Source organism: Vulpes lagopus, chromosome 2 (genome assembly GCF_018345385.1).
Source record: "Vulpes lagopus strain Blue_001 chromosome 2, ASM1834538v1, whole genome shotgun sequence".
NCBI classification, from domain to species: Eukaryota; Metazoa; Chordata; class Mammalia; order Carnivora; family Canidae; genus Vulpes; species Vulpes lagopus.
This window is the reverse complement of record NC_054825.1, coordinates 117,275,523-117,347,611: the sequence shown is the minus strand read 5'-3', so window position 1 is coordinate 117,347,611 and position 72,089 is coordinate 117,275,523.

The following is a 72,089-nucleotide window of genomic DNA, read 5'->3' as shown; positions in this document are numbered from 1 at the left end:
GCTCATCTTTTCCAGTGACTCTTTTCTTCAGAGTCTTCAGTTTTGCTCCAGGCTTGCTTTCTAGAGGACCCTGATGTGGAAGGACTAATGTGGTTTCCTCTTTGGAAAGCAAATGTCATTGGGTTGCTTTGTTTCAGGGTTATTTGAAAGTTGAATACCTTTCTGAAGAATTGTTTCTACAGTGATTGCCAATTTTCTGCTTGAGAGGTTTATGATCAAATCATCTTTGGTAGGAATTTTTAGTTGGGATTCTTTCTACTGCTGATGTTCGAGGACATTTGCTAGCTCATGTTAAATTTTCTTTTTCTACTGTAGTTAACATTTATAATTTTTAGCACCCACTAAAATGAATTATACAAAGCATATGGCTTTGAAACTGGTAGATTTAATTTCAAGGAGGAGTAAATGCATATAGGACTTTAAAATAGAAGGTAGGGAAAACATTAAAAAGGAACAATGTTTTCAAAATAATTCTAGAGATGTAAAGATTTTGCCAAAGGATAAATAATGTCTCTTGGAATCTAGAAAACACATAGGGAAAGGTTTAACATAAGTTGATATAACAACCACAATTAAACACTTCAATGAACAAAGTAACTTAGTTTTTTTTTTTTTTTAAGCTTATTTTCTTTTGGTTTCTACCTTTTAAATACTACCTAGATAAAAACTTTCTTAAAGTAGTCTTATTATTCTTATGTCCATAGACATCACCTTAATGGCAGTATTCATCATGGTCTTTAGTATTCTCAGAGAGTGAGCATTAAGTGAAATAATGAGTGACCTTCTTTACGAAGATAATGTAAAGATAGTATGCAATCTGCATGGAAGAGCAGATCTAATGTGACACACATTGCCTAAGAATAAACACAAATTGAAAGTGCTCCATGTAACAGAATTGTGTATAACAACAGAAAAAGGATGTTTACATCTTTTTTTCAGAAACAGCAATCACTAATTTCATTATATCTGATTCCCAATTGTTTTAGACCATAGTAAATTAGATGAGGAATAACTTATATTTAAAAATATGTGTCATTTTAACCTTTGGCTCAATATGCTCCATGCCAGAAATGCCTGCTCCTACTTTATTGTACTGTCTAAAAGAGAAATACATGTGGGGTATGTGCATAAATGTAAATATAAATCCATTCCTGAGAATTATCTCAATCAACCAGTCTAAAGTTTAAAAATTGCTAAGAGTATTAGTGAAATGATTTAATATTATAATTTATGAATCATTCCCAAAGGTAAGGGATACATTAAAAATATGATGATAAAAAAAAAATAAAAAATAAAAAATAAAAAAAATTAAAAAAAAATATGATGATAAAATGATGGTAAGTTTCAAGATAACTTGAAAAATTTTAAAATACCTCTCAATTACTTATGTTACACAAAAATTACTACAATTTTGTATTTTGTATTGTTCTATATATCGAGTAGTTTACAATGTTATGTTGTGTACCAAAATAATAGTTTTGCTGAAGCCATATAAAAAAGGAGAGACAAGAGAAACCTCAGATTCCGTGAGTTATGATTTTAGAAAGCCATAGATTCCCTTTTCTAAATCTAGGCTCAACATCTGACTCCTTTGTATTTCTAACCTTGTATTAAATTTCAGAAATGTGTTCACCACATGATAGTGAAATATTGAAATTTGAGTTTGTTAACTTTTCTATTACAGCCAAAAACACCAAGTAGAAACTAAATTAAAGCATTGTGACAGTCTTCTCCAGCTTTCTCAAAACAATTAATTTCATGAAACACAGTTTATTAGCTTGCATATGACTTATAGGTAAAGTTAAGGGCAGGAGTATGAATATTTTCAGAGAAAAAGAGGTCATTTAATGAATGACCACAGCATACAAAAAATAGAACATGACCAGTCTAGAAAAGTTTTCTAAATTCCTTTAAATTACTTTGCATCCAGAGAAAGCAAATACACATATGGAAAAAAATAATGAACATTAAATGATAGGAACCACAGACATGAATGTACTCTGTAAATATTGAAAGATTGGACTATACCTCCTGGAAGGGAAATCTTGATGGGACTCAGTTCTGGTTTCATTCACTTATTAATAAAGGAATTGTATTATGTCAAGAGCTGTGCTGCACAAATGGTAAGTCATTCTTACCTTCAAGTGATTTCAACATAACTGGGTACTGGAAAGGGTAGAGGAAAAAAGAGAGATCGTTATGAAACAGTGCAATAATTTCTATAGTAGAACTACAAGAGATGATACCAAAATATATAAAGAGTTTCCCAAAACTGCATTTTGGAGGCAGGACAACCTTACAGGAAGCTTTTTGGAGGAGGTGATGGTTCAGTTTTTGACTGGGAGTTGACTAAATTGAAGAAGGAAGCACATACAACCACTTGAGAGGAGATTTTCCTAGTGTACTTCGTGTGACTTGGAATAGTTCCCATACTTGGTACTATGGCAAAGAAGAAATTAATGGTGAACTGAGACTGATGGGGGAATATCATTAATTAGGTAGGAGTTTGAGGACTGTGTTAAGTGGTTTGTCCCTTTTAGTACACATAATGGGAAACAGCAAAATGATTTTAAACTGGGGATGGCATCATATATTTTTAGACATATTTACTTTAGCAGTTCAGGGGAGCAAGGACTAGGACTAGAAGTATGGGATTGTTAAAAAAAAATAGAGGTATGAGATTATTTAGGAGACTTTTTTTGAACTCAGTGAGAATTAAGAATGATAGTCCTTGAAGTTGTGGAGGAGATAAAAAGAATCAATAGGATTTGGTAACTAATTATATGAGCAAAAAGGAGGGTTGAACGATAGTTTCTGATTTTATACTATTGAAAGCTGGGTGAAAAACTGGGCCATTTACTGATCTGGGCACTATAAAATTAAAACAGATTTAAAGTAGAGAAAGAGGTGATTAGCAGATAAAAAATCTGGTTTTATCCGTATTGAATTTAAACAACTTTGCTTTATCTGGTTGGAGATATATAGTGAGGATTTGGATATACAGTTTTGGAAAATCATATTAGGTTGAAGATTGAGATTCATCAACATGTAGATGAGGGTTGAATCTTTGGCATACTTTTGGTAAGATTAAACAAGAAGAGATTGGAAGTGGGTCTTTGTAGAATGTCAGTGGTTTGCAGGTTCAGAGAATGGGAAAGGAGATAGAGGATTACTGAAAAATTGGGAAAGGAAAATCAATGTATTATTATATGAATCAAAGAAGTGGACATTTCAAGACAGGCATCCTCAGAACAATTCCAAACTACTAAAATAAGTTCAAATAAATTAGAGCCTTAAAAATTTCTGTAGTAATTAGAAAAATGACCATTGCAAGAGTAGTTTTAAAGGCATTATGAGCAAGAAACATACCACTAGGTTACAGAGTAAATGAGAGGAAGTAAGCAAATAAATTCCGTGAGTAATAATGAATTACTGCTATAGGTAATGCCCTGTGTGAGACGTTTGAGGTAAAATTATGAAGACAACAGACATGGTCTCTATCCCATAAGAATTTCTAATAGGTGAGGTAAGGCCTAGGTATATTTACTCTGATAAATCCTGTGACTGAAGAATTGCTTCTTCAGTTTACTTTTATGAAGTTTGGTCTTTGAGAAAAAAGTAAGGGTAAAGGCAGAAGCTGGGAAGAGAACTGGTACATAATTAAAACTCATTTTTCAATGTAAATGATCTTAGATGAGAGAGGTTTATATATATACATACTATGTATGTGTTAATATTATATCTATAATATACACAATGTTTGTAGTACAAATCTTGCAGTAATATTGTTCTGTAGGGAATTAAAAACAGCACTAAAAATTAATACCCTGTCAGTTGATATTGAAGGACAAGAGATGAGGAAAGCTCAGAATTTTAATTTAAAATTGTGTGTCTGAAAAAAAAAAAAAAGAAAAAGAAAAAAAAATAAAATAAAATTGTGTGTCTGGAGGCTTATAAGGTAGAGATAAAATAGGGAGATGAAGGAGCTTTTAACTAACACTAACTACTACTATTAAGTGTAAATAATACCCAAGCCTAGCTTTTTATTCAAAGTGGTATTGTGAACAGGAGCTGTGATTTTAATTTTGCATTAGTAATAGTTAATCCTATTCCTAACATGTAAGAGAATTGGTAGCACAATGCATTCTCCTTTCGTGTCATTAATTACAAATGAAGCCAAGCATCAGAACAGAATCCAAATTATGAGCTATTGTTAGAAATAATATGAACCCAAAAGTTCCTTAGAAATAGTGTTTTAATAGTATTAGGATATTTATAGATATTATCGATGGCAAGTAAAATATAGCTGATTCAACATGAGATCTTATAATTGAATGTGACTTTAGAGATCATTGGCCCAGAAAAGATCAAAACTAATTAATGCCCAGTTGACTCAATCTAAGCTGCGAGGCCTCCTGCACTTTAGCCTGGAGGATAGGGCTTGCTTTGATACAATTCAATTCTCAAGATAACCAGTTAGCTTGACTCTATTCCCATGGTTAGTTAGGACTGCTCTAACGAGCATCAACAAGAATTTTGGTGCAAACTCTTCACTACTTTGAGATCATATAATATGTGAGTCCTACTTAATGAGAATCTATTGTGTGACTTCATTTTCACACAGAATTCAGATAAAAACTAAGAATTTCTAGGGGATCCCCTGGGTGGCTCAGTGGTTTAGCACCTGCCTTTCAGCCCAGGGTATGATCCTGGAGTCCCGGGATCAAGTCCCACATGAGGCTTCCAGCATGGAGCCTGTTTCTCCCTCTGCCTGTGTCTCTGCCTCTCTCTCTCTCTCTCTCTCTCTCTCTCTGTGTGTGTGTCTCTCATAATAAATAAATTAAATCCTTAAAAAAATTAACAAAAACTAAGAATTTCTTAATCCCAGTCCAGGGATTTACTGAAAAATTAAAGAATCTATTAGTGAAAAGTGACTTTTAGAATGAGTGGAGACATTATTTCATATCCTAAGACTGTCAGGATAGTCTAAAATTCATTCATAAATGAGTGGCCATCTTTGTAAATGCTTGCAATGTTTGAGTTTCTGGAAATAGGTAAGTGAAATATTACAGAGAAAATAAATGCTTTCTTAATTCTATTCCAGTTTTCATTAATAAATCAATGAAATAAGATAAAAACTATACATAACCAAAAAAAAAAAACACTAAAAAAATAATTAGAAAGACAAGCATGCCAATGAACCTTAAAAAACACATTAAATTTAGATAGACATGTCAGTTCTTGAGAAACTAAACTCAGCCTTTAATTACCTTTGAAACATAATAATTTTATGAATTAAAGCTTCTACATACACAAATTTGTCAAAAGCTTAGGTTATTTTATATTTTATATATATATATATTTTATTTATGATAGTCACACACACAGAGAGAGAGAGAGAGAGAGAGGCAGAGACACAGGCAGAGGGAGAAGCAGGCTCCATGCACTGGGAGCCCGACGTGGGATTTGATTCCGGGTCTCCAGGATCGCGCCCTGGGCCAAAGACAGGTGCTAAACCGCTGCGCCACCCAGGGATCCCAGCTTAGGTTATTTTAATTCTAGAAATTTATTTTTTACTTATCAAAATTATTGTAATACTGCAGATCTCTATTAAAACAAAAATTTAAAGAGAGCATAAACTAGAAAAATCCCGATCTTCATAAAATCTTAGCAGAAATGACCATAAAAATATAAGGTTATAAATGAAGAAAATGTCAACATTTTTTGTTCATACTAAATAATATCTTCTGGTAACCACTAGATTAATCTTCTCATTATAAAATAGTTTTTTTCCCATAAGGAATATATCAATTACTAAACACAATTAGAAAAGTAGTAGGAGAAAAATTCCATTTATTTCCTACTGTGAAGATTTTGCAAGTGGAAAATTATATATATACATTTGGGTGAAGTTTTCTTTAAAGAAATATTTGCAGCAGAAAATCTGACCCCTGGAAAGGTGGAAAAGAAAAAAAAAATGAGACCTACTCTATCTGATCATAAGATGAAAACTTCAATACTATTAATAGGCTTTCAAATGTTGAATCAGGAGAGATTAGTAGAGATTATTTATTTCACCTTGCTTGTTAATTGTCTCCCTAACTGAGAGTTGGCTGAACAACAACAAATCAACCACCAGTCTACTTCCTGCCAATTTGATTTCCCAGGGTATGTATTGTATGTGTGTGCATTTGTCTGTACCCATACATAAACATTACATACACAAAGGACAGTTCAGGCCAATAGAATTTCTATTTTAAGTGAAGTCTTTGACTCATTTTTCTTAGGCATTTTCTTATCCCAGATCACCAATTTTGACATTCAAACCAAATCTTAGGTTGATTATATTAAAATGTATTTTTAGTAGTATGTTTGAATAGTTTGGGATGTCAACATAAACCCTCTAAATTTTACCTTCGACATCTTAAAAACAGATGTGGAAACAAAATAGCAAAGAGAACTCTGGAGCACAACCAGCCTTTCCACTGACTCCTTATCTCCTTTCCTCAGACCCTGTTTGGTAGACCAGTAGTTCTCAAACTAGGTACCGCAGGATCACTTGGAGATTTATTAAAACAGAACGCTGAGTCCCCCAACCTCTAAATCTCTGATCAAGTAGGCCTGTTAAAATTGAATTTCTAACAAGCTCCCAGGTGGTGCTGATATTGCTGGACCACACCTGGAAAACCACCCTGCAATGCTTTCCATTGATGGGGTTGGATGTGTGATGGAGAAGACAGCAGAGGAGACATCTAATAAAGAACCACCCTAAATCTTCCTGAATCCAAAGAATGAAAGGGAAAGGGAAATAAGGAGTAGAGTAAATCAGTGTGAAAAGCAACAGGACTCCCTTTCCAACAAAGCACACTTTATGGAAATGATATCTCTATCTTCTTGAGATTAGTGACAAGAACTAAGATGGATTCTCTGCTCAAAATCCCATTTGCATATTGAGACTGATGATACCATACACATAACCCAGAGGGCATGAAAAGATTTATTGGTCACAAAAATGAGATCACACAATGAGGGAGACCAAGGCTGCTTCTAAGTTGATCCAAAAATGGCTTGAAAAAAGATTGAGAAAGGGCACTCGCTTACAATTTTATGGTGGTAAGGGGGTGGGCTGGGATGAAGGTCTCTACATGTGCAAACTTGCGTTCATATGGTTTGAACTTTCCACTGATGCCAAAAGAGGGAATACTCAGGCTTTCTTGTCAGCTTTCTCAGATGTGGTGCGGAAAGGTTAAATGTCAAAAAGGTAGTCAGATATTTTTTACTACAATTCACTCCTGAAGATTTATTGATAACTGAAACACAACCTATTTCATTTAATTGCATTTGGGTTTGTTGACATAAGCCATTATGGCACTCTGTGAGGCCTGTAGCCTGAGGCTAATTAATTCCTTTTTCAAGAGTCCAACCCTATCTATTTTAACTAGTGAAATGAGTGATTTGGCCACTGAATATTTGGATCTTCTCAAATGAGATAAAGAGTGTTTAAAGACTTTAGTATATGCAGTGAATTCTGTGACATTGATTTATAGTGTTGGTATTAAAAGACAAGAAATGTCCAGCATCCCTTACCCCAAAGAGAATGGCCTTGAATAAGGAAATGTTGCTATCATTGACCAAACCAGGTAGCCAGGCTATTGGTAATGGTGATAATAATGTGTAAGAATATGCAGAGGGGGCTGATTGTTGGCCAGTGCATCCAGTGCTAAAATGACTGACTGCATTTTGCCAAATGTGCTGACCCATGAGAACTGTCCTTTTTCAGGGATTTTCTGGTTAAAGGATAAAAATCAGAGGCTCTCCAGAGAGCTCCATCACACAGGACAGGATCCCACCATACATAACATATATGAATTCCCTTAGTGGTTCACTCAGTTGGCCCAAGTAGCTGCCCACATAGCCAAGAATCCTGGGAGAGGGATGGCTTCCTTTGCCACCCTGTCTTCTGGCAAGAGCTAAGGACAGGGGAGGCCAACTCTCCCTAAATGGGGTATTCCAGAAGGACTGTAGATGTCCTGGAAGTACAATTTCTTTTATAGCAGAGAAGACTTGGTGGCCATGCTGTGCTTATGGAATGCTATTTCCATGGCCAAGGCACAATGGGTGGTGGTACAGAGAAACTCAGACTCAGGATCTCTGTATCCAGGAAAGTCCAGCAATTGCTACCCTAATGATATATAGCATGGGACTGAGGAGGGAAGTGTCTTTCATGAGGAGACTTGTGGTAATCATGATGAGTCCATAGATGCCAGGAGGCATGGCAGAAAGTAACTAAAGCCTTTTCAGTGCAAGAGTTGGGGGAATAGGGAGGTGGCGACATTGAAGGATTAGGGGAGGAGGGTGGAGGGATTGGCAATGTCCTATAGAAATTTAGATAAATTCTAGAATGGTTTGTTGAAGGTGCTCACATTCAAGGTGGGCCAATTTGTAGCAGTATAAATAGGCTTAAGTAAAATGTGTAAATGAGGAATGAATTATCTTCAGCAAGTCTAAAAAAGATGTTGAGCTTATTTTAACATTGTACATGCTGATGAGGTCAATAGCTATTTCCTGACCCACGAGGGATAGAACAGTACTCAGTTGACCGAATAATTTTCAGAAATTCAACTGAGACTTTGGGGCCATGCACTATGTGTGAGGAAATGGGCCATCCTCTTTCTGTGTGACCTCGAGCTTAATGTCAAGTTCAAAATAAACCTTTGGCTATCCCATGAGTTGGGGAAAGAGCATGGGTTTCTTCCTGTAACTCTATCTTTTTTGCAACAAAGGTATGGGTAGCAGCATCAGCAAAGGCCAGTAGAGGGTCCTAGTGAGCCATTTACTTTTAGAAATGTGGCCTCAGTGTGCCACAGGATGAATGCTCTGCCTCTACACAAGTGACCACCAGTCACTTGTGTCCAGTGGTTCCACATATTGTCCACTGGGTCCACATATTGTACAGGGTACTAGTCTTTCTCCTGAGAACTATATAGATTAAGGCCAATGTTTGGTTGATACACAGAGCCAGCAGTTACAAGGTAAGAGCTATTCCTTAAGCCTCGTGTGAATCACAGCTGAGGCTGGATTGGACATTCACAATTTAGTCTAAAATTTATACATGAGTCTGAACTGAGATATACAACCTGATGCCATTTAAAAGAGGGCTTTAATTTCATATTCCTGCCCCCGAATATTTGAAAATTTTGTCTTCAGTTGGTTAAATCTCTAACAGATATTTCATAAGACTCAGCAAATGCAACAGAAAGAAGCACAGCAACAAGCACAAGCTCCTCAGTAGGCAACATCTCAAAGTGCATTCTAGACCACAGGCAGCAGAGCCATATTAGCAAGTCAATGAAAGAGAAGAAAGACCCCTAGTGGTGGTGGTCATCACATACACACACTGCTCATAGTGTCCGTTGTTGCGGCCTTTCATGGACATGCAATGGACACCTCAATCCAAAATTTGGTTTGGATATGGAAACTAATGAAGCCACTTGTATACCAAGAGGGTAAAAAAAAACCAAACCAAACCAAACCAAACCAAACAAAAACTTGTTATTTATAGGAGGCTTTAAGATCATAGTATGTTCCAAGGCTGGCATAAAAATGTCTCGAGAGAATAAGAAGGAGCAACCAGCTTAGAGTTTTATGGTAGTTAGGAAGTGAGGCTGGGGTAAAAATTCCCCATAAGCATGGGCAGGGCTTATGTGGTATGAACCTCTTCATGGTGCCAAAGGAGAGAACAACTAGGCTTTCTTCACTACTTTGTCCAGAGGTAGACAGAAGGAAGAGGAAGGTGAGACTTAATAGTTTTGTGTAATTAAATATCAAAATAGACTCTATTACAACTCTTTTTATTATCTTTTCAATCCTCTTATCATGTTTTCATTATTTTGTTGGGTGAGACAGGATAAAGAGAACTTTAGCCCATTCATATTATTGATTAAAAAAGAAAAGCCCCAGGGGCACCTGGGTAGCTCAGTAGGTTAAGCATCTGCCTTTGGCTCAGGTCATAATCCCAAGGTCCTGGGATTGAGCCTCAGGTCAGGTTCTCTGCTCATGTCTGCCTGCTTCTCCCTCTCTCCCTGCCTGCCACTCCCCCTGCTTGTGCTCTGTCACCTTCTCTCTTTTTCTGTCAAATAAATAAATTAAATCATTAAAAAAAAAAAAAACACCCAAAACTAGAAAAGAGGAAAGAGGACTTGTTATTCATTATGAGTCTTCTTTATGATAAATATTTTCATGTATTCCTATTTCCTTTATTTTTCTCAAAATTAAACTGAGAGTGTGTGTTTGAAAGTCTTTTGCCATGGTCATACAGTTGTAAAAAGAACAAATAAATTTGAGAGAGGCTGGGAGCGTGTTTAACCACAAATCACTTTCTTCCCCATTACTTCTGGATATTTCTCCATTCAGGTATTTTTGTTTTGTTTTGTTTGTTTGTTTTGTTTTTCTCCATGTGGTTCCTTAAATGGATACAAAAAAAGCAAAAGTTTCAAAAATCAAATGGATGAAATAATCCAATACAGATTGCAAGTCAGAGCTATTTTTGTGTAGTCTAACTACATATCTAGGTACCTAGGTATCTGTATTTTCTAAGAATCTTAATAATTAGCATTTTTGACTCAGTTTTCAGCTAGTGGTATTATATTTGTGCCTTAAGGAATGAGAAACTGGCATTTCATTAAGTAAACTTTTATCACTTGAACATTATCTATATATACTCTCATTAGATTTTTCTTTCCTTGGAGATTGAATAACTTACTTTGTTATATTGTATATCTTTTTTGGTATAATCACACTAAAATGGATTTTCTGTCACCGTGGAGGGAGAAATTGAAGGTAAATGTATTTGTTACTCTATCTACTTTTCTAATTTCATTGGTAAGAATTCTGCATGTTGAGACTGTAAATATATTATAGGGTTTTTGTAATTATTTCTTGTATTCTAGTTATTCGAGTAGTCAAACTAAGAGATAAATTTGCAGAATTTCAATTTGGTTTAGAATAACAAGAGTTATCAGTCCCTATTTCTTTAAATATCACAATTTCTATTTTTTTCTCACATAAATAAGCTTAAAGAGACAAAATCAAATGCACACCTGAATAAGTATAGTAATGGCTTGGTATATAATTCAGTAATGATGAATAGATACTACAAGTGAAAAATAGAAAAAAATAAATATATCCGGTTTCCGTATGAGTTTTTGATATTATTTAAGAGGATGGGACCCTGGAAGAATAAAGTCATGACCTTAGGAATGTTTCCATGATATTCATATTCAGAGAGATGGGAGAGGACGGAGTTAGGAAAATGTTTTTGCTAAGTGCTCAAATTATTCACTTAGTTATTTCAGACATCAAGCAGGATACTTGTAAACCATTCTATAACATGATCTAATGGAATTTGGCTACCTGCTACATGGCCAGCCTTCGTATCTTATGATTATCTCCCACATTTTGAATTGAGCAATTACTTTTACCTTTTTCTTTGACTATTGTGTGTGTGTTTGTTCTGAAATTCACTTATTTTTTTAAAGATTTTATTTATCGAAGAGAAAGAGAGAGTGTGCACACAAAAATGACTGGGGGCGGGGGGTGGCCAGAGGTAGAAGGAGAAGAGACTCCCCGCTGAGCAGGAGCCTGACTCTCTCCATCCCAGGACCCTGGGATCATGACCTGAACTGAAAACAAACGTTTAACTGACCAACCCACCCAGGCACCCCTGAAATTGATTTACTCTTTGATTCATGTTTTTGTTCACTGACATTTTAATTACCAAGGGCATGCTAGAGATTGTCTTGGGAGCTAGAATGAGAGCTATCACAAAGATGAGTAAGAGCTATGTACAGCAATGCTGCTTCTAAGTAGTTTATAGTCAAGTGGGATGTCAAGTTAATAGAAAAAAGGCTAAAAACCAATATATATAAACAACATGATATGTTCTATAGTAGAGAGGCATGGATTGAGGGCTGCAGGAGCTTGGTAGATAATGACTGAGGGAAATGGAAAAAGCTCTTGCTAAGGTATAATGGCATTTATCCCATCTGAAATTCATTAGACATTTCTAAAGTTCTTACCTTTCCTACTATATTCTAAGGTTCTTTAGTATAGGGATTCCTATACCATTTTGCAGGCTTCATGATCCTAGAACTGTGTGTGTGTGTGTATTTATGTGCAACTATGTGAGTGTTAGGTTTACTGTTCAATGTGATAAATATATATATATATATATCTTTCACTATATAGATATAGATATATATGGAAGATAGATACAGATATATAGAGAAAGATAGATGAAAGGCAGAATAATATTCAGTTAAATTAAGTGTGGGTCTGTTTCTCTGTAGAGGAACTATTTCTTGACTCCTCTCAACGAACTTCACAACATGGAAATGAAAAACAAAACAAAACTTTGTGTATTGACCTCATAGTCCTTAGAGTTCTTAGACAATTACTAATTAATTCATCCTATAGAATACTACACTGTATTTGTATATATATATATTATATATGCCTTCATCTAACCTGATCACATTTTCAAACCTTCACATCTCCACACATTCTATGCAGTCTTCATGTTATGATTTGTATTGGGGAACTAGGAAAATCACAGCATTAACTATTCAGCTCAAATATTCAGCCCTTTGAGGTTAGTTTGCTTTTTTGTCTCATATAGTTTAACGTCTCATGGTTATTTGGGCATCACTCCTCCCAGGTTCCAGATATCTCCTCTTTCATACTCTGCATCTAAATGGTATCACCTCATTAGCTGGAGTCTGTATTATTCATAGTTCTCCAGAGGAATTATTATATTATCTATATTTCTATCTAATCTTTATGTATATCTGTATCTGTATCATCTGTATCTGTATTATCTATCTATCTATCATCATCTATCTATCTATCTATCATCATCATCATCATCTATCATCTATCATCTATCATCAATCATCTGTCGGGAGAGTCTCTATATAGGGAGAAGGTCAATTTTAAGGAGTTAGTTTATGGCTATGGGATCGTGGAGGCTGGAAAATTGGAAATCTGTAAGAAAGGGAAGTCTAGCAGGCTGGAAATTCAGGCAAGAGTGATATGACAGTCTTCAGACAGAATTACTTCTAGGTAATCTCAGATTTTATCTTAGACCTTCAACTGCTTGGTTGAGGCCCACCAATTTATAGATAATAATCTGCTTTACTCAAAGTCTGTTGATTGTAAATGTTAACCAAATATTTTTAAATGTTTCACAGCAACATCTAGACTGGTATTTGACCACTGTAATAAAATAAAAATATCTGCAGGGCAGCTCCGGTGGCTCAGCGGTTTAGTGCCGCCTGCAGCCCGGGGTGTGATCCTGGACACCCAGGATCAAGTCTCACGTTCGGCTCCCTGCATGGGGCCTGCTTCTCTCTCTGCCTGTGTCTGTGCCCCTCTCTCTCTCTCTGTCTCTATGAATAAATAAATAAAATCTTTAAAAAATGATATCTGCAAAAAGTAAAGATAATATATCTCTTATCAATGAAGTCTGTTTACAAAAGTAAATTTACTTACCTTTCGAAAGGCATCTGCATTTTGTTAATGGGATGGAACCAAAAATATTAGAAACATGGTGTCAGGAACATAGATCCTGGACACATTTCTGGAGCCTTAGAAGACTGAAATCAAGTTGTTGGTAGAGCCACGCTCCCTTTAAGACCTATGGGAGAGAATCCTTCTTCCTTTCCTCTTTCTAGCTTTTGGTGTTTGCCAGCAGTCTTTGATATTAGTTTGCATATTAGCCTTAGTTTGCAGATATAGTGCTTTAACTTCTGTCTCTTTACCACATAGCATTCTCCCCTTATATGTCAGTGTCCTCTCATTTCTTAAGAATACCAGGCATATTGGATTAAGAGCCCATCCTATTCCAGTATATCTTCCTCTTAAATTAATTGTATCTGCAATGATCTTATTTCCAAATAAAGTCATATCTTGAGGTACCAGGGGTTAAGATGTCAACATATCTTCTTGGCGGACACAAATCAAATTTAATTCATCTTCATGGTTATCTCTCTGGGACTCAATTTTATCATCCATAAATGAAAGATATAAAGAAAATAACTTCTCAGGTCACTTGAAGCAATTGCATCCTGTAATTTTAATTGCTGTTTATAACATCTTTATTCAACAGATATTCATGAAAATTATAATACATCTAGAGTACTGGAAATATAGAAATAAATAACAGTCTTGACACTCAATATCTTCCACTTCAATGAGTAAGATGGAAAGTACAATGTAATGGAATTGTAATGTATATTAGAAACACTGTGAATAGCTGGGTGGAGTGAGAATGATGAAATGCTTCTTAGAAAAGAGCCTTTCTGAATTATGAAAGATGAGTCTGTGATTTAAGAAGGTAAGGATATGTCTTTAGGCAGAGGGAAGAACTGAATGTGTATTTGCAGAAGCATGGGGGTTTAAGAGAACTTATGCTTTTCAACGAACATCTGGTAGCTTGACCTTCATAGTAGCCTCAGCTTTAGGAAAGGAATTGGAAAAAAAAAAAAGAAAAGAAAGGAATTGGTAGGAAATGAGACTGAAGAGAGAAATAGTAAAATTATAAGAGTCATAAATATAATTCTAAGGAATTTGAACTGTATCCTATGGCTATGGTGAACTTAATGACTAGTATCTAATAGGAGAGTGTATTCCTATGCTTTATATTATTTAAATTCAGTCTGGAATCAGGGTGGAATATAAGAGATATATTACATCTTTGTGGAAATAGAAAGATCAATTAAAAAATGATATCATTCATACAAAAATATAATATAATATAAAAATATATTTTTATAATATAAAAATATAATATACAAAATATTAAGAGTTTAAAATATAGCAGTAGCTGAGAGAACATAGCCAAGAGAGTAGACAAGGATAACAAGGAAATAACAAGGATATAGAGTTGCCATAGTTTGGCAATGAATTAAATTTGGAAGACAGAGGATGATGAAAAAGGAGTCTAAGGATTTGTCAAGATTTCTGGTTAATCCTAAAATGAGGTCTTTCACCCAAAGGGAAAATCTGAATAAAAGGAAGCTTAAGAGCAAAATTGAGAAGTATTGTTTTGTAAATGATGAGCTGGAAGTGACTAAGGACTAGGGACAGCTAAACAGAAATGCTCCATGTGGTTGTGTAAATAGGGCATTCTGACTGAGCTCAAACTCAAATGGAGTTGGAACAAGTTCCTTGATGTATCCAGGGGAGTTGGTGGGCACATACTATGTGGTTGAGTTGGACAAAGCTCTCCTTCCCACTGTTTAGGAATTTCTAGTCCTGATTTGCACAGGACAGGAAGGTTTTCCTAATGAAAAGGAATTGGAAACTACTTCTTCGTTGTGTTTCAAGTTAGTAAACCAGGACTGATGAGTCCAAGAGCAGAACTGGGCAATGAGATTTCTGCAGAAACTTTGTCATGTATATAGAAAGTGAGAGAACCACTGGAATGAATAAGGATTGGTTCTAATACTATCAGATCGTTGATATGAATCATAAGTCTATACACAGGACCTGAATCTATACATGAAATAAGTTACTATATACATGGAATAGAATTGCATTAATTATGTATAAATACACACACGGATTTTTAAAAAGATTTTATTTATTTATTCATGAGAGACAGAGAGAGAGAAAGAGAGAGAGAGAGGCAGAGACACAGGCAGGCTCCATGGAGGGAGCCCAGCGTGGGACTGGATCCCAGGTTTCCAGGATTAGGCCCTGAGCCAAAGGCAGCGCTAAACCGCTGAGCTACCGGGGCTGCCCAAACACAGATTTTAAAATGTTGAAAACTAGAACCTAGTTAATAGAAATGTACCAATGTCAGTTTATTGGTTTTGATGTTGTACTACATATGTGTAAGGTGCCATAACTGGGGGAAATTGAGTGAAGGGTACATGGGAATTTTTGTATTATTTTTGTAATTTTTTGGCCATATAATTATTTCAAGTAAGAAAATTCGAAGGAAAAAAAATGAGCCAGAGGCCAGTGCTGCTTCTGTACCCCTCCCTTATCTATCACTAACTTGATTTGATTGCTGAACAGAACAGGATATCCTTATTGCAGATGTATGGGTTTTGAGATGGTCATTATTAATGCCAGTCATTTCCAGTCACATTTGAAGAATAGAGTTACTAGGGAGGAAATGTTCCTGAGAATAAGATTGCTTCCATTTCTTCATATAATTTTAGTACATCTGTTGTATAAACTTGAGAAAGTCCCTTAATCTCTCTATTCCATAGCTTTCCCCATTTGTATTGGAGATAATGGCTGCTAATGGTTGTAAAGAAGATTAAATGAGTCAGCATATGAAAACACTTGAATCATGTTTTTAGAAGGTATTATCTTTGTGATCAAGTGTTTACTGGTAGTTTCTAGCAAAATGCCTTGCATATATTAAAAGAATATTTGCAATTACATTTATGGCAACTATTTAAAAAAATCACATCATTTGAATGCTTATTTCAATATGTAGTACTACTCAGCAAAAATGGTTTAGTTATTTCTGCTGACATTAGAGCTTTTAATGTTTCTGAATTAATAGACATTCTTATAATCACAGACTTCAACTGTCAGTCACAAATAGCAATTTAATGAAGATAGTATACTGCGGCAATCCCTTAAGTATGTATTAGATAGTGATTCATCTACATTTTGTGCAGGAAGTCTGATTTACCAAGAAGACACTGACCTTGCTAGAATCTATAAATTTGACCAACTCACACTGTTTTTAACTGACTCGCCTCCTCCTAAAGTCTATGTATAGCAAAATGAATAGTGTTTTATGTTATTATGACATAAAGCAGTCAGTAAGTTAAAAAGGTACATGAAAAATATAAAGTTTGAATTAAGAAAGAAAAGGAGGAGAAGGAGGTGTTGAAGGAGAAGAAGGAGAAAGAGAAGAATGGCATTCTTGATGACTTACCAGAAATAAACATATTCTAAAGCACAATTGGCAAATCTGACCAACATTCATAAAATTTAAGAACAAAATAATTTTGGATTTTCTTTTGAAAAAATTTGTATTCAATTCAAAACTGAGATGACACATGATTATATCACTTGTCAATTCATCAATTTCTACATTGACAATTTTAGTGAAAAGAAAAGCCCTTACCTCTGCTCACACTGATTTTAAAGTTCTATATATTAAATTCTTAAATGGGCTAGGAAAATAACCCTGGTCATCTGTAATATTTTCTACCTACTGTATTTTTGGTATCTCCTGAAGAAATGTCAAGTCATTAATTGTGTAGTTTCTAACAATTACAGTACCACACTATCAAGTTTACTATAAACATTCTAATAAAATTTGAAAATGGATAATGTTCTAGCCACATTGCTCTTATTATATAACGTAAGTCCTATGGATTTTCATATGAATTTTAGAATCACATTCAGAATTTTTATATAAAAAAAATCTGCTACAGTTCTTATTCAGATTGCATTATTCTAGAGATCAATTTGGAGATAATTGACAACAATACTGTGTTCCAGCCCATTAACAAAGTATCTCCCTCCATTGTTTAAGTCTATTTTAAAATTTTTAAAACATTTTATTTATTTATTTGTAAGAGACACACACACACACAGAGGTAGAGACACAGGCAGAGGGTGAAGCAGGCTCCATGCAGGGAAACTGACGTGAACTCGATCCGGGGACCCTGGGATCACGCCCTTAGCCAAGGGCAGGGCCACCCAGGTGCCCCTGATCTATTTTAAATTCCAAGCATAGTTTATAGTTTTCAGTGCTCAGATCTTTTGTGAGATTTATCCTAATGATTTCAGATTTGATAATCAATAAGTGACATTTTAAAAAATTGCAGTTTTTAGCTGTTTGTTCTTGCTATGTAGAAATACAATTTATAAACCCATTAGCAATTGCCATTCCTTCTCCACTAATCTACTCTCTTGTTTCTGTCATTTGCGTTTTCTGAACATTTCATATAGAGTATTCTGATGTATGGCCTTTGTATATGGCTTCTTTCGCTTAGTGTAATGCTTTTCAAAGTTCATCCATGTGGTACCATACTTCAATATTTTCATTCATTTTTGTGGCTGATATTCTATTATTTGGACATACTGCATTTTTAAAAGTTTTTATTTATTTGGCTGAGAGAAAGAGAGAGAGAGTACAAGCAGGGGGACGATCAGAGAGAGAGAGAGAGAGAGAGAGAGAGAAAAGTAGGGTCCCTACTAGGCAGGAATTCCAACGTGGAGCTCAATCCCAGCATACCGTGATCATGACCTGAGCCAAAGGCAGATGCTTACCTGACTGAACTACCCAGGCACCCCCATACCACATTTGGTTATTAGTTCATCCATTCAAGAATATTTTGGTTGTTTTTCACATTTTGGCTATTATAAAAAAATGTTGTTATGAACATTCATGTACATATATCTTTTAAGATTTTATTTATCCATGAGAGACACACAGAAAGAGAGGCAGAGACACAGGCAGAGGGAGAAGCAGGCTCCTTGCAGGGAGCCCGATGTGGGACTTGATCCCAGGAGCTGAAGGCAGACGCTCAACCACTGAGCCACCCAGGGATCCCTCTTGCGCATATTTTTGTGTGAACATGTTTTCAAGTCTCTCAGCTATATACCAAAAGGGGAATTGCTAGGTCATATGATCACTATGTTTAACTTTTTGAGTAACTGCTGAACTGACTGCATCATTTTACATTCTGACCAGTAATATAAGAGGGTTCTATTTTCTCCACAATCTCACCAATACTTGTTACCTTCTTGTTATTTCTTTTTAAATTATAGTCATCCCGAGGGTGTGAAGTAGTATATCATTGTGGTTTTTATTTACATTTCCCTAATGACTAACAATTTTCATGTGTTTATTGGTCATTTGTATATTTTCTTTGGAGAAATGTCTATTCAAATCCTTCACTCATTTATTGTCTTTTTGTTGCCTTATGAATTCTTTACACATTTGGATAATAAATCTTTATCAGATTTATGGTTTGAAAGTATTTCCTCCAATTCTCTGATCATTTATTGTCTTTTTGTTGCCTTATGAATTCTTTACACATTTGGATAATAAATCTTTATCAGATTTATGGTTTGAAAGTATTTCCTCCAATTCTCTGAATCATCTTTGCATTTTCTTGATAGTAACCTTTGAGGCACATATATTTTTAATTTTGATAAAGCCCAATTTATCTATTTTTCCTTTGGTTGCATTTGCTTTAAATGTCATATCTAAGAAATCATTGCTTAATCTAAGTTCACAAAGATTCACAGCTATATTTTCTTCAAAAGTTTTATACTTTCAGGTCTTACATTTAGGTCTAAAGACCTAAAGGCCATTTTCAGTTAGTTTTTGCATATGGTATGAGATAAAGCGTCAACTCCATTTTTGTACATGGATATTCAGTTCTACTTGTTAAAAAGAATATTCTCTCCCCATTGAAATGATCTTGGCATCCCTAACAAAAACCAGTTGACAATAAGCACATTAGTTTATTCAGTAGTTTCCATGTGATTCTATTTATCTATGTATTCATTGTTAAGTCTTTATTACTCTATCTTGATTAGTGCAGCTTTGTAGTAAGTTTTGAATTCTAGAATTACGAGTTTTCTGAATTTATTCTTTTTTTTTTTTAAAAAAAGACTGTTTCAGCTATTCTGTGTCACTTGTACAGAAAAAAGGCTAAATGGGATTTTGACAGAAATTAGGTGAAATTTGCAGAACAATTTGAAGATTTATCCCATTTACCAATAGTAAGTCTCCCTATCCAAGAACATAAGATTTCATTCCATTTATTTAGGCCTTCATTAATTATTTTCATAGATATTTGGTAGTTTTCAATTGTACAAATCTTGACTATCTCTTCCTAAATGTACTCTTAAATATTTTTGATGCTATCGAATATGGAATTTATTTATTTCATTTTTAGACTGTTGCCAGTGTATAAAGCTGATTTTTATGCATTGATTTTTGTATCCTGCAATCTTATTGAATTTGTTTATTAATACTAATAGTTTAGTTGTGTGTGCATGTGTGTGTCCCCTAGGCTGTTATATACATAAGGAACATGTCATCTCAAATAGAGACAGTTTTACTTCTTTCTTTTCTATCTAAATGCCTTTTATTTCTTTTTATAATCTACTTGCCTTGGCTAAGATATCTAGAAAGAAGTGTTGTATAGAAGTGGTGAGAGAATATCTTTGACTTTTTCTTCTTTTAAAAATTTATTTATGTATTTTAGAGAGAGAGTATGCAGGGGGAGGGGAGGAGAGAGAGAATCTTAAGCAAACTCCACACCTAGTGTGGAGCCAATGTGGGGCTTGTTGGATGCTTAACTGACTTTGCCACTCAGGTGCACCATAACTTATTCTTGATCTTAGAGGGCAGTTTTATTCTTTTATCATTCAGTATATTATCAGTTGTGGGGGTTTGTAGATGTTCTTCACCAGATTGAAGAAGTTGCTTTTTATCCCTATTATGTTATCAAGAAAGGGTGTTGGATTTTGTCAAACGCTTTTTCTGCATCTTATAAATGATTCCATGGGTTGGCTTTATTCTATTGTTATGCTTTATTACATTGATTTTAATATGTTGAACGTATCTTAATCTTGAATCCTGCAACATTGCTAGACACACTTGTTAATTTTAGTAACTATTTTTTCAATATTTTCTATGAAGAGAAAGATGTCATATATGAACAAAAGTATAGGTATGCTTTATCTCCTCCAATCTAGAAGGTTTTATTTGCTTTATTGTGTAGGCTTTTATCTATAACATATTTTTGAATAATTAAATGAGTCATCTGAAATGCAGGATTAGGGCAAGAATATTCACTGTAACATAGTCTGTTAACATTAAGCATGTTGTGAGTTTTAGGTATAGATAACCCTTATCAAGTTGAATGAGTTATTTTTATTTATTGCTTGTAACGTGGGTTCTTTAAAAATCAGGAATGAATGTTGAATTGTATCAAATGGTATCTTCTATAACTATGTAGATGATCATATGACTCTTATTTTTAGTTTGTTAACATGGTGAATTAAATTCATTGATCTGTAAATATTTATGTTCCTGGCACACACCTCACTTAGCAATGAAGTGTTACCATTTTTATATAATAATTCATTTGATTTGTTAAATTTTGGGGGGAAATTTTGTGTCTACACACATGATAGATATTCATTTGTAGTTTGCTTTTCTGTAATGTCTTTGTCTGGTTTTGCTATCAGGTTAATGCCAACTCCGTAGAATAATTTATAAAGTAGTCCTTCCTTTTTAATTTTCTGGAAGAGCTCATGTACTATAATGGTATTATTTCTCCCCTAAATATTTGTTAGAAATCACCAGTGAAGCCACATGGGTCTAGAGGCTTCTTTAGGGGAAGATTTTTAATTATAAATTTAATTTTAAAAAATCAATATAGAACTAGTGAAGCTATCTTGTTTTATTTTAGTAAGCTTTGGTTGTTCATCTCTTTCAAGAAATTTGTCCATTTAACCTAAGTTATTAACTTTATTGGCATAAAGCTTTTTAATTCATTATTGTTCTTTTAATATCTGTAGATCTGTACTGATGCCAGACTTCTGATTCCTGATATTGGAAATGTTTGTCTTTCTCTTTTTTTCCCCCTGACCGGTCTAACTAAAGATCAATCAATTTACTAATCCAAAGATGAGCTTTTGGTTTTATTGATTTTCTCTATTTTTTTTTTTCTGTTTTCTGTTTCACTATTTTTACTCTGGTCTTTATCATTTCTGTGCTTTTGTTTATGTTGGATTTGATAAGCTTTTTCTAGGTGTTTTGTTTTTTGTGTGTCTATTTTCTGATTGAACCTGACATCATTTATTTGAAGACTTTCTTCTTTTTAAACATGTTGTGGGGGCAGCCCGGGTGGCTCAGCGGTTTAGCGCCTGCCTTCAGCCCAGGGCATGATCCTGGAGACCTGGGATCGAGTCCCACGTTGGGCTCCCTGCATGGAGCCTGCTTCTCCCACTGCCTGTGTCTCTGCCTCTCTCTCTCTCTCTGTGTCTCCATGAATGAACAAATAAAATCTTTAAAAAAAAAATGTTGTGGTTTCAATTTCATTCAGTTAAAAATATCTAGTTTCCCTTTTTACATCTTACCCAATCTATGGGTATTTAAAAGTGCAGTAGTATTCAAAAATGTGAAAATTTATTATAGTTTTTGTTGTTTTTAACAATTTAATTATGATTAGAGAAAATACTGTTTATTACTTTAATCTTTTAAAACTACTAAAACTTGTACTGTGGCTCAGAATATTATTTATCCATATAAAATATTTAAGGAAACTTAAAAAGAATGTGTATTCTGAAAAAAAAATAAAAAATAAAAATAAATAAAAAATAAAAAAAAGAATGTATATTCTGCTATTGGGAAATTGTTATTAAAAATTATCATTTTTTGGGTCAAGTTAATTGGCAGTTGGTTTTTAAGTCTTCAGTATCCTAATTTTTTCAATACTTTATCAGTTTTTGAGAGTGGACATTGAAATCTTTCTTTATTTGTGGGTTCTTTTATTTCTCCTTGCAGTAAACTCTACTCCCAATGTGGGGTCAAACTCATGACCTTGAGATCAAAAGTCACATGCTCTGTGACTGAGCCAGCCACGCACCCCCAGAGCTTTTCATTTTAGTTAAATTCAACTTACTAATTTTTCTCTCATGGATTGTATCTCTGGTGTTTTATCCAAAAAGTCATGACCAAACCCAAAGTCATCTAGATTTTTTCCTATGTTATCTTTTTATAGGAGTTTTATAGTTTTTGCATTTTAAAATTCAAATCTATGGTCCATTCTCAGTTATTTTTTTGTGAAATATATAATGTCTGTGTCTACATTCTTTTTCTTTTTGCACTTGGGTTTTCAAGTGCAATAATTTTAGCATTAATATTTCACTTAATATCTCCAGTGTTTCTTTTAGTTTGTTTAACAGTAAGTTTTAAAAACCATATCATCACAAGATAAATTTTTCCCTTTTCTTATTCTTTTTTTATTGTTGTATCTATATAAGAGGATGGATGTTGGCTGAACCTATTGTAGTATACATTTTACAATATATATAAATCAAACCACTGTGCTGAATGACTTAAGATATACAGTAACGTATGTCAATTAGTTCTCACAAAACTGGAAAGAAAGGAATCTAAGAAGTAACAAAAGAGTTTTAAAAATTATATTATATTAAAAAAAAATAAATAAAATAAAAAAAATAAAAATTATATTATATTAATATACTTGTTTGCTAATTCTTTTTGTTTGTTTGTTTGTTTGCTAATTCTAAAATTTATTTCAGTTCTACACATGTCCTGATTAATTATGTTTGTTCCTCATTATGGGATATACTTCCCTTTTTCTTTGCACACCTGATTTTTTTTTCCCTTGGATAGTAGACATTTTGAACATTACTTCATTGAGTGTTATTTGTTTTTTCTATAAATATTGAGTTTTTGAGCTTTCTTCTTGGATGCATTTTAGTTACTTGCAAATGGCTTCATCCTTTCAGGTCTTGTTTTTAAGAGTTTAGTGGGATTTACTAGTTGAGGCAGCAAATGAAAAACAACCATTGGACTTTTTGTTTTGTTTTGTTTCAATTGCTAAGGGAGGGACGCCTGGGTGGCTCAGGGGTTGAGCATCTGCCTTGGGCTCAGGGTGTGATCCCGGGGTCCTGGGATCGAGTTCCACATCCAGCTCCCTATAGGGAGCCTGCTTCTCCCTCTGCCTCTCTCTCTCTCTCTCTTTCTCTCTCTGTGTCTCTCATGAATAAATAAATAAAATCTTGAAAAAAATTGCGAAGGTACAATTCTTCAGTGTGGCCTCCCTAATGGCCAACAGATTATGAGTTTCCCCAATCTGTCTTGTGGCAACAGGAATTATTATAAGTCTGTCTAAACTTTGGGCACTTTCTTCTTCGACCAGTAGAAGTTATTCCATGATTCCAGCTCTAGTCTTGGACATTTTCCTCACATGTGTGCACTACTCAGCACTTTGCTGAAGATTCAAGGGAGAGATGTTGAGCAGATCTCTGGAATTCTCTGTGCAGTTTAATGTTTTCCTGAACTCTGTTCTATGAACTGAAGGTGCCTGGGCTCCTCAGACTTTTTAGCTCTGTCTCCTGAACCTCGGGAGTCTTGCAGACCTACCTGGATTCTCTCTCCCTGTTTTATAGCTTAGAAACTCACTCTAGGAAATAATCAGGGCAACTGTAGATCATATCTCTGGTTTCTCATCTCCCAAAGATCACTGTCTCTTGTTGCCCAATATTCAGTGACATAAAAACCATTGTTTCACACATTCTTTGTGTTTCCTATTGCTGTTTTTGTTTCAGTTGTGGGAGTAAATCCAGTCTTTGTTAATCCACCTTGGCCAGAAGCAGACGTTTATATTTGATGGTTTTATTCCTTATAATGTACCACATCCAGTTATAAATTGTCATGCTTAGAGATTCTGCAATCTCCTTTAATTTACCACTTGAATCATTGAAGACAATTCTTAGGAAAAATTGAAGAAATGGATCTATCTCAAGTCATTTCATATCTAAATTTCTCTTTTAGAGATAGTATAATTTAAGGATTAATGGACTGAAAATTATTTTTAAAGAAAGCTTCCATTTATATTCAAATAGAAAAGCTCTTTAAGAACTCAAAATATAAGTTTCTGTCTTTCAATGATGGATATTAGACAATTTAGTGCCACTTTTAATAGCAGAAAGACACCTCACTACTCTTCCATTGTTTATGTCAGGAGTGCTCATTGGCAAAGCAATCATTTGAAAATAGTATGACACTAAGCTACTAGATTTTTGTTCATGGAAAATATATATAAAGAGCCATAATATCTTTAAGATACAAGAGAATATTTAAATTCAGAATGATGAAAGGCAGAAAAGAATAGAATAAAGCAAACCAACCAAGTAGTGGACCCATAAAAAAGAGACTGAGCTGAACTTAAATATTAAAAACAGGGATATATGGTAAAGATTGAGTACTAAACAAGATCTATTTCTTGCATATATACAATTTCAAACAGGAAAGAAGGTAATAACAAATTGCTTCTAGAGCCAATTTCTAAATGACAGCAAATTACAATTCTACAGGACAATCTCATAAGTTTTGTAGATATTGCACTCAATTAACAAAATGAGTGGCTAGAGAACAGGAATCTTCTGCTACTTAATGTAGAGAATATGGTGCTGCTGACATCACAGTGACAAATGCCTGTCAGGGACAATTTCAAGTTATTCAGAAAGGGTAAACAGTGTTCCAAGATTACTTTTTTAGGGAGATTATTTACCCCCATATAAAGTAGACAACATACTTCTGATACTGAATCAACTCTGAAAGAGCACACAGGGTTTAAAACGATTTGTTCAGATCAGTCTTCTGTGATTCTTCTTCAGTTCAGGGGCACATGCAAGCTAAACATGAGGTGGGAAACTTGTCCTTGACATCATCCCTGACTTTTGTCTGAATACTCCTCTTTCTGTTTATGCTTTATCTCATACTTGCCTAAAAAAAAAAAAAAGGAAGGAAGGAAGGAAGGAAGGAAGGAAGGAAGGAAGGAAGGAAGGAAGGAACTGGACTAATTAATGACCATATATTTCATTCTACACTTCCCTGCTCTTTATATAAACATTATGAGGCCTCTAAAAAGGGCTCTCAAAGGGCTCTCAAGTTATTTAAAAGAAAAGTTTCTTTTCCAGAAAATCTTTCAGACTCTTACATTTAGCAAAAACCTAAGATCTCATCAATTCTCAATAGAGATTCTATATTTGTACTACTACCTTGAAAATATAGCTTGAGAAAATGGACAGATAACAACATGCCTTTGAAGCTGGCATATTATAAGATCAACTTTCATAGTTTGAAAAATACCCTTTAAAAAACAGCACAGTGAGGCTATTCACTGTGTCATTTTAAAATGACTGAAAAACCTGAAGTATCAGTATTGCAGATGAATATAAAACACATTGAAAAGCATGACAATGAACTGTTATTATTGATTTGTTACAAAATACTATCAGTGTGACATTAAGACTTAAAGTGAACTAATGTGTAATAAATGATATTCAGCCTATATATGTATATATACTTATGTAATGTTTGTTTGACTGTTTACACAGCTCAATAGCATGCTATTATATATTTCAGAAGGGATTTTCCTATGGAGTCAGATTTAAAATATACAGCTTTCAGATGCTACTTTCTACTGCATTCCTATATCAGCTATATTTCATCTTTAAGTGATTAACTTTGAGATTCTCCTGAATCAGTTTCTCTCATTCTTCATAGCTTTTTGCTATGAAATATGAAATATAGTTTTTTGCTTTTCACTATGCTAATTCTCACTTAAATTTTCTTACTTTCCTTTTAGCCTAGAGAATTTAGTGAGCACTTCTAAAGAATCCTGCCTGTTTTCCTCCCAACCTCCACATCAATTTATCAACAATGTCTCTCCTGTATAACTTCACAGCCCCTTGGGCATACATTACTCATAAAACTTAGTATACTATATTGTGGCCATTTATTCATATATCTGTTTCTCTTACTAGAGAGCAAGCTTTTTGAGATCTAGGACTGTTGCTCCATATTATATGACTTACAGAATATTCCCTTTTATAGATGAAGCTTGCTTATTTTATGGTAATTGTTATGAGTCAAGATCAATCAGATAAATAACATACTTTGAAAACAATGTATATGGTAGATGTGAATAAATAGATGTGTGTAGATGTGTGCTTTCAATCACAACTAAAACTGTATAGAAAATACAAATATATGGAAAATCTTACATACATCAGCACAAGGAGGAAAAAAGAGCATGTACTCAAGATTCCAGAATTGCTAAGAAACTTTTATATTTTGTTGCAAAATTAATTACATTAAGGAGGCTAACAAAGCCCAGCTCAAAACTTGACAAATACATATAACCTTGAGAGAAATATGTAGAAGTAAGCCAACATGTATCCTATTACCCTAATGGGTGAAAATGTAGGCTCTGAATAAGGGTGGATTCTGGAAAATGGGGAAAATTGTACTTAAATTCATTTTTTTTCTCCTGGAGGTAAACAAATGAAATCTGCTGGCACTTTAGAAAAGTTGTTCTAGTAAAAAAGTCATAATAAAGCCACAGCATGGGAGATCAAGTAACATGTCTGGAAGTGATGTTCGCTTATTATGTTTAGCTGTTGTAAATTCAGCATCAAACAGGAGGAATCTGTAATATCTTGGCCCAGGCAACAACAATGAAATACCATTAGGCATTTTTTAAAATGAAATAATAGTACAAAATAAATATAGATGATTCTTTTTCATAATCATTATGCTGAGTAAAAGTAGATATATAGAAAAGAATATATATTGAATGATCACACATATGATATTCTAGATCATATAAAACAAATCAATAATGATACAAATCAGATCCACACTAAACTGGAGTGCGAGGTAAGGTGATTAACTTCAGAAAGGCCCAAAGATCTCTCTGGGAAAATAGAAAAATTTTATATCTTGAGTGCAGTGTGGCTACATGGGTATATATTTCTTTTCACAAGTAACTAAATTACAAGTAACTTAAAATCACAAGTAACTTAAAATATATGCATTTTGCTACAGGTAAATTTTGTCTAAACAAAGTTGATTTTTAAAATACCATTTGCAGGGACAGCTGGGTGGCTCAGCCGTTGAGGGTCTGCCTTCAGCTCACAGAGTGATCCAGGGTCTGGGAATTGAGTCTCACATCAGGCTCCCTGCAAGGAGTCTGCTTCTCCCTCTGCTTGTCTCTGCCTCTCTCTCTGTGTCTCCCATGAATAAATTTTTTTTAATCTAAGAAAAAAGGTACCATTTGCAATAGAATTAAAAAATAAACACATTTGACAAAAATATATGAATTCTATACAATGAAAAATAAAAAATGTTGTGGGGATAAATGAAGAAAAACTTAATATATAGATATACCACCTTAATGGAATGGTTTTTTGAAAGGAAACTGACAGTTTAGGCTAACAGTTTTATGGCAATTAAAAGACATAGCTCTGACTTATTTCCTCAGCATAATCTCTACCTCCATCCATGTCTTGCAAATGCCAAGATTTCATTCTGTTTTATGGCTGAGTAATATTCATTATATATGGAATATTATATATATTATATATATATAATATCACCTCTTTACTCATTCATCAGTCAATGGACTGATGTGGGCTATTTCTGTAATTTGGCTGTTGTAAATGCTGCTATAAACATCAGGGGGCATGGATCCCTTTGAATTAGTATTTTTTTAAAGATTGTATTTATTTATTTTAGAGAAAGAGAGGATGAGTGGAGAGGGGCAGTGGGCGAGGGAGAGGGAGAAAGAATCTGAAGCAGACTCCACACTGAACATGGAGCTAACTTGGGGCTGGATCCCATGATCCTGAGATCATGATCTGAGCTGAAACCAAGAGCCAGACATTTAAATGACTGAGCCACCCAGGTACCCCCAGTATTGTTGCATTCTTTGGGTAAATACCTAGTGGGGCAATTGCTGGATGATAGGGCAGTTCTGTTTTTAATTTTTGAGGAAACTATACTGTTTTCCAGAGTGGCTGTAGCAGTTTGCATTCCCACCAACAGTGCAAGACTTTTCTTTCTTCACATCCTTGCTAACAACCTCTTCTTTGTGTTGTTGATTTTAGCCATTCTGACAGGTGTGAGGTGATATCTCATTATAGTTTTTTTTTTAAAGATTTTATTTATTCATGAGAGACACACAAAGAGAGGCAGACACACAGGTAGAGGGAGAAGCAGGCTCCATGCAGGGAACTCGATCCCGGGATTCCGGGGTCATGCCCTGAGCCAAAGGCAGATGCTCAACCGCTGAGCCACCCAGGCCTCCCTCTCATTATAGTTTTGATTTGTATTTCTCTGATGGTGAGTGATGTTGAACATCTTTTCATATGTCTGTTGGCTATCCGGATGTCTTCTTTGGGAAAGTGTCTATTCATGCCTTCTGCTCATTTTTAACTGGATTATTTTGGAGTCTTGAGTTAGATACCGTATGGCTTCACTCATATGTGGAATTTAAGAAACAAAACAAAAAGCAAAAGGGGGGAGAAAGAGAGAGAGAGGCAAACCAAGGAACGGAGTCTTAAATATAGAGAACTGATTGTTACCAGTGGGGAGGTAGATGGGAGAATGGGTTAAATAGGTAATGGGTGTTGAGTGAACTTGTGATGAGTACCGGATGTTGTATAGAAGTGTTGAATCACTATATTGTATACCTGAAATTAATATTATGCTGCATTTTAACTGATGGGAATTAAAAAAAACTTTTAAAAAAGATATAAGTAGGCCAGAACCTTAAAAGATAAAAACAAATTTGTAAAGCTAACACTACTTGATCTGAAAACTTACTGTAAGATTACCTTAATCGGAGAGAGTGATATTTATGTGACAGTAGGTAAATAGACTAATAGAACAAAGAAGGGAATTCAGAAAGAGAATAACACACACAATGCACTGACTTTTGATAAAGGTTCCAAAATAGTTAATTGGGAAAAAGAAAGTGTTTTCATCAAATGATGCAGAGCATCTCTATGAGCATTTCAAACAATAAACAAATTTAATTCCTACCTCAAGCCAGACACAGTTAATAAAGGTGGATCATAGACCTCTATGTAAGGAGTGAATCTGTTAAAAACCCAGAAGACATGGGAAAGTATTTTCTTATGGTATAGATTGATAATAGGACAAAACTTATTTGACTTCATTCAGATAAAAAAAGGACAGTTCATCAAATAAATCATTAGCTAAATGAAAAAGAAAGCCAAAAGCAAACAAATACATCACAAAAAAACTACAAACCAATATCTCTCATGAACATAAATGCAAAGATCTTGAACAAAATATTAGCAGACTGAATTCAACAATGTCTAAAAATAATCACATAGCACAACCAACTGGGGTTTATCCCAGGTGAGCAGAACTGGTTTAACATTAATCAGAGTATATCACATCAAAAGGCTAAAAACGAAAAATCACATGATCATAGGAATAGAGTATAACAATGACACTAGAATTAATAATTTTTAAAAGACATTCTGACTAGAAATTTAAAACATGCCAATTACTTTTTTGGCCAAAGAGGAAATATTTATGTAAATTTCCAAATTTTTGGAATAGAATGATGCTGAGAACACATCAGTATCTATGAATATATGGTGTACAAGTAAAGCCATTATCATAGAAGAGGTTACACCATTAGATCTTTTATCATTAAATATTTTGGGCAGCCCAGGTAGCTCAGCAGTTTACCGCTGCCTTCAGCCCAGGGTGTGATCCTGGAGACCTGGAATGAGTCCCACATCAGGCTCCCTGCATGGAGCGTGCTTCTCCCTCTGCCTGTGTCTCTGCCTCTCTCTGTGTCTCTATGAATAAATAAATAAAATCTTGAAAAATATAGATGTTTTATCATTAAATATTTTTAATCGAAAGATGCCCAAAAATTTTTAAAAACTTTAAAAATACACATGAAGATCTTAATTAATAAAAATAAAATGTTATTTTATTGTTATAAAACAAAAAAATACACAGAAAAAAACATGGGAAGGAATTAATAAAGATTAGAAAGATTTAAAAAAGATTAGAAAGATAAATACAAAAATTAAGACTCTAAAAGCAGGATATTTTTATTTTTTTATTTTATTTTATTTTTTTAAAGCAGGATATTTTTAAAACAACAGAATAAATCACCATGTAATATAATAAAGACAAAAAATAGAAAAATAAAGAACAAAAACACTAATTAGAACTGGAAAAAAGGAAATAACTGTAAAACTAGAGAGAATGTGGGTGTGTCTGTGTGTGTACTTCTACTATTTTCCCAATTCTCTATAAATACAATTTTCAATAAACTTTTGGCTTATATATTTCAAAATGCAGAAATCATTGATATACTACTTGATGAAGTAAGCATAGCATTTAACCATCACTTAGATCAAGAAACAGACTATTGGCAACATAGCAATAGTCCTTTTCATGGCCCATTTTCAGTACTACCCTTCATTTCCTAAAGGTAAGCACTATTCTGACTTCTAACATTATAGATCAATTTGCCTGTTTGATTTTATGTAAATGAAATTATGTATTTTTGTGTGCATGACTTCTTTTATTCAAAATTGTGAAATGATTCATGTCATTATATATAATCATAGTTTAACTCATTTCATTATTTAAATACCACTATTTGTGCATCATACTATTAATGGTCATGTAGACTGTTTAAAACCTATTGTATATAATACAACTATAAATATACTTTTTTTTTTTAAAGGTAGGAAGGGGCAGAGGGAAGAGGGAGAACCTTAATGAACTCCACACCCAGCATGGAACTACATGGGGCTCAGTCTTATGACTTGAGATCATGACTTGAGCTGAAATAAAAAGTAGGACTCTTAACCAACTGAGCCACCCAGGTACCCCAGCTATAAATATTCTTTTACTGAACACAAAACAAGTACCTACTCTAATTTCCTGAGCCTTGTGGATTCCTCCTGCAACATATCATCCAGGCTCAAGTAGTTTTCAGTCCTGAGATTTTTTTTTTTTTTTTTACTTCTCCAGCTAATCTGTACTTAAACAAAATAATACACAGCAGATTTGGGATCTGACATCCTGAATGTCATCCATAAAAAGGATCAGAAGACAAAATATTAGATCTAGAATGAATTTAATCCCTATAGGTGAGGAATTGCCCAACAAAAGAACAGGTGGTTAGAGGAAACTGGTCATAGAAACATGCTTTCTTAGTTCCACATACTACCTACCCTGAGAGAAAGTTTTTCTTTGAAGTTTAGTCACAATATTCCTATCTGCAAAGTGGAAGAATTTGTCCAGGAAATTCTTTCCAAATGATCATGCAGAAGTAGTTGGCATGATAAATTGTTATCTTACAATGCTTTATATTATCTCTGTTTTATTTTCCATTTTTGCACTCTTGCATTTTGGTGTTTACACCTCTGAAAGCACTACATGTTAATCATTACCTTATGTTCTATAGCATACAGGGTGAACAATGAATATACACAAACTTTTTTGGCACATATAAGCATGCATTTCTGTTGGATATATAGGTAGGATAGAACTTGGATTCATAGCACATATACATTTTAAATTTTAGAGATTAATGCCAAATTGTTTCTCAAAGCACTTGTGCTACTCAAAAAAGAAAAAAATTATTTGAGAGAGAACAAGCAGAGGGAATAGGAGAAAGAAACCTAAGCAGCCTCCTTACTGAGCATAGAGCCTGGTGAGGGGGTTGATCTCACAACCTTGAGATCATGACCCTGAAATCACAACCTGAGCTGAAAACAAGAGCCAGACACTTAATTGGCTGTGCCACCCAGGTGCCTAGCAGTTGTACTACTTTTTAAAGTGTATTCCATTCCCAGCAGTAGTTATTAAAGATTATGCAAATAAATTTAAATATTTAAAATACTTATTTTTCTAGAGAAAAAAGTTTATTAAAATTGTTCCCAGTAGAGACAGAAAAGTTAAAAAGACCAAACTATAAATAAGAAATTAGGAAAGATGGGATCCCTGGGTGGCGCAGTGGTTTAGCGCCTGCCTTTGGCCCAGGGCGCGATCCTGGAGACCCGGGATCGAATCCCACATCAGGCTCCCGGTGCATGGAGCCTGCTTCTCCCTCTGCCTGTGTCTCTGCCTCTCTCTCTCTCTCACTGTGTGCCTATCATAAATAAATAAAAATTAAAAAAAAAAAAAAAAAAAAAAGAAAAGAAATTAGGAAAGAAATTGAGGTAATTACCAAAGGAAAGGCATGAAAACAATATGGTTGCAGAATGGATTTCTGAAAAAATGACAAAGAGCAAGTAAATTCAATGCTAGCCAAAATGATTCAGAAACTAGGGGAAAAAAAACAACTTTTACATTACTTTGTGATGTTATTTCACAGTCATGACAACTCAGATTAATGTCATTTATGAATATTGATGTAAGATCCTGAGGTAAAATTGAAGCAGTAGGATCCAACAGCATGACCAAGTGCAATGTGCTCCAGATATACACCAATTAGGAAACCTATTAGTACAATTTACTATTAGATATTTTATAGAAGGCTGTTTTAATCCCCTTGCAGTTTCTTTTGCTATATTTTGTTTAAAAATTAATTTTAGTTGTTGCCCTTAGGATTACAATTACTATCTTAATTATAATAATCTAATTCAGATTAATAAAAATTGAATTTCAATTTTATACCACATAGCCCCTTTCCCTCTCCACTCCTTTGTGCTAATTATCATGCAAATTACATTTTTATACATTGTGTGCTTGTCCACACAGATTTGTAATTATTGTTTTTGCAGTTGTCTTTTAAATCAAATAGGAGAAAAAAAAGAATTACAAAATATACATTTACACAAACCTTTTTATTTCCCTATTTTGTTACTTATCTTGGTGCTTTTTACTTCTTTCTGTGAATTCAGATTACTGTGTAGTGTCTTTTTAATTCAGCTTTTAGAGCTCCTTTTAGTATTCCTTGTATGACAAATTTGCCAGCAATTAATTCTTTCAGTTTTTATTTTAGAATGATTAATTTCTCCTTCATTTTTGAAATATAGTTTTGCTGGATTTAGAATTCTTGGTTGATAGTCTCTTTCTTACTGTTCTGCCCTCTATGGTCTGAGGAGAAATCAGCCATTAATCTTATTGAGAATACCTTGTATGCAATGATTTACTTGTCTCAAGGATTTCAAGGTTTTCTTTATCTTTATGTTTAGACAGTGTTATTTTAGTCTGTCTAGGAATGGATCTCAGTAAATTCATACTACTTGGGCTTCATTGAGCTTCTGGGATGTGTAGACTTTTTTTTTTTTTTTTTTTGAATTGTAAAGTTTCATGCCATTTCTTCAAATACTCTTTTTGTCTCTTTTTCTCTCTTCTTTTTGGAACTAATATTATCCATACGTTGGTATGCTACATGATAACCCAAAGGTCTCTGAGGTTCTGCTCCTTTTCCTTCATTCTTTTTTCTTTCTGTTCATTAAACTAGATAATATCAATTGCCGTATATTCAAGTTCCATGGACTTGCTGTTGAGACCATCTAGTTAATTTTCAAGTACTGTACTTTTCAGCCACAGAATTTCTGTATGGTTCTTTTAAAAATATTTTTATTGATATTCTCTATTTGATGAGACATTATCCTCATAATTTTATTTTTTAAATATTTTTTAAAGGTTTTATTTATTTATTCATGAGAAACACATACACACAGAGAGGCAGAGACATAGGCAGAGAGAAGCAGGCTCCATGAAGGGAGCACAATGTGGGACTCAATCCTGGGACTCCAGGATCATACCCTGGGCCCAAGGCAGATGCTCAACCACTGAGCCACCCAGGCATCCCTGTCCTCAAAATTTTATTTAGTTCATTAGACATTAGCATTTGTATATTTTAAAATAGCTGAATTAAAATCTTTTTTTAGTAAGTCGAATGTTTGGACTTCCTCAGGCATAATATCTAGCAATTATTTTTCCTAAGGATCATACTTTATTGTTTCTTGAACATTTCATATTTTCTTTGTAGAAAAACAGGCATTTTATTTTAATTTTTAAAAAGATTTTATTTATTTATTTATTTGAGATAGAGAGGGAACGCACCTGTGTATAAGCAGGGGGAGGGGTAGGCAGTGGGGGAGAGAGAGAGAGGGAGAAGCAAGCTCCCCACTGAGTAGAGAGCCCAATGTGGAGCTCTAGCCCAGGACCCTGGGATCATGACCTGAGCAGAAGGCAGATGCTTAATGGACTGGACCACCCAGGTGCCCCTGAAAATCAGGCATTTTAAATAATATGCTCTGGTAGCTCTGGATATCAGATTCTTCCCCTTCCCCAAGGCTTTTTGTTCATGCTATTCTTTATTATTGTTGTTTGTTTGCTTCATGACTTTTCTTTTTTTTTTTTTTTTAATTAACTTTTATTGGTGTTTAATTTACCAACATACAGAAAAACACCCAGTGCTCATCCCGTCAAGTGTCCACCTCAGTGCCCGTCACCCATTCCCCTCCAACACCCGCCCTCCTCCCCTTCCACCACCCCTAGTTCGTTTCCCCGAGTTAGGAGTCTTTATGTTCTGTCTCCCTTCCTGATATTTCCCAACATTTCTTTTCCCTTCCTTTATATTCCCTTTCACTATTATTCATATTCCCCAAATGAATGAGAACATACACTGTTTGTCCTTCTCCGATTGACTTATTTCACTCAGCATAATACCCTCCAGTTCCATCCACGTTGAAGCAAATGGTGGGTATTTGTCGTTTCTAATTGCTGAGTAATATTCCATTGTATACATAAACCACATCTTCTTTATCCATTCATCTTTCGATGGACACCGAGGCTCCTTCCACAGTTTGGCTATTGTGGCCATTGCTGATAGAAACATCGGGGTGCAGGTGTCCCGACGTTTCATTGCATCTGAATCTTTGGGGTAAATCCCCAACAGTGCAATTGCTGGGTCGTAGGGCAGGTCTATTTTTAACTCTTTGAGGAACCTCCACACAGTTTTCCAGAGTGGCTGCACCAGTTCACATTCCCACCAACAGTGTAAGAGGGTTCCCTTTTCTCCGCATCCTCTCCAACATTTGTTGTTTCCTGCCTTGTTAATTTTCCCCATTCTCACTGGTGTGAGGTGGTATCTCATTGTGGTTTTGATTTGTATTTCCCTGATGGCAAGTGATGCAGAGCATTTTCTCATGTGCATGTTGGCCATGTCCATGTCTTCCTCTGTGAGATTTCTCTTCATGTCTTTTGCCCATTTCATGATTGGATTGTTTGTTTCTTTGGTGTTGAGTTTAATAAGTTCTTTATAGATTTTGGAAACTAGCCCTTTATCTGATATGTCATTTGCAAATATCTTCTCCCATTCTGTAGGTTGTCTTTTAGTTTTGTTGACTGTATCCTTTGCTGTGCAAAAGCTTCTTATCTTGATGAAGTCCCAATAGTTCATTTTTGCTTTTGTTTCTTTTGCCTTCGTGGATGTATCTTGCAAGAAGTTACTGTGGCCAAGTTCAAAAAGGGTGTTGCCTGTGTTCTCCTCTAGGATTTTGATGGAATCTTGTCTCACATTTAGATCTCTCATCCATTTTGAGTTTATCTTTGTGTATGGTGAAAGAGAGTGGTCCAGTTTCATTCTTCTGCATGTGGATGTCCAATTTTCCCAGCACCATTTATTGAAGAGACTGTCTTTCTTCCAATGGATAGTCTTTCCTCCTTTATCGAATATTAGATGGCCGTACATTTCAGGGTCCACTTCTGGGTTCTCTATTCTGTTCCATTGATCTATGTGTCTGTTTTTGTGCCAGTACCACACTGTCTTGATGACCACAGCTTTGTAATACAACCTGAAATCTGGCATTGTGATGCCCCCAGCTAAGGTTTTCTTTTTTAAAATTCCCCTGGCTATTCGGGGTCTTTTCTGATTCCACACAAATCTTAAAATAATTTGTTCTAACTCTCTGAAGAAAGTCCATGGTATTTTGATAGGGATTGCATTAAACGTATAAATTGCCCTGGGTAACATTGACATTTTTACAATATTAATTCTGCCAATCCATGAGCATGGAATATTTTTCCATCTCTTTGTGTCTTCCTCAATTTCTTTCAGAAGTGTTCTATAGTTTTTAGGGTATAGATCTTTTACCTCTTTGGTTAGGTTTATTCCTAGGTATCTTATGCTTTTGGGTGCAATTGTAAATGGGATTGACTCCTTAATTTCTCTTTCTTCAGTCTCATTGTTAGTGTATAGAAATGCCATTGATTTCTGGGCATTGATTTTGTATCCTGCCACGCTACCAAATTGCTGTATGAGTTCTAGCAATCTGGGGGTGGAGGCTTTTGGGTTTTCTATGTAGAGTATCATGTCATCGGCGAAGAGGGAGAGTTTGACTTCTTCTTTGCCAATTTGAATGCCTTTAATGGCTTCATGACTTTTCTAAACTAATTCTATGAAGTCAGTGTTCTTTGTCATCAATGGCTTCCAAAGTCTCTTCTTAGTTACCTTAATGATTAGCTAGTGATTAGAGATTTCCACAAAATTACTGAAAAACATACATCTACTACTCTTTGATAAGGGGCTGTGGTGTGTGCATACTGAATCACACAACACTCAGGCAGTCAGAGTTTTGACAACTCTGCTTAGGTTTCACTTTCTACTTGAACATAGCCTCAAGGGTTAGCCTGAGGTAAAAATTCAGGGGTTTCTCACATCTTTCCAGAGCATGTGCGCAGTGTTGTGTATCCACATAGTCCTACCTATGTGTGTCTTCCTGGATTCCTAGGAATATGTCAGAATTTTTCAAAGCCCTGAACATTTTCTCTAGCTTTTTCCTTTAAGCTTTTGTTTAGGTTTCATTTACCCAACTATTATCCAACACCTCAGGCAGCCATAGAGTTAATCAATTGACTCTAATTGATTTCAACCAAAGCCCCCAGGAAAAAGGCTTTTCATTCCAGGTGACTTTCATAAAGAAGGCTTGCAAGGGAACTGCCAGACAGTCCAAATAATGGTATTTCTCTGGAAATGAGACTTCAAAGGAGGTCCAAACCCCTTCTGGCCCATCTGTTGTCTACTAGACTGTTGTTTTTCACCATAATTGCAGGCTGTTGAATTTCAAATTTACTGTAGAGCTGGAATGGGGGATGGGAAAAGGCAAGTTAAGTCACAAAGTTTATTGTTTTAATTGAGATTTAGCCAATTTTCTTGAAAGAATGTTCTCCATATTGTTATAATCTTTTGATTAATTTCTGAAGTTCTAAAAAAGTTGATTCTATCAATTTTTGTCAGCTTTCTCTTTGCTTCTATGGACAAGAGAATTTTTAGAGGTCCTTTCTCCTTCATTTTTGCTAACGTCCTTACCATCTGTATTAGTTTGCTAGGTGGCCATAACAAAGTATTAACAACTGAGTGGCTTAGTTGGACTTCAGTATATAAATTTTAGGGGGGTATAATTCAATCTAAAATGCTATATTAATTAATCTATATAGAAAAGTCATAGAACCATAGATGCAGAAAACTCATGCTATAAATTACAAAACATTTACATTAAAAGCACTCAATGAATTAGAATTTGGTGAGTAATTCTTTAACATGGTATCCTTATTTGTACATGTGTGTATATGTATGTATTCCTCACTCTTTTTAAATTTATACCATATTTGATGGGGAGATAATAGAGGCTTTCCTACTATTTTCAGAAAAAAAAAAAGAAGTTGGATGATTGTTGCCACCACTGCTATTTTATACAAGACTAGGAGTTTTAGCCAATTCAATTAGACAATAGAAAGGATTAGATACATAATAGTTTAAAAATGTTTGATTATTAGTTATTAAATATTTAGATAATTTTGAAGAATCTATGTGAAGAAAAAGTTTCTATAAACATCATGAGAACCTTGTAGGCTGTAAAATTGATGCAAAAATCCATGGTTTCAAGAGTTCAGCTTCCAAGTATGATAGAGTAGCTTGCAGAAAATCGATGCTACTGCCAAAACTAGTGGAAAATCCAGATAAAAGTACTGAAAATACATTTGCTACTGAGGCAGTCAATAATGAGCGTGCCTAATCCTTAAGAATTTGGGAAGTGTCTGGAGGGCAGAGTCAACAGGTTGATGTACTTATTTCTCTGCTACTCTTTTCACATCAGAATAGAGTTTATATGCCAGTCTCTCTTCCCCACAACTCTGTCAAACTTCTGCTACTTTCTCTGCATCTTGATACTTGCCTCCTGCATGGCCATGAACTGAATGTTTTATAACTTGCTCATTATCATAATTGTCAAATTCCCTGAAGAATAAAAGCAATTGAAAAAGTTTGTTTAATTTTTCTGATATTTTTGTTTTTAAAAGAACACCCCAGAAGGCATTAGAGAAGATCAATATCAGTCTTCTATTAGCAGCAATAGACATTAGAAGACAGTGGTACAATGTTATTAAAAGCCGGAAAGAAAATCATTTAAACAAGGAATGCTTCTACTGGACAACAACTGTTCATCTGGAACCATTTCAGAAAGTGTATTACATAAAACGCCTTCCCGAATCATTTATTGAATATATCCAGGCCATGGTATACATTTACTAAAAGTATTTGCTTTAACTCAGTTACTCTGTTAAATGAGAATAGTGTATTAGTCTGTCATTGCTAAGATTAAAGAGAAATATGCATGAGAACACCAAGAAAAAGCCAAAACCCCATTAGTCTCCTCTTGAAGAAGGAAAAATAATGGTTATTGAGGCAAGGTCCATACAAACCTTTTTAGCTTGAATTTTGATATTTTTCTAAAATGGAACCGCACTACATTTAGAATATTAAAACTAGAGATGTTAACTATGTTATCTTTCAGATGAAGAAACAAAAACAAAAACTTGAGACTTCAAGTAGAGTTAGTCACAATTAGAAGCCAAATCTAAAGACTTTTCACCTTTATTTTTTCTGACTGTAACTATTCTGACATGACCGGCACACTTCCAACGACATTTTGCTGGAGTTCTGGTTTCTTAAAACTTTCACCCACTGCTCCTGGTAGGCCTTCTGAAGTAATGCTTAGCATTTTGGAAGGCTTTTTAATAAGACCTCCTCTGTCTTTGAAAATGCAGATATCTCTGGGAAGGATAACTACGTAAGATTAGATTTGTCAGAGGTGATTTCCTAACTTAGTGGGTTTTGGAAACCAGAGAAAAGAAATTTCTTTGGGAATGTGATTTCTATGCTTAATGCATTGCAGAGTTGAAAAGTTCTGTTACAGGAAACAGAAAGGAGCTAAAGACAAGAGTCATCTACTTAACAATTTTTCTTAGTTGTTGAGAAGTAACCCTCAAATGCAATCCATCTTAAAGTAGTACAGCATCCTCATACACTGCTTGATTATTTTTCATTATAAATATTCTTTCTGAAGTATTTTTCCTAAAATGTACTTATACTCTCTATATTTTTTTATATAAAACACAAATGTCTGACAATTAATTCAACATATTTTTGAGGTATAGACTCCTCCAGATCCATGTTATTCCTGTGAATGAAATTATGAAACATTTTATATTGTCATATAGGAAGCTTTCATTTTATTTGTTTAATTTTACAGTTTATTAATTAGAGAGGAAGACAAACCATAAGAGACTCCTAACTCTGGGAAACAAACAAAGGGTTGCAGAAGGGGAAGAGGGTGAGGTGATGGGATGACTGGGTGATGGGCACTAAGGAGGGCACTTCATGGGATGAGTACTGGTGTTATACTATATGGTGGCAAACTGAACTTAAAAAGAAAAAAAGAATATAAGGTGAACATAACAAATAAAGGTAAGAAACTAGAAAATATTCTGTTTTATTTTATGGTTTCTATAACTTGATATAATAAATAACTGTCTTTTATTGTTAGGATACCAAAAAAAAGTTCTCAATTTATTCCTGTTTGAAAATATATAATAATTTGACACTAAGTGGTCTCACTGGCCTTACTTCAGTGATAGTTTCTGTAGTAAAGTTTTTTGGGAGCTTAAAAATATGCATGTTTTGTAATAGCAATGCCTTATGAAAAGTAATTTTTCTTAGGTATATTCTTTGTTCATAAAGTTCTTGGTCTCCTTGGTAATCCTGTTATGGCTACTCACTTAAGATGTTTCCTGGGCACTTTGATATGTTTTCTTATGACATAAAAATCACAATAAAAATATATATTGCCACAATAGTGTGTGGCAAGACATTTTTGCTAGACAGTGTGAACAATTTCTAAATGCCATTATGTGATTAAGCAGTGAGGCACAACAGGTTATATTACATTGTGAAGTTCCATAATAGGTGTTGAAATTGCCTCTCAACATCACACTTGGGAGTATCTCTGAGATTTTTACATGACAATTTCACAGGGTTATTAAAAAAAGAATAAATGAAGTCATTAAAAAACATTTTTCTTAGGTAAATTTAAATGCTTTCCATCACCCAGTGTGCAGTCATTAAAGTCTAATGCCTTTTCCTGGGAAAATATTTCATACAGATTTTTTAGCCTTTTTTTTACTGGTAACTCAAAATTTGTTAAATTTGACTTATTTAAATTTGGTTCCTATCATGAAAAATAATGGAGACAATTACCTTCAACTCAATTTCCAAGGTGACAGTTTATCAATCATAGTAATAAGTGCTTGGGTTTCTTCATAATATATTTGACTCTCTGACTTTTCCATCTTTCTCCAACTCTCAGCTCTCCTCCAATACTTTGTGGAATCTTCTTTCTTTCTCAGATGAAAATGAATTTGCCCTCTCCAGTGAATAACTGTGGAAGTTCAGGAAATGGAAAAACATTCAAAGGATAAGAGCCCAAGGGTATGTAAATAGAGGACATCAGCCACTCCTGTAAATTATATATAAGCGTACCAGAATCAAATATTTTAACTCACTCTTTGGTTACACAAAGTGACTTATAAGGTTATTTCTTATTTATTAAATGGCAAGAGGCCATGCTCATATTTATAAGGGGTTTTCTAAATCAACCAAAATAAGAGCAACAAAGGCTTTTGACCTCTCAGGTCAACTAAAATTTGAGTGCCCTGTTTTAGCGTATGTTCCTACAGAACATGGTCCTGGGACAAGTGTAGTCAAGGGCAGATAGATTATTTAAATGTGTGAGGGACACTGGCAGGAGAGAGAGATGTAAAGCAGACAAGGAAATACAGCTAATAAAGTATACACTATGAAGCTAGCTACCATGGTCATTGAATGGAGTTTAACTTGTTGGTAAAACTCTGGGAAACACTTCCAACTATATGACTTAGAATTATTCCTACCCAGGGTAAGAAAGCCTGAGATTAATACAGTAACCCTGGAGAGTCACTAGGTGATGCTACTGGGATAAACATGTAGATACTAATTCTATAGCACTTCCAGACTCTTAGAGCAACATGAGCAGAGTCACCTTCCATAGTTTGAGATGCAAGCATTGAGGCACAAAGAAGCAGACAGTTGCATTTGGAAGTTGGGTGGAGTACATAGGTAAGTCCAAAGAACTGGGGGGCGGGCGGGGAGGATGGATGGTGCAAGTATGTATTATATCTGCAAAACACTGCAACATTTTTGCTAACTGATATAATATAACATCCCACGTTTTGTATTGTTTACAATTTTATAATAATATTTTCCACAGTTTCAACTAAAAAACTGAAAAATGTTTATCAAAAAGGATTGTAAGCATTTAGATCTTCACATAGAGAAAATAGATATACTTATTAATCTTCCTTATTTACTGTCAGTTATCACCTATGCACTTTCCAATAGATCCTTGGATGATTTCATACAAATTATGGGGTCAAACCCATTTATGTGATAGGAACCCCTAAATTCAACCATATGCTGGATGTCTTTCTTGAACTGAGTCATTTGTCCAGCTATCTTTTGTAGATCTCATTCTAAGTAATAATGGCTTAATAAAAATAGCAGGTATCGTGGATACTGTTGTGCTAAGCACTGTATTATCCAAAAAGCATTGAGTCTTCACAACAAGCTTAGAAGTGGATAATGTTACTATTGCAATTTAACATACCAGGAAATAGACTTGGAGAGTTTAATTAGCTTGTTCAAAATTAGGTAATATGTGGTGAAGTATGGAGTTGAATCAGGCATTCTGACTCTACTGTACCTGTTTTAGTTAAAGTATAACAAGGGAAATAGAACCAGTAGATGATGTATAAGAAATTGATTTCAAGCAATTGGTTTTATGCATTTGTGGGGACTAGCGAGGCAAATATGAAATCTATAGGGCAGGCTATCAAGGAGAGATGGCTATAATTCTTGAACATGAGCTTAAACTCCTATCCACCATTGGGGTCTATATATACTGACTTTCTGTTTAGTATCAAGGGCAAGATGATAGATTTAAATGAGAACATGTTGATAAAATTAATTCAATATTCTAAGGCCTTCCATTGAATCATTTATCTATTTATCCATTTATTCATTGTCCATTGATTGCACATTGTAAAAAGGTGCAAGAGGTATAGAAGTGAATATGAGATGAATTTTGCCACAAAAATGTCAATGTTTTATATCATCTAAGGTATCTAGTAACATTATTGCATGACAATTTTAAAATTTAGTATATTTATTAAAGATGTGATAAGTTAAGAAAGAAAATTTAAAATGATGGCTAGAAACATGTATTTATACAGTTATTTATATGGAAGGATGACTGATCAAATTGGACAGACGTGATAAGAATTTTTATTTTATAAAAAATAATTAGCTAAAAAGTTTTAAGTGTGGATGTTATAACATGATACTATTATAATTTTACACACACAAAAATCCCAGAGCATTTTAAACTACAAGGAAATTTGTCAGTTCATGTTTAAAACAAAAATTCTGGGACTCCTGGGTGGCTCAGCGGTGGAGTGCTGCCTTTGGCTCAGGGTGTGATACTGGAGTCCCAGGATGGAGTCCCACATCAGTCTCTCTGCAGGGAGCCTCCTTCTTCTTCTGTCTATGTCTCTGCCTTCTCTTTCTGTGTCTCTCATGAATAAATAAATAAAATCTTAAAAAAATACAAATAGAACAAAAATCCTATCAAAGTCAACTTATATTTAATTCAAAATCCTATCAAAGTAAGTTTGAGAATTGCCAAATTATTCCTTCATGGATGGTTTGATAGTTTCAATTATGAAATTCAAGGTGATCAAATGGTTAATGTCTATAAATTGTGTATTTTCAGCACAATCATTTCACTTTATGGGCTAGGACTACAAACAGAATTTATAGGTAGATATTGTGGCAGAATGAACCAAAGAATTGATTTGTTCCCAGTTTGATATGTTAAATGAAAAACGACTGAACCCCCCAAAAAAGATCAGGGATTTAATGGTACTCAATATTATACTTACTAAGCATTTTGCTATTTTGAACTAAGTAAAAAGAAGACAATAGTTGAAATTGTTGTATTCATGCAAAAGAAAATGTTCTCTTCCCACATTTCACGTCCAGAATGAAAGAATAAACTTTAAAAATTAGAAATAAAGAAGTTATTGGGATAAGGACTGCCTATAAATAAGACCTATAATCGACTACATATTTTTCTTTTAGAAATCTTAGTAGCATAAAAAAGCCAAACATCCTTTGCACTTTTTATTTTTCATTTAAAAATTGTTTTTTAATTTTTCATTTAAAAACATTGTTCTATGGGAACTCAGAAGATACACATAGGAATACGATATACGTGGGATACACATAGAAATATACTGCCCTCAGTAATTAATTTGCCTCTCTACTCCCTCCAGTAAAGAAAGATTTACCAAATTTTTTCAAGATTCAGTTGTTTTTCAGTGGGAAGATATATTAGAAAATCTAATCTTCCATACAATTGGTGCAGAATATATATTCAGGTTTTGAACTCTGTAAATATTTTACCTATATAAAAATGTTTAATTAATTAAAAGTTATTAGACTGAAACAGAACCAGCCTATCATGAATATTCAGTATGACTGATGAAAAACTACCAACTATTTGAGAAATCTCAAACTAAATTGCTTGGAAGACTGGGCACATTTTTTCGGGCCCTCAGAAACACACAAAAAGGAACTTATGTATAAAAGTTAATACAAGTGACACCATGACTACAGTATGAGAAGTGGAATAGAAATAAGGAAATGACCTTTTGGTTAATATTAATTTTGTGATATATAAAACTTACAGGGACTTCAAAGATTTAAAAAATGATAGTATGCATTTTTATTTGACTCTTTTCTGAATGACATTGTTTTAAATACTTGAAATAAGACTTTAATTGTTGTAATTAAAATTAGGTTTAAAAAACCATGAAGTAGTATTTTTATTTTATGTATAGACTTTTCAGTTGCTTTGCTGTCACTTCTCAGAAAATTCTTCATGTGACTGGTTGAATTGCCCTGCATTCTCTGTAAAGACATAAAACTTTTAGATGAAAACAGGTGAAATCACCATAATTCACTCAGTTGCTTAAAGCAGTCATTGCAAACTATGAAGTTTTACAGAAGGAGTTTTGGGACCCCTGGCTTAAATAAAATTCTGATTTGCTCTTTCATTCTCGTTTATCTTTAGTCACTCCATTAAAATTTCCAGTTTATAACTCACACATTGTATCAAATTTGTTTTTCCTCTAACCCTACTGCCATTACTGTTTCTTAATTTCTCTCTTTGGTTGCTGTAAGTTTCCTTAATGGTCTTTTGGCTTCCTTCCATTCTCTCCAGTTTTTGATACCAGCTGCTGCACTGGTATTTCTAAATGCAAGTAAGATTATGACTGTTGAGAATCCTTCATTGCCTTTCCTCTGCTAAACTATTTTATTTTCCATTGTTAAATTATATGGGCCTTAGTATGACACCTAAGAGCCTTCATAAACTGGCCTCTGACAGTCTCTTCAGCTTCCCACTTCACTAATTCCCACCTAACCTCTGTCACGTTCCATCCTTATTGAATTGTTTTGTCGGCCAAACGTCCTGTGACAAGTAATTTTCCTGACTTTTCACATGATGCCTTTTTTTTTTTTTTGCCTGTGATATGGAAGATGTCAGAGAAGTAAAACAAGAAAGATGAAGCTAAAAATAGAAATGAAAGATAACCATATTTACCGCAAGACTGGATTAGGAGAATGATAGGAAAAATATTTGATTTTCCTATTATTTTGGATTTTCCTATCCTACTGGATAGGAAAAATATTATATTAATAAATAAAGTTATATTAATCACAAGACAAAATTAAAAAGATGACACTAGACAAAAGATGAGTATAGTAATATGCTGTTACTAGCTCATTTTTAAAATTAGTGGGATCTGGTTAAGATCCTCCATCTCAAGAAAAATTCACTTTCTAAAGAGAATCAAGGAGGAAAAAAGTAATTATTGACTATTTGCATACTGCTTATATGTTTAATGTATTTTTTGAATTTAGGCTTTCTCATATATTTCACAAAGAATAAAAGATAGATTAGCCCAGGTCACTCTGTGGTTTAGCACTACCTTCAGCCCAGGGCATGATCCTGAAGTCCCAGGATCAAGTCTCACATCAGACTCTCTGCATGGAGCCTGCTTCTCCCTCTGCCTGTGTCTCTGCATCTCTCTGTCTCATGAATAAATAAATAAAATCTTTTTATTTTATTTTAATTTATTATTTATTTTTTACGATTTTATTTATTCATGAGAGACACAAAGAGAGAGAGAAAGAGAGAGAGAGAGAATGGCAGAAGCACAGGCAGAGGGAGAAGCAGGCTCCATGCAGGGAGCCTGATGTGGGATTCGATCCTGGGGTTCCAGGATCCCACCCTGGGCTGAAGGCAGGTGCACTAAACCGCTGAGCCACCCAGGGATCCCCATAAATAAATAAAATCTTAAAAAAATAGAAGATAGAAGAAAATAGTATATATGTTTTCTCTTTATTATCTCCTTCCTATCCTTTTCTCAGTCTTTTTCTAAAGGTCAGCTAAGAGCAGGTGCTTATTAATTATTCCTGAAATTAATGGCTTTTTTTGTGGGGAAGGCAGTGTCTATGATTCTCATCTCTCTAGAATTTATATGTTTCCACAGAACAGCCTCTTTGTTTATATTTGTATCTACTACCTGAAGAAGGTACTCCCCAAAATATCTACCATGAGAACTGTTTCAGGATTTCTTGACAATTCTCAATGTTTCTTCTCAGCTACATGTAAATCTTTACTAATCATTTTCCCTTTCAGAATAACTCCACACATTAATAGCAATTGCAGCAGAAAAAAACACAAACTGTTATTACTTTCAATGAACCTTTTATTTCTTGTTAAATATAGAAAAGCTGCCTTAATGTCATCACTTTGCAGTTTGTTTTCAGTGTAAATGAATAGGACAGGGACAAAAGGCTTCAGATAATTTTCCCTGCCATCTTTTACAGAGCTCAGTTCAAGGAGTAGCTTCTGGAATTAATGTATTACTAAGGACTTTTATGATAAAGTCTAAAAGTGTTTATGTTGATTTGTGCTCTAGCTTACAATTGTATTACATAGGCAACACTGCATTCTCTGGAAACTGTCTATTGTGAGGGCTATAAAACCACTAATGGGAGAAACAAAATATCGATGTTGTGGGATATTTGTCACTAATAGGCAAAATTATGTGCTGGAAGAATAAGTGGTTTCATTCTATTATTTCTTTGTTATACTTTTTCTTTTTAGTGATAGCATTCAGTTAAAAAAAAAAAAAAGCTAGTAGTCTCTATTGTGATTTATGTGGCAATTTAGAAACAAACCTCCACAATGCCCAGCTTTGTAGGAGTAGGTGTAGTTAAATGCAGTTAAGTAATATGTTAGAGCCTTTGTTTTAAAAGGATTGATGGAGAAAATAATAAACATATCCTAATATAAATATTGAAATGTCTTTAAGATGAATAAAATGACATGAGATTGGATTTAACGTCTTGGAGGCCAGGAGCATTGGGACTCTAAAAGGAGCAGCTATTTCCAGTGAACAAGAGTCAGGATATAAAATATAAATTGCAAGTTAAATGTTATGAAAACAACGAGGGAATTAACAATAATAGAAACAGGAAAACTAGAATTTGAACTCATCATAGATGCATAGAACTTTGAAGTTGTTTGTTCTCAAGGGGGAAAAGGAATGATGTAGTCACATTCAGTATCATTTAGTGACATTCATCCTTTATTTATTATAAGTTTATTTTTACTGTCCAAATATTAAAACAAGGTGCAAACTTTGGAAAAAGAATGAATATAATTAACAATATATCTTAAATGTTTTATCTTTTTGCTAAGGAAAACAAGCACATTTTTAAGTAGTTTGTGAAGATATATATCCTGAAGAATTTATTTATATTTAAAATTGTGAAGAACATCTGGAAATATAAAGTGATGAGTTGGATATAATGTCTGAATGTTTTATATAATTTAAGGCATTCAAGTTCCTTGTTATATAATGTTGGAAATTCAATATAAGGAGCTATGGGTCCCCAGACTGTACATTCCAATGAAACAAGGCTTACATTTTTGCCACCTGGTACATTTGGATGAGAAACGAAATGATTACTCAGAGTCCAGTATCTTGGAACAAAGAGAGGCCCGAAGAGGCTACACTGGCAGGCATTGCCAAGTGCAGGTGCCCAGGTGAAGTCCTGAGTCCGGGCTGGCTTTTGGTTTTATTATTAGGATGTAAAGGATGTGGAAACAAGGGAGGAAAAACAACTCAAGAAACCAATAATGAGAGGGGCAGCAGGGAACTGCGTCCCTAACTGCACTGGTCTCAGAGGAGCACTACCTCGGGGACTGCGGAGGATAGGAGAATTGACCTCAGCTACCTAGCTAGCTACTCACCATCATTGCTGTTTTCCACATGTACTGTTTTCTTTTTTTTTTTTTTTTTTTACTTTTTTTATTATTTATTTATGATAGTCACAGAGAGAGAGAGAGAGAGAGGCAGAGACACAGGCAGAGGGAGAAGCAGGCTCCATGCACCGGGAGCCCGACGTGGGATTCGATCCCGGGTCTCCAGGATCGCGCCCTGGGCCAAAGGCAGGCGCCAAACCACTGCGCCACCCAGGGATCCCTCCACATTTACTGTTTTCAGTAGGGACTGATGGCAGGAATAATTGGTTTTTGCCACACACATAAAGCTGTTGCCATTTATGGATGTTCCTATTCTTATGGTTTCTTTTACCTGCTGAGGTCATGCTCTCCCACACTTTTTAATTTTGCCTCATTTTATCATTGAATCACTAAGGTGGAGATACTAATGTTCCAATTCTTCATTTTCTCTTTCTTCCAAGTCAGCAAAATGGCACTTTCTCCTTGTCCTTGGGTGTTAGGTGTGGTCTAACTTTCTTGAGTGTTATGGAAAACATACATAGATGGAGAGATATGACATGGCTTAGAAGATTCAGTATCATAAATATATCAGCTTCACAAGTTATGTACAGATTTGAAGCAATGTCAGTCAAAATCCCAATAATTTTTTCATGAAGATTTTGTGAGAAACTTCATACTAATGAAAAGTGAGCAATATGATTTAAACCTTTTCCTGGACTGGGTCTTAAGAAGGAGTTCCTCTAAATCTACTTTCCTCTTTCTACTGTCTGCATCTGGGCACTGTAGTTCCATTTCAGTCACACAAATGATGACAGTACTCAGAAAACCAAGAGAGAATCAACCTAAAACCCTAATTAACCATGGGTTACAGAGCCATCCCTAATATATGGATTGCTTAACTTGGAACCCTTCTGTAAGAAAATCTTATTTCCATAAGTTATTTTTGTTTTCAGTTACTATGTTACATTTGTTTGGATTGAGGTTCCATGGTCCAATGAAGTCAATGTGACTTGCTTCAACCAATGAAATGTATGTGGGGATGAAACACTTTCAGGAAGGGTGGCTTAATAGCCAGTTTATTGTCCATTGTGTTATTTTTCCTGTGTCATAAGAATGTCAATATTCCAGGTAGAGATTTCTCTGTCAAATTAGGTTTTGGACTACAGATCACATGAAGCAATGGCTATGCCAATCCATTATGGATACGTATTGTGTAAGCAAGAAATAAACCTGTATGATAAGCCACTATTGTACCCTATCTTGGCTAATTTGAGAATCTTACTCTGAACCTTGATCAATACAGACCCACACAACCATTTCATGGTTTAATCTGGCTATATTAAGGGAGTGCTGGGGTAAAATAAGCAAGTACAATATTAAATGCAAAACATCTTTCAATATCTTTACAAGGATATTTTCTACAGATTTAATGGAGGAAAGGAAATAAAAGAGGCTAGTACAATATTAAATGCAAAATATCTTTCAATATCTTTACAAGGATATTTTCTACAGACTTAATGGGGGAAAGGAAATAAGTAGGTCAATCTAAAGGTTCATTAACAAAATAAGGGAGGAGATGTGGTGAGAATAATTGATATTTTAAGGACAGCATCAGTGAGCTTCCCATTTAATAAGAAAGTAAAGAGGAAGAATTGTTAAAGCAAAATGAAAAATATGTCAGAAAGGACAGTAAGTAAATATTGATCCTAGGGAGAAAGACTAAAAGTTGGGGAGAATGACTCACCATGCTGTTTGTAGCACAAACATTAAGGCAGTTTAGAAGAGAGCATTAAGGCAGTTTTGTAGAGGTCACTGGACATGTTACATGTATGGTTTCAGACCAAAGCAATTTATAGTGAGCTCAGGGAAAAACTAAGGGAAGTGGCAGGAAAAGAATATACGCTCTAAGTATTTCAAATTGAAAAGAAAAGAAAATGAGAACAGTAAGTGGAAAGGGTAAATAAGTCAAACAAAAGCATTCAAAGATCACTGAAATGTTTGAAAGCAGAAAGAAAAAGGCAGAGGTTGATTAGAAAGAGGAAAGTGACAAAGTACGAAATAGCCACTCTACCGGTGAAAAAGATGGGAGGCCAGACAATGAGTGAGATAGATGGGAGGCCAAACACTGAGCGAGGTGGGGCAAGCCAGGATTTCTGGATAAAAAGTGCCAATGGAGAAAAAACAGCGAAGGATGATACAGAATCAAGGAGCAGTTACAAATTTAGAAAATAGAAATAGAATCGATTCCATAGAAAATATCTCTTGTTATCCTTTAAGTCTCCTACATCAATTTCTATTACCTACACGTTCTGTTTTCTCTTCAGGAATTATATTACGAACACTTTATATTAGTATAGTTTGATTACAAGTCAGCTAATTTTACAAACTTATTTTTCTGCTTTATTTTTAACAACTTTATTGTGAAATGTAACATACCCAGAAAACAAACATGTGGTTAAAATATCTATGTATAGCATAATAAATGGTTATAAAGTGATCTTCCATGTAACCCCAACTGGTCAAAAATAAAACTTTGGAAGCTACTCCCAAAACTCCCTTTGTGTTCCTTCCTGTTTACAACCTCTTCCCTCCCTTCTCTATAAGTAACCGCTTTCCTGCACTATATAGTAATAATTACTAAAATTTTAAGATGGTTTTACCGTGATAACTGCATTCTTAAACAATATAGGTAAGTTTTGCCAGCTTTTAAATCATGTAAATGGAATTATTCAGTATATATTCTTTTGTGACACATTTCTTTAACTCCATATTATATTTGTAAAATGCAAAGATGTTAATGCATATAACTGCAGTTCATTCATTTCCTACTGTATGAAGTCCTGTTGTGTACTTGTTACACAATATGTCCATTTAATATTGATGGAACTTGGGATTCCTGCCATCGGTTGAGCATCTGCCTTTGGCTGAGGGCATGATCCCGGTCTGGGTATCAAGTCCTGCATTAGGCGCCCTGAGAGGAGCCTGCTTCTCCCTCTGCCGATGTCTCTGCTCTCTCTCTGTGTCTCATTAATAAATAAATAAAATTTTAAAAAATATTGATGGAACTTCGGGATATATCTAATTTATAGTTCTTGCAAGTAATGTAGTTATGCACATTTTCCTCATGTATCTAGGAGAACTTACGCATGCCCACTTAGGAGTAGAATTGCTAAATCATAGGGTGGCTACTTTCTTTACTAGATAATGGCAAATTGTTTTTCAATATAGTTAAACAATTTAGATCCTGAATAACTAAGATATAAGAGTTTTTGTTCCTCCACATTCTTGCCAGTAGTTTGGTTTCCCAGAGTTTTAAATTTTCTTTGTTATTGAAATTTTTTCATAAGATTTATTGGGATACTCTCTGGTAAGTATTAATGTTTGCAATTTTGTAGATTTGTTTGTCTTATATCTATTTGTATGAGTTTATTTTCTTTTATTCTGTACGATATCTAATTGTCCCAGACCATGCACTAAAAAGAATACCCTTTCCCCAGGCTTCTGCAATACAAAGTTTGTCATATAGTAAGTGTTCAAAATGTGTAGCTCTGTTTTGAGATATTTGCTTTGTTTAATTGATCTAATTGTCAATCCATGAAGAAAACATTAATGTCTTGTTTACGATAGAAAATGGAATTTATTGTTAACTAGTTGAACAAGTCTATTTTTCTTACTCTTTTCTAAAAGTGGCCTTATTATTTCTGACATTTGCATTTACATACAAAATTTAGAATCAGCTTGACAATTTTCACAAACAGAAATCGGATTTTGATTAAGACTGCCCTGAATCTGTACATCAATTGTGGTATAGAAAATAGCAACACACACACACACACACACACACACACACTAAAAAAAATAGCAACACATACGTATAAATACAAAATGATTTATGTATATATTTTTGAGCAAGAGAACTTGTAAATCTGGTTTTAGATTTATCTTTAGTTATATGGTAGCTTTTATACTAACAAAGTTTGAAGTTTTGTTCACTGAGACAGAACTACAAATAAATTCTATATTGATTAGTAAGTTCTTGTTAATTTTAACATTTTATTAGCTATTTTCTATAAACACAAACACAAACAAATACTCTCCAAATAATAAAGGATTGTACGATTTTCTCTCTTATCCATGTACATTATATTTATTTTTCTGGTCTTATATACTGGCTGTGACATTTAGTAAAATGGCAATAATGATCAAGAGGAACTGTCTTGTTTCATACCTCAAAGAGAACATTTTCAAAGATCAATTAATAAAATAATGTTTGCTGCAGGTATAATTTAGATAAGTTTTATCAAAATAAAGAGGTCCTTTTATTTTCTTACTTTACTATGACTTGTTTGATTTTGTATGTATTTGAATTTTATTAAATGCTTTTTTTGTATATACAAAGACAATCATATAATGTTTTTCTTTTTAATACTTATGGCAAGTTCCTCTTGTTGAATATCTCATTTGACAATAAATTTTTTTGTTCCTGGGATATTTTAGGAATTTTGCATACACATTCAGGAGTGAGGTTAAACTTTAAATTTCTCTTTCAGTACTGTCTTTGGGAGGTGTTGGTGTAAGATTATGGAAACTTCGTAAATTTGTGAGTACTCCTGGTTTTCTATTTTAAAGGCCTTTGGATAAGCCTAGATATTTTTAAAGCTGAAATGTTTAAAATAATTCACCAGTGAAGTCATATGGGCCAGCACTTTCTTCATGGGGTTATTTCTGACTGCTGATTCAATTTCTTAAATAAATATAAAATTATAGAAATATCCTAATTCATTTGGAGAAAGTTTTACTGTTTTTTTCTTTAGTAATTTGTCAATTTTAGTATAAATTTCAAAAATTCGATATAAAGCAGTTTTGAAACCGTGGAGTAAGGACATTTGGAATATAATCTGGTACAGCCACTATGGAAAACAGTATGGTTTCCTCAAAAAATTAAAAATAGATATGCCATATGATCCAATAATTCCACTATTGGATATTTACCCAGGGAAAATGAAAACATTAATTTGAGGAGATCTATGAACCTGTATGTTTATTACATTATTTACAATAGCCAAGTTGTGAAAGCAACCTAGATGTCCATCAATAGACCATTGATAAAGAAAATGTGAGATATATATATATATATATATATATATATATATAATGGAATATTACACAGTCATAGAAAACTATGAGCTCATGCCATTTGCGAATTTGAGACAAATTGAGATGGACCTATGCGATATTATACTAAGTTAAATAAGTCAAATTGAGAAAGGTAAATACCATGTAATTCCACTTTTAATGGAATCTTAAAAAATGAATTAAAAAAAGCAGAATCAGAACTATAAACACAGAGAACAAACTGATGGTTGCCAGAATGGAGGTGGGTAGGGGGTTGGGGAAAATGGGTGAAGGGGAGAAGAGGATACAGGCCTTTAGGTATGGAATGAGTAAGTCAAGTTATGGGAATAAAAAACAGAGCATAAGGAATATAGTCAATGATATCGTATAACAATGAATTGGGACAGATAGTAGCTTATACTTGTGATGAACATAGCATAATGTATAAACGGGTCAAATCACGAAGTTAACATCTGAAACTAATGTAGCATTGTGTGTCAACTGAAATAAAAATATACGAAAATTCACTTCTTCGTAAATACAACCAAAATATGAAAAACAGGACAAAATTATTTTTTTTAAGTGTGGAAATAAAGAAATAATCAAAGGAGCATTAGTAAGGAAAAGCTACTGAGTCTCCTTACTAATGGACAGTAAATACATTTAGCTATGTGGTGTTTAACTTGCCCTATTCTCATCTTTCATTCCTCATTTCCACAGTTGCCTTGAAAACAGCACCTTTGTGACCACAGGAGATGTGAAAACTAGCAGCCTAGAAATCACCAAAAGAGGCAGACCGGGTTTAGAGTTCCCCAAAACCTTAATGCACAGGAAATGAGGGGGGCTGTTTTTCAGTTCACTGGAAACATGTTAATCACAAGGCTTGTAGTTTGACCTGACTCAGAGCTCATTTAGGGGTAAAGCCCTACACTCACGGTTTTTGGCGATTGTTTAACATCACACCTGCTTGAAGTGATGCCAGTTAAGGGAAACAAGAAGGTGACCAGAAAACATTAAAGGAAGATCTGGGGAATAAGATCTCCATGGGGGGCTTTGAAAACACTATGACATACTATTTGGAATATAGATCATGTTATACAGACATATGTAAGACTATGCATATACTAAACAGTCTGAAAAGGTCCCAGTTTCTCACCTCTAGCTAGCTCTGAGTCCCTTAACAAGCAGGAAGTAAAGTATAAGGAATAGTTTTAAACAGCTGGAGGTAGGAAATATGCTAAAGTCATACACAGTCCATCTGCCAAAGGTGGAAGACTTACTTGTTCAAGGCATTTAAAGAAATAACCTATTTAATCAGATGATTATGATGTAAACCAGAGACTTGGGCTGCACGTGACAGGGAATTCAGACATTCTGTAATGAGGCCAAACTAAAAAAAAATATATGAAGAAAACAAACGGACAGAGCTGAAAGGATAAATAGTTCTATAATAATTGATGGAGACTTCAATATTACACTTTTAGTAATGAAGAGAATAGGAAGATAAAAAGGGAGAGAGAAAAATCGAACACTACAAAGCAACTAGACCTACACTGGACTTACTTCCATAAAGTCTTATTCTTCTGTTTTGATGTAAGAAACCTAACTGTACATGTAATACAAACATATTCAGATCACTTGATTAGTTGGCAATGGCAAAGAAAATGCAATTAAAATAAATACAGAGACTTCTAACTCTGGCTATGATGAAATATCTGGTATTACTCTGTCCCTTCTGCTGTAAAGAGCAATAATCAGGCATTGAATAATAGGCTGTGAAAGATTATGATCACTGAGAGGAGGCAAAATGGCAAAGGATCCCATTATTGCCTCAGGTGTTTGTCTGGAGACACTTTCCAGACATGCTGCAGAGTGCTCTTCAAGCAGAACAAAGTGGTGGAGTTAAGCTGAGGACAATATGTATCAATATACAAGTCAGCCAAAGAGACTAGAATTCATGTGGCAGAGCAATGAAGAGACAGCTGTGCAGAAAATAGGCTCAAAAGTCTATACAGGAGTTCTCTAAGACTTCTTCACTGAGGGATGACTGCACCACACAAGACAAATCTACATGAAGCTTTCTAGAGAATATGGTGGCTAAGAATTTGTATGCAGAAAACCAGGATCAATCTGTTAAGAAACTCAGTACCCTGAACACCAAATGAGACACCAGCTGTTATTTATAATTAAGGACCATGTGATCCTTAAGCAGTTGGCAAAATAGTCAAGCTCTGCCATAAAAAAGCCCAAGACCAACTCAAACAAGATTCATAAGGGAGGCAGATTTGGGATGTTCAATTTCAACAAATTAGAGAGGCTTAGGAAATACCTTGTGTTTTTCACAGATCTGTCCCCAATAAAATGTAAAAGTAAGCCTACACTGAAGTCAGCCTTTGCAGTTATTGAAATAATAATCAGAAAAATACACACACACACCCTATTGAGAAAGAGAACAGAATCTAGCATCTCTATGACATATAATCACTATGTTCAATATAAAATACAAATTTAAAGACATAGACTTCCAGTTTCTGCTTGGAATATAAAGAACTAGAAAGAGCAATATTTCTAGTCTTACAACAAAATAACTGTATAAACTTCTATCTCATGAATTTCCTTGAACCTCTAAAGTCAGAGGAATTTTCTTGAACCTATGAGAAAGCGAAGGTTATAGGGCAACCAATTGGCCCAAAATCTATAGGGATAGACCTGCAGGGAGTGAGGAAACCTGAGCATTTGTTCAACTTGAGCAGTCACAGACAGACATTAGTTAGAGGAATTCAGCTAGAGTTTTGAGATAATTCAGTCTAAGTATGCACTAGCCAGAGTTCTTGAGGCCTGGGGGAGCCATGGATTTAGAGAGAGAATGAAGCCATTTGAAAATTTTTCCCTGTATACCCCTCTGGGCCCTAACGTGCACTCACACAAAAGACGGCTAAGAGTCCAGAAAAAGTATTCTTTGTGGTACAGACCTAAGAGAGAAAACAACAGTCTCTGAAAGAGGGCCACATATTTACTCAGTCATGGTCATTCTATTTTCTTTATTTTGGGGCTCATTTTCTGAACCTCTTTTGTAATCATCAATGGATGTGAAATAAGTTCTGGTCAATATGATGGAAGACATGAGCATCCTGGAAGCTCTCTAGGAAAATTTTCTCCTCCAATAAAAGGAGATAGACATCTGAAGAAATTTTTGCTCCTTTGCTCTCAAACTTCTTATAAGGTGAGATAATCAAATATCTTCATCATAAGACCAATATAATTCTATGAATTTGAAAGTATTTATAAATGATACAGTGACCACCTTCCTAACCCTTCTGAAAATATACTATGGTAAAAGAGCATCAATAACGATAATAATTCATTTAGTCATTGGAAACTACTAATTAAACGACTACTTCAGGTGAAGAATTGTCCTAAAGGAAAGGACACATTGGAGAAGAGACTCACTTCATAACCTAAGGCTGGTGATGATCATGCATTATGATGATGGAAAAGTGGGTGATCATGAGGACCCCATCAAAGGGAAAGCCCACTTAGGCAATTACAAAATAGTTAAGACTGCTCTTGATATATCATTCAGACTATAAAAAATGAGATATTTACTTCTTAAACATGTAGTTACCAAAAAACAAACAAAACCAAACACACACACACACACACACACACACACACACACACACACCTAATTTTCTAAAGAAAAAAAAACACATTTGCCAAGCAAACACAGGGCTTATCTTTTGTTTTGCTTTGTTTTAAATTTTAACTATTCTTTCTTTTATGATTTTGGAACATAATGAAGTCAGAAAAACATAATGTAGAATTAAAATGAAATTAGTGCCTAATTATCCTACATTCATGAAGCCTAATTAAAAAAAGCAAAGTAAGGAACTCAGTTCCACTCCTCCTTTGTATTCAACCTGTACCCACCCATGTCTTCATTTTAAGAATGTAGTTAGCCTTATTGCACTATAATTAAAAATGAAACTTAAATGGATAAAACAATTGTGCATATGTGCCTTTAAAATTAGATGTGAGACAAAAGTAAAGGCCCATAGCCTATGTTTCAGGTATATGCAAAATTTCCAAAATAACTGCAATGAGTATTCTTTTTTTAAAAGATTTTATTTATTCATTTGACACAGAGACAGGGAGAGCATAAGCAGGGGGAGTGGCAGACAGAGGGAGAGGAAGAAGCAGGCTTCCCACGGAGCAGGGAGACCTAGGATCATGACCTGAGCTGAAGGCAGACACTTAACTGACTGAGCAATCCAGGCACCCCACAAATGAGTATTCTTTGCTCAATTTTAAACAAAGTAATGTGCTGCCAATTACAAAATCGTGTCCATTTCATAAGCCAGAGACACTTTTATTTGATTTTCCATCTTTTAAATGAAAACCAGTGATTAATCACATGAATTTTCTGCTACTGTACAAATTAAATACAAGATGTCTTAGAAGATTCTATTTTCTTTCACTGCCAGATTAATATCTGTCATTGAATTGATTCAATTCATCAGGATCAAGCCCAATCCTACCTGTCTAATTTGGCTGGAGTTTCCCTTTTTGGTTCCATTGAATTCTGATAAAAATCGTGTTCTATGGGGATATCTAAAGGGATCTAATGAATACTGAAATATTGCTTTTTCTTCTAAGGGCTAAATCAGTTAAGAAATAAAAATAAAGAGTAAGTTGTTATGGGCCAAAATGTCACCTTTATTATTGATAAGGCTTATTTGGAGGGTATAAATTGCTGAGCAACTCTTTAACTATTTTTCCATTTCGAAGTAGTTAGCAGATAGAGTTACATTTTATACCTTAGGGATAAGTGGCTCAGAGCACAGAGATGAATCAGGAACTGGGTTCCATTCATAGTATATAATAATCAAATGGTTCTTCTTCAAGGGATGGACATTTAGTTTAACATCAAAAATTAATGTAATTTACATCATTAAAAATTATTATATCACCAAATACAGAAGAAAGCCTTTAACAAAATCCAGCAAACATTTATGATAAAAAATTCATTTCAGCAATAATAAAAATAAAGCAAAATAGGGGGATCCCTGGGTGGCTCAGTGGTTTAGTGCCTGCCTTTGGCCCAGGGCGTGATCCTGGAGTCCTGGGATTGAGACCCACATTGGGCTCCCTGCATGGAGCCTGCTTCTCCTCCTGTGGAGCAGCCTCCTGTGGAGCAGGCTTCTCCACAGCCTGCCTGTGTCTCTGCCTCTCTCTCTCTCTCTCTCATGAATAAATAAATAAAATCTTTAAAAAAAATAAAGCAAAATAAAAATAGAGTCCATCAATTTGAAATAGAGATTTGACAAAACTGCAGCTAATATCATAAATAATGATGAATGTATTCTCCTTAATATTGGGCACAAGACTGGAATATTCACTCTCATTGCTTATATTCAGCATTGTACTGGAGGTTTTAGCCAGCTCAATATGGCAACAAAAAGGGGTTAAAGCACAAATGGGTTGAGAAATAAAATTAAAATACTCTGTTTTCACAGATGCCATGATTATATCCTCAGAAGATCTTGATGAAACTATAAAAATATATATACTATAAAATATATATAAATCAAAAGTGACTTTATTGGTCAATTGTATTTCTACATTCTAAAAACAATCAAATGGTCAAAATATTAGAATGTCATTTATGCAAACTTGAAAAATAAAAATATATAGGAATAAATTTAACAAAACCCACAAAATACATTTACTCTCCTATATGCCTACCTCTACACAAATAAACTTCAAAATATTGCCATGGGAAATTAAAGAAAGACAAAACACATAGACCATATAGAATGTTTCATGAATTGGAACAGTAATACTGTTAATATATCAGTTCTACAAAAACTAGTGTATATAGACTCAAGATAATAACAATCAAATTCTCAAAGTGCTTTTGGCAGAACTATAACAAATGTAATTATCGCACTCATGTGATCTTGCTTGATTTCAAAACTTTCTATAAAGCTATAGTAATCAAAACAGTGTGTTGACATAAGTTGGAATAAGCACTGACAAAGGGTCAATAGAACCAAAGAAATAGTCTTAAATAGACCTATACACGCACAGCCTATTGATTTTCAACAAATATGCCAAGACAATGCAAAGGGAGAAAGTATAGTGTTTTCAATAACATTTCATTAGCAAATGAATAAATATTTGAAAAAATAATAACCTTGATAACTAAGACTTGAATATAAAAGTTAAAACTATAAAGTAAAAGCAAGTATTTGACAATATTTTCTCTTTTTTTGACAAGATTTTCATGACCATGTGATAAGCAAAGATTTCCTGGCTAGGACAAAAACATAAAATCACAGAAGATAATTAATATATTAATTGTATTGCATCAAAATTAAAAACTACTTTCACAAAAGACACTATCAAAACAATGAAATGTAAGCCATGAAGTACAAAAATATAATTGCAATATACATATTTAAAAAAGATATTTTCTATAAATCAGTGACAAAACATCAGCAACTTAATAAAAAATGTTTAAGATATATAAAGAGACACTCAAAGAAGATATCTAATGCCAAGTAAGCATATAAAAAGTCAATATCAATACTTATTGGACATAAATTAAAACCTCAATTAGGTAGAAGTTTACTTTTACTAGTTTGGCTAAAATTTTAAAAGCAAAACAAAACCTGGATAATCAAAATTTGGTGAGGATGTGGAACAATCTTTATTCATAACCAACAAAAAAAAAAAAGAGAGAAAAACCAAAGTGCCTATTGGCAAGAGAATTGGGTAAATTATTTTGTTGTAGTAAACAATAAAGAGAAAACATGCAATAGTATGCATCAGTCTCACAGAAACAAAAAGAGTACCTAGTTTATGATTCTATATATAGAGAGTTTTAAAACAGGCAAAACTAACGTATTATGGTAGAAATTAGACATTTGTCAAGAGGTGAGGGTTTTCTGGAAATGCATGTAATTTCTGACATGATAAAACTTCTATATAATGCTTGGAATGAGGAGTACTGGGGTGGTTCAGTTGGTGTAGCATCTGACTCTTGGTTTTAGCTCAGGTCATAGACTCAAGGTCATGGGATCAAGCCCCACATAGGTTATGTGCTCAATGGGGAGTCTGCCTGAGATTCTTTCTCTCCTTCTGCCCCTCTTGCTCTGTCACTCTCAAATAAATCTTTTTAAAAAATGCTTTGAATGGAGGTTTATGTATTTATTAGAACTCATTAATTAATGTGTGCATTTAATTGTATGTAAAAGTTAATGGAGGAACTAATTTAAAAATTTAGAAGTTCTTTTTATAAAGTTATTTTAAAATAAGTATCTCTTCTTACATAAAAAAAGCATTTCTAATGTTATATTACAATTATTTACATCATTTTTATTTTACAAAAATCTTAGTTCTCCCTGGCAGTTCCTGGATAGTAAAAATCTTCTCCTTGGATTTCTTATATTATCTTATTGTTATCTGAGGAATACCTTTGATTAATATTGTTGTGAAAGATTTCTTTTTTCTAATTTCTGACTACTAAAATATCTGAGGACATCTTTCTCTTGCTTTTATAAATAGAAATTTATGTATAAACAAATTTCTTGTATCAGAAACTCTTCCTCTATATAAAGTTGCATCATTTTCTTCTAATATTTATTCTACAGATGGAAAATCTGAAAGTTGGTTATCGTAATCATTTTTTTTCCAATATGAAAGCTTGTAGGATAATTTCTGTAGAATTTTAATTTCAAAATTTTGTCCACGTGTATAGAACTAGGATTTCCTTTAATTCACTCCATGGATAATTATGCTTCCCCTTCTCAGTTCAGTTTTAAACACATCTAAGTTATTATCTTTTCTATTATCTTCCATCTCATACTTCCAAATCCATAGCCTTGTTCCTCTGCATCCTGGATAAATGTTTCACATGTGTTTTCCACATCAGTGGTTTACCTTTGTGCAGTCAGTTCTGGGTTTTACTACCTAATGTTGATATTAATTACCTTAGTAAACATTAAGTGGCAAAGAATGGAGATAAAAAGAGGTTTATGTTATTTTAGTCTGGATTTTTGCTATTTTCCTATATGTGGACAACTGATTTTATTCCTCAGAACATTTCTAATACAATTTTGATTTATGTTCATTTCTCTCAATGTCTGATTATAAGCTGTTTAATAGATACAAAAAAAATAACAAGCACAATAATAAATGCCATGGTTGTGATTGTTGTTAAGTTTTTAAGATGTTTCTGAGTATAGAGTGGGGGATTGCTGCTGAGAGTATCGGGATAGTGGAATAAACCTGTATGGTCTGTCTCTGTCTCCTCATTCCCTTCCACTGAGCAGCTATTCTAATTTCACTGGGGAGAGTCTGATGTCCTCTGAGGTATATTTCCCATATGATCTTATATGAGTGTAAAGCTGATTTCTGGTCATTTTGTTCTTGTACTCTCTGTAGTGCTGGCACCTAGATTTCTGAGGGACACAATGTACATGTGAACACAAAATCTCCTTTTCATTCTGCCTACTGCAAAACCACCAGACTACTTAAGCACTACTGTGCTGAACACAGATGTTTATTCCCTCATATAATAAAGGATTCAGATCACCTAAAAATTCAAAAGTGAAAATTTATGTTTTGTAATCAGAGACATATGTATTATGAACTATTTTATCTTGATATTACTAAAAGCCCATAGACTGAGGTTAAGAGTCTCCTGGCTTAGATTGCATTGATAGTCTGAAATTTTATAGCATGTCTCATACTTGAGTAATTGCAAAAAAGCCCTGAAAATAAAAATATATCCTAATGATACCTTAGGCCTACCAAAATCTAATTTTAGATCTTTGTCTAGTTGATGTTTCATCCAGAACATTATTTAACTTCCAGTTACTTCAAATGCAAAAAGAGGATTGGTCATATTATATAACCAAGAATAATTGTGATAGATGGTGAGTAGCTGTACATTAAAAGACTAAGTAGTCAGCACTTGTGGGAAATTTATAGACTAGAATTTGCATATTGGGTAAGGATCTCCCTTCCAAACAGGAACCTTCCTTCTCTGTAAAACATTTAGCTCAGGAAATGCTAAGTGATGATAATTGGGCTATGATTTTCTCTGCTATGCCAATATCATATTACTTTCAAAAGGAGTTAAGAAGGTTATTAAGATTTCTTAATTAAAATATTTCCAGGAACAATAAAGTTCCTTTAATATAAAATCCACCCACAGAAAGAAAATGGCATATTTTTACTTTGACCTGTTATGTCAAATCTGCATAAGGTCTTTTATGTGTGTAATGCATCGTAGGGAACCTTTATCCCTCTGCCTTCAGAAGATAAAAGAACCCTTGAGTTGCCATTCAAATAAGGAGCTTAATTTGTGACTCTTTTTTTTTGAAGACAGGGCAAATGTAGAGTGAAGTGCATTCTAATAATATTCTTTTAACAATATAATTTTAAAAGTATAACTCATAGGTTTTCCTGAATAGCATAGGAAACCCTCACAGGATATCCAGCTTCTTGCTGCTTGCTTATAGAAATGTTCTTTGTTTTTGCCCAGAAATAATTACATTCTATAAAAAGACATATAAGAGAAATATTTGAAAGTAGACTAAATATGATATTCTTTATAACATTTCATTTAGATACTTAAATTTATAGGTTTATAGAATTTGAAGAAAAAGGGGATCCCTGGGTGGCGCAGTGGTTTGGCGCTTGCCTTTGGCCCAGGGTGCGATCCTGGAGACCCGGGATCGAATCCCACATCGGGCTCCCGCTGCATGGAGCCTGCTTCTCCCTCTGCCTGTGACTCTGCCTCTCTCTCTGTCTCTCTGTGACTATCATAAATAAATTTAAAAAAAAAAAAAAAAAAAAAAAAAAAAAAGAATTTGAAGAAAAAATGTCATGCCATTTAAAAAGTGACCTTAACATATGTTCTATGGGTTTTTGCTGGAAAAGGGAGGAATTTATAGTATGAATAAATAAAAAGAAATTTAGTAATCAGAAAATCAGAAACACATATATGTTAATATATTCAGAAACTATTTCTTGAATCATATAGATTATATATAAAACTCAACTTTCTAAGCAAAATATGACTGTATGTATAGGAAAGATATTGCTGGCAATAATGAATATTCATACCTAAAAGATAGAACCTTATTTTTCTCCTGCATTATTCTGAGGTCATAGTTTGAAGAGGAGAGATATTCTAGATATTTCATTATAAAATAGGTTTTATTCATCTTTGTGGCCTCAAGGTCTGTTGTAGAGATTTTCCCAAAAAACTGAGTCAGTATTATTTAATAATTTTAAAATTAAATCTGAAAATAATAAGTTTATAGAACAAGGATCTAGTGGATTAAGTCCCAACATGATCATTCTTGCCTATGTCTATCTTCCATTTTGGTCAGGCCATATAAAACTTGCTAGAAGTTTTAATGTGAAAGCTAAAAATCAAGATTAGTTGAAACAGTTCCCTTCCTAAATTGACAGAACTACACATATGAATGTGAGACAAAGGAGTTTTGTTTTTCCAATGCTTGAGTATATAGGAATTTCTACAGTTGCATATTAACTTGAAGAAGAAAGCTACAGTTTATGAGATTCACAGAAACATAATACAGGGGATATTGTCACAGACTGCATATCACTAGTCAGCTCATTCTTTTTTTGTCTCACATTTGTTCATCCATTTTTACTCTTGCTTTTGAAAGTAATGTGCTTTTGAAAGTAATGTGCTTTTGAAAGCATTAGAAATCCCAACTAAAAAAAAAAAAAAAAAGAAATCCCAACTAAATTGGCTTAAAATAAGAATAGCCATTGTAATGGTTAATTTCATGTGTCAGTTTGGATGAGCTATGGTACCCAGTTAATCAAACATTAGTCTAGATGTTTCAGGAAAGGTAGTCTTTAAAATGTGATTAACATTCAAATAAATAGACTGAGTAAAGATTACCTCCAATAATGTGGATGCGCCTCATCCAATCAGTTGAAGGCTTTAAAAAAGAAAAAAAAAGACTTTAGTCCCTAGGAGAATAAGGAATTCTGCTTCCACACTGCCTTTGACTTCAAGACCACAGCATAAACTTATCCTTGGGTCTCCAGTTGATCTACATAGCAGATTTAGAAATTTCCAGTCCTTATTAATTGTATATGCCAATTCTTTAAAAGAATTCTCACCTAAGAGCTACAAGGAAAAAGTAATAACTTTGGAAGACGGTCTTCTCAATCTCCTAGCAATAGAGTGGTTTACCTCCGGTAATTGAAAAGATGACTTACATCCTAGAATAAATCTCAAATATTAATGATAGGAGTTCCACTTCTACAAACAAGTTTATCAGTTAGTATCTTGTTTTTTCTTTTGAATAATTGTAAATGTCTACTCCCATTCCTACTACTTCTTACAAGAAAGAAAAGAACAAGTAAAGAATCATTAAACATTAAAATTAAGTGGGTTCACTTCAAATTTTATCAAGAAGAACACCAGACAAAGTCATTAGGGTCTTATCTAATGATATTTTTCAGGACTGAAGCAGCTTTATAAAAGAAATCTACTTTTGTTGACAATCTCTTAATTTTTCTTTCAAATATGTTATTTAATTTTAATAGCCAATTTTTCTACCTGGTATCAGAGAAGAGCCAGTGGTGAAGAGCTAGCAAGTATTTTTCCTCCCAATAAAAGAGATATCTCAATCAAAAAATATGCTGGAGGGGGGGAGGGATCAAAAATTTAAAAAAAATTATTGCACAGTAAGCATAGACTGCATATGTTACTACCCTCAAGGTTTAGCTGCTGAACCTTGAAAGTTTCAAATTTTTATTCAGTGTAAAGCAACACGGTTTTCTAAATTGCACAGATTCATAAAATGCCTTAGAAGATTTAAATTTTAAGCTCTAATTCTATTATTAATACTTATTTCATTTTATTCGGGATAAAGTTTAAGATCTTTTCTATTTTGGCAAAGGTGACTATTCTCTAGTGCTCCAATAACTGTCTAGGTAATTGCAACACAAATTTAAAGAAAATACTAAAGCATTCTTAAAAGCATATCATCTCTGATTAAAAATAAAATACAATTATCGATATATTCATACAGAAAAAAAAGACATTGAGCTAGAAATGTCATGCAGACTTACACTGAAATAATTGAGTTTTTAAAAGAAAGTTTTTGTATAAAATATCTATTTTTACCTACTACGTATGAAATAATGAAAAAAATGCTCAAATCAGAATTCTTTCCAAATAATTTCATGTGCAAAGTCATGAGCTAGTCACTGTGAAATAGAAGTATAGTAATAAAACAGAATAGTGATGAATAATCAATGTTCTAAATAAAATTACATATTTAGTTATAAAATTTAGGTATAGGGGATCCCTGGGTGGCTCAGCGGTTTGGCGCCTGCCTTCGGCCCAGGGCAACATCCTGGAGACCCGGGATCGAGTCCCGGATTGGGTTCCCTGCATGGAGCCTGCTTCTCCCTCCTCCTGTGTCTCTGCCTCTCTCTCCCTCTCTCTGTGTATCTCATGAATAAATAAATAAAAAATCTTTAAAACAATTAAATTAAATTAAGGTATAAATATAAAATGGAAAGGTAAATAATACATAAAATACAAAATTTTAAAAGGCAGATAAAACTGAAGTACAAAGTTCATAATAAGTTCAATCAAATATTGAGAGGTCATTGTGAACCAACATATCCAGGAAGGATTTGAGGCACAGAAAACTTTTGAGCAGAAAATAGTGCAAATGAAATTAATATATTTAAATATGCAAACATAGTTGCACTGAAAATAATATAAACATTTTGAGACAAATCAAAGACTTGGAAAATATTAATAAATATAAAAATCAATTTCCCTAATATATAAATGTTTGTAAATACAAAAATATAAGAACAAGACTCAAGTGAAAATGACAAAAAAGTGCATTAAGGATTCACAGAAACAAGTATAAGATTTCTAACAACACTTGAAAACATTCACAATGTTACTAGTAATTGATATAATATTTGTTGAACAGTTCAGCGAAATATTCTTAAGTTATCAAATTAGATATATATTTATGTTATAATAATAAATTTGTTGAAAATGTGGTTAGGTAATAATTCCCAAACATTAATCTTGGGAATATGAATTGATTTTTTAAATATAAATAATCTGCCATTATGTTTCAAGAACTTCAAAAGGGTTGAAAGCATCTAGTAGTCTTCATCATACATGTGAATGAAGAATCACAATGTTAACATTTCAAAATTCTCACTATTCTATAAGGTAACTGGGGCAGTATTATCATATATATTTTGCAGCTAAGGAAATTTTGAGGCCTTTATAAAATTTTTCCATTCTTTCCACCTTCTCTTCACATAATACCATCTCAATTTCTAGGGGAAATTAGACTTGATCAACATAAGGAACATATCACTGTCATGACCATAAAGTCATCTTGTCAGGTAATTAATCCAGCTATGGCTTTGCATTCCTATTTTGCTGCATTTCCCTGTGTATGAATTTCTGCCTCAACAATCTGTCTTGGACAAAAAGGAACAAAATCTTAGAACCTGGTCTCTGTTTTTCCAGCCCCCCAAAATTACATGAAATATTTCCTCTGAATTCCAACCCAGAATGAACTTTGCTCTCTACTAAGACTACCATTAAAAAGCCTGTTCGTCGGCTTTGATAGTCTAGTGTTTCATCCCTCATGATTTGACATTGCAGGAATCTGTCAGCTTGTTGCTTATGAATATTCCACCCTCAACGATTGACAGATTTATCAATATCAACTGTCAACTTCCACCCTGGCAACATTCAGACACTGTATTCTGTGGCACCTGACTTCCCTCTAGCACTAAAGCTGAGTCTACCTTCTCACTGCCTTCATTACCTTAAGGCATGAATCTGTTTCTAGATCCCTGAACCACTTCCTCTTGTCTGGGCTCCTTTGGTAAGTTTTCATTGTGTCAAAAGTCAAGGCAGAAATTGAATTTACCCACATACATCAACAGAGAGTCTAATTTAAATCCAGAACACCCATGCACACATATATAGTTACATGAACCTTGACAAGTGTGCCAAAAAGACATAATGAGAAAAGGTAGTCTTTATAAATGGTGCTGGGAAAACTGGATATTCACATGCACAAAAAAAGAGAAAGACAGAGAGAGAGAGAGAGAGAGAGAGAGAGAAAAGAGGAAAGAAATTGAACCCCTGATTTATACCATATACAAAAATCAATTCAAAATGGATTAAAAACAAACAAGATCAGAAATGTAAAAGTCCTAGAAGAAAACATGGGGGGGGTACATAGGGGAAAGCTTCTTGAGATTGGATGACAAGTCAATGATTTCTTGGATATGATATCAAGAGCGCAGGCAACAAAAACAAAAATAAAGATGTAGGACAATATCAAACTGAAAAGCTTCTGTACATCAAAGGAAATAATCAACAATAAAGCAACCTACAAAGTGGGAAAAAATATTTCAAATCGGATCTCTGATAATAGGTTAATAGCCACTACATTTAAGAAACTCCTACAACAATGTGGGGGCGAAAAGCCATTTGGAACTGGGCAAAGGACTTGAACAGACATTTTTCCTAAGAAGACATACTAATGACCAACGAGTATATGAAAGATACTCACATTTAATTATCAAGGAAATGCAAATTAAAATTACAACGAGGTATCAACTCACATTTGTTAGGAAGATTATTTTTAAAAGGACAAGTGTTGGCAAGGACACGTAGAGACTCAAATCATTGTTCCTTGTACAGTCTTGGTGGGGATGTAAAATGGCAGAGCAGTTATAGAAAGCAGTATGGAGTTTCCTCAAAAAATTAAAAATAGAACTAACAAATGACCCAGAAATCCTACTTCTGAGTATTTTTTGAAAGGAAATAAAATCAATATGTCGAAGAGAGGTCTGTACTCTCATATCCAGTGAAGCATTTTTCACAATAGCCAAGACATAGAAATAACTTGTGTCATCTCCACATGAATAAGTAAGAAAGATGTAATTTTTATATATATATATATAATTGGGTGATGCTGGTTATGTCCATTATCTGATTGTGGTGATGGTTTCATGGGTGTTTGTATTTGCTCAAACTCATCAAATTGTATACATTAAATATGTACAGTTCATTATATATCAGTTATACATTATAACAACAGTAGATAGATAAACAGATATATAGAATCCAGAATACATTTACCAGACTATAATAACTTTAAATGAATAGCAGTGGAAAGGGCATAATCATAGATGAAAATCATCTGATTTTCAGTTCTCCCTTATAATATAATATGACTTCTGAGAGACAAGAAAATGAGTTACTAATTTCTGGCTTGTCATTTAAATCTAAATTTAAATCGTCTGTTTTAAAATTTTTATTCCACTGTAATTTTTAAATCTTAATAGATGTATGTAGAGTATATCAAAATTCTTGAGTCTTGAGCTTTAAACTAAGTTGAATATAACTTATCATAGACTATCTAGATACATTCAAATGGTCCTTGATTATTTTCATATCCTTGAATTGCATGACACTGAGACTTAGTTTTAAATGGATTCCTACAGGGTTTTGAAAAATACGTACACCAAATATGATGCAACTCCTTGGCCACTTCTCAGCTTATACGTTTCTTGCTAATATAGAACCAAAGGAAGTGATAACATAAGTGTACAGCTATTTAACTCAAGATTATCATACAGGTTAAAAGTGCTCATGAGATTGGCATCCAGTGCTACCCACCATGCTGCTAAGTAACTTTCCAAACCATAGGCGACTGTATGGTGGTATACTTCAACAAATATAGAGAACTAGCTGACCTCAAATTGGCAAGAAATATTTGCAAGGTATTTCCAGGGTGGCACTGACCTATGCAATGGTGTGAGAAATACTACCTCATGTTCAATATATTCCCTGTCCCAAATATACTTATCTAAGAATTTAGCAAGGATGTTTCCACAATATGTGGAACATGTTTTTAATGGCTGATTAAAATTAAAAATCTCATCAAAATTTAGAGATCAGTTCGTGTTCAGAGAGAATTTCTCTGTGCATCCTCTGAAGTATCAGAAACCGTCTAGACCATTTTTGATGCAGATGTGCCTCCTGTATGAGACACATCTTTTTTACTGCCAGCTTTCCTACTGAAGACTCATGGATCTCCACTTGTCCTGCTAGTTGCTACTTATACTTACTACTTGCTAAACATTAAGAGATAGGAATGTTACAAATGTGACATTGTGGTATAGCTACAAAAGCTAAAGTTTTGGATATAATGTCTTCAGAAGGATTGGGACATCACACCTATTTATGAAATAGGAAGAAGATAATCTTCACCAAAGATTAGAGCATTCTGTAGAAAAACTGAAAACAATAATGCAAAAATAATGTGTGGTCTAGTCTTCAGTCATGACGTTTAAGTTAAAAATATATAATCATGGAAAAAACAAATCATGTACAAAATAAATATGTTTAGGATATAAAAATAGTACATAGAATTTATGATTCTGTTAAATGGTATGAGAAGGGCAGAATTTATGTTGTGTTCTGAGAGGGTGGGAGCTAATAAAAAGGTCAGATACTTAAGAGCATAAATTTAAAATTTCTTAAGCTATTCAGAAAAATATACAAAGTAAATAAAAAGTACAATTTTATTAATATCACAGTCCCAACACCAGAAGAGAAGAATGCATGTACAGACCTTTAAGTCCAGTTTGTAATACATTAATTTATTTAATTTTTATTAATTAGATATCCCATTTCTTTTTCATGTCCCTGATCATCTAAGCACACGTAGTCTTCAGATAAGTTCCTCTTAGTAAGGATGTTGACAAGAGAAATGGTGAGGTCCTAACTGTCTCTGACAGTGAATCCAATTGACAAACAGATTGAATAATGTGATTTTTTTTTTTTTGGTGTGACTTTTAAGATTTAAGTGACTAGAATACCTTACCAAGCATACTGCGGAGATTAAGTATAATATTGTAGAATTGAATGGACTGCTTGATATGGAAAAGGCTCTTTAACATAAATCTATAAACACAATGCAAAGCTGTGATAAAGAATGCACTAGAAATAATGGATTTTTAATTTCATATGAACATTTTGCCTTATACAAATTATCCAAAGTGAAAAGTTTTAAAAATACAAAGTCAAGGCATTAGAGTTAAAAGTAAATAAGGCCAGCAACCATCAATAACTGTAATGTTTCAGGAAATAGGCTAGAGTTGGGGAATATTCTGAGTGACAAATAACCATGAACATGACTTACGGCACAATTCCAAAAGTATGGCATTGACTAACAAAAAATACAGTAAATGTATGAGTGAGACAGGAAGAAGTAAAGAAGGAAAAAACACATGGTAATTATTGGGTTCTTCCTATGCCTGCCTATTTTATGAAACAATTTGATGTCAATAAAAATAAATGGAATAAGTCTTTCTTAGCTTACCAATTATCTAAAAGCAAGAGAAAATATTTTACTGTTGTCTTCATGTCTTCTTAAAAACAGCCTATTTTGAAAACTGTTTATGTGATCTTAACCAATAAACACTGAAGAAAATATTTTATGGTTTTCATTAGGCATTGTTTCTTATCACCTGCAAAATAAAGTTAACATAGTAGAAAGAAAAATTTCAAAATATTCATTTTCATAGTTTAAAAATGTGTACAGCTTGAATAGCATGGAAAAGAGCATAATGTGCATGCTTTCAGATGTTGTCAATTAAGGTTTCATTAATAGTTCCCTGAATCACTTAGCATATAATACTGGGAGTGCCTTGCCGTACCACTTTAGCAGCTTTGATCAGTTTTGTCATTTTAGACAACTAATAGTTTTTATGTTGATTGATGCATTAATCAAAGCCATTTTAATTTCGGAATTAGTATACCAAACTGTTCTGAGTTATAGTGCTAATATGCCTTAGCAAAGACTAAATTAACATTTTATTGCTGTTAACCAGAGGTGATACCTCGTAAAAAATTATAGGTGATCTTGTCCAAACTTCACATCCCAAGCTGTTTAAATTTCAAAATGTCTAATCTACACTTATAGATGAAAGGAGGAAGCATACCTTCTTTTCCTGCTGACAAAATTAAATGCCACATTCCAAATGTTTAATGAAAGTTTTGGTTTTCCATCAATATAATTAAGTGTGTAGTAGCAAAGAAAATCTAACATGACCATTTAGCTTCCTTAGTAAAAATTTATATAGTTAATGGTCATAAATTTACTTCTAGATAAGAAAACATAAAGAACTGAATACTAATACGATATCCCTAATCCTCATCCAGTATTACTGATTATTTTACGTAACAGGTAAAGTTCATTTCAAATATTTTCCCATTTCATCACTGAATGATAATTGGCTGAAAGGAAAGGAGAACATTTATTCAACTCTGTGATTATAATTTGGTAAACTTTTTCTTAGCAACTTTCCTCAGGCAACAGTTATTCATTAATGTTCATCCCAGAGAAATTCTGGTTCCCAACCCTTAGGGGTTTACACAGCAAATGTCACATTTTCCATGTGCAGATAAATTCATAAATCAATGTGTACAGCTCATATTGCCTGAATCTTTATAGCAAATTTTAATC